The following is a 68,191-nucleotide window of genomic DNA, read 5'->3' as shown; positions in this document are numbered from 1 at the left end:
GGATAAAATATATGTGGGATAAATTTGAGATAATCAAAAGAGAAAAGGCACTAGCATTAAGAGAGATAAAGGGAAACTTCTGGTAGAAAGTGGCATTTTAGCTGGGGAATTCAGGGAAGAGAGGAGACAGAAATGAAAAAGGAGAGAATTCTAGTCATGGGAGATAGACAATGAAAATGCCTAGAATTGGGAGATGCAGTGTCATATTTAAGGAAACACAAGGAGGCCTGTGTCACTGGCTAAGCAGGTTATGTGGAAAGGAATAAAGTGTAAGAAAATGGAAATGTAGAAATGAGGCAGGTTATGAAGGACTTTGAACGCTAAACAGGATTTTATTTGATCCTGAAGGTGATGAAATCATTACAGGGCTAGACCTGTGCTTTAGCAAAATTAATTTGACAGCTGAATGAAGAATCAACTATAGTGGGAAGTGATTTGAGGCAGAGACCAACTAGAAGGTTATTGCAATATTCTAGGTATGAGGCAATGCCTGGACTGTTAGTAATCTTTGAAAGAACACGTAGACTGGGGAAGGTTATGCAAGATTTGAGAAAGAAATGCTGTCTTAATTTTGAAAAAGGGAAAATACAAACTATAGAACACTGAGCTTATGTTCAGGTTTTGGCTAAGTTCAAGCATATATTATTATTACTAAAAAATTGATTAATAAATATTTGAAAAGGAAGTGGTAATCAAAAGAGCACACATTGCCTCTCCATAAATGGGTTATGCAAAACTTATCTCATTTCCTTTTATGAAACAGCTGGGTGGCACAGTAGACTTGGCCTGTAGTGAGAAAGACTTAGTTGAAATTTGGTTTCAGACACTTACTAGCTGCGTGACACTGGACAAATCACTTAACTTTGTTTGCCTCAGTTTCCATATCTATAAAAATGGGAATAATTATGGTACCTATCTCTCAAGGTTGTTGAGGAGATCAAATGAGATAATATTTATAATGCACCTTAGTAAAGGGGGTTGGTAACCTTTACATAAATGTTAATTACTATTATAATAGTTTTTAATTCTACTTATGCCTAATTATATAAATATAGTTAGCAAAGCATTTGACCAGAATCTCTACTATTGTATTAAAGACAAATGTGAACTGGAATTAGGTACAGCAGTGGGGAAAAAAGTAAAGGCAAAAATAATCCCTGCCCTCAAGGATGTTATATTCAGATCCTTTGAAGTCATGGTCAGGACTTGATATAATTTCACTATTTCTGTCCTGAGGATGTTACCACTATGAAGGTGGTGAAGAGCAGACAGACACACTATATCTCTCTATTCATTAAGGGAAACAGTCGCAGTAAACCAGACATCAAAAATCGGCTCCTGTTTGAATATTCCAATAAGAAGTTTTCAATTCACTAAAGCTATCTGTTAGAACATGTTCTTATAGTTGCTAGCAGTCAGTGTTAGAGGTTTGGAGGCTGGACCCCGATAGCTTCAAAATTTTTGATCCCTAGAGAGTTGGTAGACAGTTTGGTGAATTATTTTTGGAAAGAATTTTGAATGCTTACTAGTAATATATTTTAATAATATTATCTTGCATTTTCTTCCATGCCTATAATATGGCATTAGGTGACTGATGTTAAAACTGCATGGACTTTTCAAGGGAAGTGAATTCAGCAGGGCTGAAGGTTTACGAGTATTAGCTTAAGGCGATAGGATCTAATATCCAGATTTTAAGAACCTGAAAATTGCTAGGCGTTACTATAGTAGCATTCTGATGGGGATAGAAGCCTGGTAAGGAGTGAGGTAGGGTATTATTTGAAGTCTCAAAATATTTCTAATATCTTCATGGGCAGCATGATTTCCTGATGCAACAGCACAAGGAACATATTAGTGAAAAACCTCCACTTTGTTCCTGGGAGACTGCTTTGGGCTACGTAGGGATAATTTGATGGGCAGGATTGCTGCCCAATTAGACTCAATCACCAGAAGTTACACTTTTCCCAGCTGAGTCAATTTAATTTAAATGCCAAGAACAACCCCATGCAATTAATTTTTGATGTAAGAGAGGATAGTGTAAGATAGAGGAAATGGAACTTCCCTGGAGACTCATTAACTGTATTGCTAACTCTGATAATGATACAGAAACTTTCTGGATACACAATGTTCCAAATTGAGTCTTTGCTGTTCTCCTGAGGGAGTCCGTGCTGAGCCTGGCTTCTCTTCTGTATCTCAAGAGACAAAGCCTGTGTTGCAGTGTTTAACTTTTAATGTCCTCATCATTTTCTCTTTTTCTGAATAAATGAGTTGGGTATTTGCAGGTTAAGATGTTCTGGATTTTATTCATGTGAGGTCAGCTATAAACATATCGATGACCAGAATTTTGGATACATTGAAATATGGTAGAAATGTCAGGACCTCTGATTCTAGTCTTGCTTCAGTTACTGCATTTAAGTGTAACCTTGGGCAAATCATTTTTTTGGGCCTCAGTTTTCCTCATTTGGCAAATGAAATATTCTCAAATGCTTTCTTATTGATAAAAAAATCTGTAATCAATGGAATCTCTGATTCCAAATGCTCTGTGTTTAATACAAGCTGGATTGCTTAAGAACCAATGTAATTGTTTATAATATAAAACTTGATATAAAACTTGATCTGTAGATGATCCAGATGCTAGATTTTATTCGGTTCTATCTGGAAACGGTGGGTTCACATAAACATACTGGCTTCCCATGCCCCAGCTCCTTCTCTTTTACTTTCAAACAACACAGTAGAAAAATTAATTCACCAGACATCACACCTTCATGACCCATATGCAGTGATGCTCTGATAGAAGTTTAGCAAATGCTCCCCCAATATGGGGGGATAAATACAAATGGTACATTTTAAAGTTTAAGCTGCATTATTAACATTTTCTTCACCACTTTCAGAAGTCAATATCAATAAGAAATGAAACTGAGATTTGTGGCATTGATTAATTTTTGAGGCTAATCAGTTCTTGTGTCAGAAAGTCTTTATTACTCTTTGAGTTGGCTTCAGCACACCCCTGCCTGTATATTATATGGAAGCAACCACTACTTCTTGCCACTCTTCATACAGAAACACCAATAGGATATAGTTAATTGAGTTTTCTGTTCTAGGTTTTGTGCTATTAGGGAACTTCTAGAATTTGTGATATTGAGAAGTGACTTAGGTGGTAAAAGCCTATATTAGTAGGTGCCAAAACAAACCAAACCTAGAGACTCATGTAAAAATATTCAAAGTATAATTATATTATCACAGCTAACAAAATGGATGCAGGCAGGACCCCTTCTTGGGCTTTAGATTTGTAGCTCCTTTTCTGTTTCATGATTATTCAGTCAAAACTGAACATTAATTTTAACCTGACTTTATCTGGATGCAAATTTGTAGGATAGGAAGAAGGAGCACTCAGAAAATTCCCTTTGGTCATTGTAAGAGGGAGAGATTGAGATAGAAATTGAAGCCTGAGCCTTCTCTGGCAGTGAATGAAGATTGATGCCAAGTTAACCCTTTGGATTGAGCAGTGTGACAAACTTGGAGAGAGAAAAGCTAGAATCAAATAATCTTGAGATTTGATGGGATTAGAGAAATTATATCATTCAGCTTGGAACTAAACTGAAATCTCTTCTTATAGTGAAAAGAGATGGGTTCAAATTTGGCTGTACTACTTATATTAAATTTAGCCTTGGTTTGAGACTTAATCTTCTCAACCTTTTGATTTAAACTTATAAAAGGAGGGCATTGAATTAGACGGGGGGTGGGGAGAACCTCTGCTCTTTTGGTTGTGTTGATTTGGCATTGCCAAGGCAACTAACTGCAGGTGGGATTCACATTTAAATAAATTTAGGAGCTTTTTAGAGATGAAATAATTGAATATATATATATATATATATATATATATATTTACCAAATATAACCTGTGAATCATATTTTAAATATTCAAATGGCCTTTGGCAGACTTGGACAACAACAACAACAACAACAACAACTAGAATTTATATAGTACTAATTGAACTAAGTGATTTATAAATATAATTTTATTTTATCCTTTCAATAACCCTGGAGGATACGGACTATTATTATCCACATTTTATATTTGAGGAAATAGAGGAAAACAGAAATTTGGGCACTTATTTAAGATTATGCATTTAATGTCTGAGAACAGATTTAAAATTAGAGCTTCTTGACTCCAGGCTTGGCCCTCTATTCCACTGTATTACCTAGCAACCTCTAAATTATATATTTCTACTTGTCCATAATAATAATGTTAGATCTATATGTAGAAGTAAAAGAACAGATTTCACAACTGTTTCAACTCACTCTGTAGTATTATTTATTATTTGATTATTTTGGTGGGCCAGTGAAAAGCTAGAGTGCTCTCTACTGTCACCTGCTGCTGAGAAGAAGGATAATCAGAACAAATTGAGTGGATATAATTTGTGCGCTAATATAATTTGCTAATAAGAATAAAATAGAAAAGAAAGAAATTGGTTTACTGCATCATCATTAATTCTGCATTATCCACCATGAAGTGGAAAAGAAGAAAAGAATCCTGCAAAGGAGCAGAATTGGATAGAATTTTGTTAACTTTAGGATAAATTTATTGTTTTTTTCCCTTAAAAGAATATAACAGGGACAGCTAGATGGTGCAGTGCACCAGTTTTACAGTCAGGATGGCATGAGTTCAAATTCTACCTCAGAAACTTAATATTTATTTAGGTGTATGACTTTGGGCAAGTCACTTAACCCCATTGCCTTGCAAAAACCAAACCAAAACAAAACCCCTTATAAAGAATATAACAGTAATTGAAGGTAATAGAGAAGTTGGAAGAGGTGGATAAGAATAGTTATAGCTAGTACTTAAATGTCTTTTAAAGTTTGCAAAGCACTTTACATATTATCTTAATGATTATCAATCAAAACTCTGCTAGGTAGGTGCCATCATTAATCCCATTTTACTGATGAGGAAACTGAATCTGAGAAAGGTTACATGACTTACTCAGGGTCTCATAGCTGGTAAATGTCTGAGGCAGATTTCAATCTCAGTTCTCTCTGACTTCAACGACTACCCCTCCACTGAGTATACCATAACTGCCTAGTTAGCCTACTAAAGCTGCTATCAAGGTGTAACCTTGATCTCTGACAATGGTAGAGCATAGTTGTGACTTTTTTATCCCTCTATTTGAACCCTATGCCTCTTCTTGTAAGTTAAGATTATATTAACTTTATAAAAATTTTACTAATGCCTTTCATCTTTACATTGATTATTTCCCCTTAATGTATTTCTTACTAACACGAGCCCTCCTTCGTAACAAAGAAGGGAAGGGAATAAGCATTTATTAAGCATCTGCCATGTGCCAAGTCCCAAAAGAATTTATTAAGTACACATCATTTACCAGACATTATTCTGTTTTTTCTTTTAGAAATATTTTATTTTGAATTTTACAATTTTTTCCCCTAATCTTGCTTCCCTCCCCTCACCCCTCACAGAAGACAGTCTGTTAGTCTTTACATTGTTTCCATGGTATGCATTGATCTAAGTTGAATGTGAAGAGAGAAATCATATCCTTAAGGAAGAAACAAAGTATAAGAGATAACAAAATTACATAATAAGATAATGATTATTTTAAGAATTAAAAATAATGTCTTTGGTCTTTGTCCAAACTCCACAATTCTTCCTCTGGATACAGATGATATTCTCCATCACAGATACTCCAAAAATTGTGGCTGATTGTTGCACTGATGGAATGAGCAAGTCCATTAAGGTTGACCATCACCCCCATGTTGCTGTTAGGGCATACAATGTTCTTCTGCTTCTCCTCATCTCACTCAGCATCAGTTCATGCAAATCCCTCCAGGCTTCCCTGAATTCCCATCCCTCTTGGTTTCTAATAGAACAATAGTGTTCCATGACATACATATGCCACAATTTGTTAAGCCATTCCCCAATTGAAGGACATTCATTTTATTTCCAATTCTTTGCCACCACAAATAGGGCTGCTATGAATATTTTTGTTCAGGTGATATTTTTACCCTTCTTCATCATCTCTTCAGGGTATAGACCCAGTAGTGGTATTGCAGGATCAAAGGCATGCACATTTTTGTTGCCCTTTGGGCATAATTCCAAATTGCTCTCCAGAAAAGTTGAATGAGTTCACAGCTCCACCAATAATGTATTAGTGTCCCAGATTTCCCACATCTCTTCCAACATTGATCATTGTCCTTTTTGGTCATATTGGCCAGTCTGAAAGGTATGAAGTGTACCTCAGAGGTGCTTTACTTTGCATTTCTCTAATAATTGGTGATTTAGAGCAATTTTTCTTATGACTATGGACTGCTTTGATTACCTCATCTGTAAATTGCCTTTGCATATCCTTTGACCATTTGTCAATTGGGGAATGGTTTGGCCAGACATTATTCTAATCACATTATTGCAAATATTATTTCATTTGATCCTCATAAAAACCCTATGAAGGTGGTGCTATTATTGTCTCTATTTTATAATAGAAGAAACTGAGGCAGACAGAGGTTATGAGACTTGCCTAGGGTCAAATAGTCTGTAAGGGTTCAAGGCTGAATTTTGAAATCAGGCCTTTTTGATTTCAGGTTCAGTAGTCCATATACTGCACCTCTGAGCTGTCAAAGAAAAAAAACTGCTAAACAAATCCAATAGACACAGTTACTGGGTCAAGCTGGGCAGAAAAACAGCTTGGATGTAGAGAATTTCTGGCAAAATTGCTGAGAAAAGCAGTTCTGCAAGACTTTCGAACCCTGATTAGTGCAATGATAGACTACAAGTCTAAAAGAATGAAGGTGAAGCATGCTACTAATTTCTTATCAGAGAGGTGATGAAATCAAAATATAGAAAGAGACATATATTTTAACTATAAATCTATGTGAAAGCTTTATTTTTTTATTTGCTCTTTGGGAGGATGGTAGTGGGGAAGAGACAAATTAATAAAAGAAAAAAAAAGAAATGGTGGACTACAGGTACTAGATGCAGCATTCCCTGTCAAATACGGTCAATGCATCTATTGTTTTTCTTCTCATACTTCTATACTTGAGGGAGCAGTTATTGGGTAATGATGATAATATTTTTTAAAAAATTGTTTTTAATTTTTGGAATAAAATAAGCATTTCTATAATATAATAAAAAGATGATTATATATGATACAGGTTTACTTTGCATAACTAGATATTCCTTTCAAATAGGATTATGATATTTGTCCTTGGTTCTGCACATGAATTGGATTTGAGTGAAAGGAAGCTGGGGTAAGTCAATATTCTCACTTTCTTCTTCAGAGCCATTTGAATCCAATGACCAGATATAAATCAGGACAATTGGAGATGGCCTTGAATGTGAGGCAATTAGGATTAAGTACTTAAGTTCAAAGTCATACCTCTAGTATGTGTCAAATGTCTAAGGGCAGATTTGAACTCAGGTCCTCCTCACTTCAGGGCTTATGTCCTATCCACTGTATCACCTAAATGTCCTCCTTTCAACAAAATTTTCAACAAAATTATCTTGTAAATTTCTTTTTGTTTTTCCTTCTCTTTCCCATAGATGGCTGTTATTAGACACACACACACACACACACACACACACACACACACACACACCACACGTAGAATAATGTAAAATTATTCTATACATACTTCTATTTATAAGTTCTTTTTTATGGATGCAGATAGTGTCTTTCTTCATATATACTTTTTAGTTAATGTGGGTATTTATAGAAGACAAAATAACTTAGTCACTCGAAGTTGTTCTAGAAACAATATTGCTGCTACTGTATAGGTTCTCATTTTGTCCTTCATTATTTTGTGCAAGACTTTTCCTGTTTTTTAAAATCATTGAGTCCATCATTTCAGATTGTCCAGAATAAGCTTTTACAATTGTAATTGCTTAAGACTGCACCAAGACTTTTGGAACACCCTATATTAACATTAGCTATTAATAATGATGATTGACATAGTCCCTATTCTAAAGTATCTTGCAAATGGCAGAGGCAGGATATATTAATGTGAAAAGTTTACAATAATGAAGTATTTAAATAAATGTTCAAGATATAGTAGGAAAGATTTTACAAGCTTACACATAAAGAATTGCTAGATGAAAGATAAACAATGAGTGATTAAAGAGTTCAGAGGAAGGTTAATTGAATTCTCATTGGGTTGGTCAGGGACGATTTAGGAAGTTAGTGTCTTATACAGGGTCTGGTACATTTGTTTGATATATGTCAGTTGAATGAATGATTGAAGAGCAATTTTAACTGAACTTTGAATGAGAGAAAAAAAATGAAATAATAAAAGTAATCCACATGGCAGGAAGATATAGGAAGGAGCCATGAGGAGAACTAATTGTCTTGAATGTGAACTATATATAGGAAAGTGTGGGAGAAAAAGTCAGTTGGGTCATATAAAATTAAAAAGTTCTAAATATCATACTGTGTACTTTTATCCTCACTAGAAAGAATTGTGCTATGAGCCTCAGTTTTAGGGTCTCAGGGAGAAGGAAAGTTTTCTTGCTGCCAGGAACTTCTTGAAGGCCCCTTTCATGTCTTGATTCCTTAGACTATAGATAAAGGGGTTCAGCATTGGAGTTACGATAGTGTACATGATTGACATGACTGTCTCCTTGACTGTGGAGTTGTTTGTTGAAGGGCATAAATAGAGGCCAATAACTGTCCCATAGAAAAGAGAGACTACTGAGAGATGGGAGCCACAGGTGGAGAAGGCTTTGCGGATGCCCCTTACAGAGGGTACCCTGAGGATAGAAGAAATAATATGGACATAAGATGTGATAATTAATAGAAATGGCACAACCAAAATCAAGCCCCCCATGACAAAAATTACCAACTCATTTGACCGGGTGTCTGAGCAGGCCAATTTGAGGAGGGCAGACATGTCACAGAAGAAATGGGGAATTATGTTGTTGACACAGAAAGATAATCGCGACATGAGCAGGGTGTGGAGCAAGGCATGGAAAGCTGTAAGAACCCAGGAGAGCACCACAAGAGAGTTGCACAGCTTGGGGCTCATTTTGACTGTATAGTGCAGTGGGTAGCAGATAGCCACATAGCGGTCATAAGCCATGGCCACCAACAGGAAGCTCTCTAGGTCTGCAAAAAAAAGGAAGAAGTACATCTGCGCCAGGCAGCCAGGATAGGGGATAGCTGGTTTCTTGCTCTGCATGTTTACCAGCAGTTTAGGGATGGTTACAGAAGAGAAGCACATGTCAGAGAAGGACAGGTTGCTAAGGAACAGATACATGGGGGTGTGCAGGTGAGAATCCACCTGGATCAGGATGATGATGAGTGTGTTCCCAAGGATTGTAGTAAGATACATGGCCAGGAAAAGGGCATAGAAAGGAGCCTTCATCTCTGGTTGGATAGGCAGACCCAGGAGAAGAAACTCAGAGATAATGGTTTGGTTTCCCCTTTGCATCATGAACTTGCTTCATCTGAAAGGAAATGAAAATACCTATTAAATTAAAAAAAAAAGTTAAGCCATGAATTTTAATGAACATACAGTTATTTTGAAGCTCAGTTCCCAGAATTTCAGTGTAGGAAGAAACTTTAAAAATCATCAACACCAACTCCTAATTTTACAAGTGGAAACTAAGATGCAGAGACGTGGTTTGATCAAATTCTCTCAATGAATTAGTAACTGAATTGGGATTTGAACTCAGATCTTTTGATTACTAGTTCAGTTCTACCACTTGTCTCCACTTTCTCTATAATTCATCATACCATAGGAACAGAAATTAGTAGCTAGGAGGAATATTAGAATATTTAAGGGCAGGAGACTTTAATGCAGAGGGACTCCAATCCCTTAATTGTACTGATGAGGATATTGAGGTCCAAGGATTACTTGCTCACAGTTACACAAATGGGTAGTATTGAAGATGAGATTCAATCTCAGGTCTTCTTGATTCACTGCCTCTCAATTAAGAACTGCCACTGATACTTTTTTTATTCCATAAAATAAATAAATAAATAGATTAAGAGATAAATAAATAAATAAACAAATAAAACAAGAACTGATTCACAATGGAACAGGTTCTCTTAATAGACAGTAAGATCCTCTTGTTTAAAATCCATTCAGTGTTGGATTAGCACTTACTGAGACTGCTGTAAAGGGGATGTCTAGTCTGCTATGAAGCAAGACTAGAAGGTATTATATGTGAAAGTTACAGAGATGCACATTCTTTTAAGATCTCTTCAAATTCTCTGATTTTTTTGAATTTCATCTCCTCATCTTCCTATTTGCCAAGTTTGTTATTAATTACGTTCTAGGTGCTGAAGATCCATTCTACATAATTTGTCTGTCCCGGGTCTTAGAATTTTTTATCCCATAAATCGAGATCATAAATAATCTGACAAGGCAATACATCTGAGCTATGGTCACTATCACTGGGACGAGAATAAGTATACTTTTTATAACAGAGATAGTTTAAACGTTAAGCAGAAAAAGTTTCCAGTGAATGTACTTAAGATCTTACTTTTAATCATTCTTTGGGAGTGGAATGATTATGTTCAATTGGCAAGAAATATGACATAACTCTTTCCACCCCTCCCTTCAAGTTGCTATTCTTCTCCTTCCCTAGGTTATCTTATCAATCTATGGTCTAGATGAGATCCGAGTCATAGAATTTCTATTTTGGAATGTCAGAAGTTATCTGATCAATTAATTATACCCAAGAAGAATATGCAATCTATTCTTGTGTACAAGAATTCCCTTTATAACATGCCTGGCAAATAGTGATCCAAACTCTGATTGAAGATTTTTCAGATTACCAACCTTCCAAGAAAGATCATACCCTTGTTATAGATTCTTTTGTTTCCTTGATAGGATTTTAATCCAAACTTTTACCTATAAAGAGAAAATGGAAAAAGGTATTGGTTTGGAAGTCTGAATACCAGACTTCTAATTCCATTATAACTTCTTTCTCATTGTATGAACAACTTTCTTCTCTTGGTCTGTTTCCTCTCCTGAGAATAGAACCTGGACTAGATAATAATTTTTTTAAAGCAGTAATATTGTGGTCATGTTTATTTCAAATTTTTAGCATACATTTATATGTCATTTCTTTTACATAGAGTTATGGGGTTACTTTGATACTAGAAAAAGAAAAGAAAGAAAGTAGGGAAGGTCAATTAGATCATCACTTTTGATCCCTTCTAGTTCAGATATTAAATGGTTCTATGAAATCATAACAAATATTTATGTTAAGTAGATTACATCTATTTTAAAATGGACTTTGGTAATTATTACTGTTTCTCATTCATCTCAAGCTAGATAACATGAAAGAAATAATCAAATAATCATTTCTAAATTTCTTTTCCTCATCTTGTCAATTTGTTCAAAGCATCAGATCCTTGTAGATATACTTTCTAGCCACATATATTAAATAAAATGACAGAAATATCTCATCAATATATTCATGTAATTTCTTTCTCCCCACATTGATTTATTTATTCCTCAGTAACTTATAATTTCACAAAATCCCCAAATTTCTATTGTATATGCATAGTCCCTATATAGCTTGCACCATTTATAGCCAGCTTTATAGCCAACTTCCTCCCATTAAGTCAAAATTTTTCTCGTTATAGCTTTCATTTATTGAATCTGATTTTGTATGTAGGGATGAACAAAAACAAAGACAATGCCTCTTACATAATATATTTTAAAATATTTGAAGAAAGCAATAGTTGCCCTCTCCAACTCCCTCAGCAATGATTTTATTCTTCACAGTAAATATCTCTTTTTTCTTCCACTGTTGCACATAGAGAGTATAGTGGAAGAAAAAGTTGCATTTGTAGTCAGTATCCTGACTTTAAATTCTTTCAAGATGTATTTGGGTAGACTGGATAACTAACTGATTACTGTAGAAGGAATTTATGTATAAGTTTGACTAGAAAACCTCTGAACTCCAATACGATTTTTATATTCTATAGTTTTGGGACATTACATGGTTTTGAATATAGCCAACCTCTTCTCATGTTCATTTTATCACTGTCCCTCTCTTCACTGCAGCATGTAGACAAAATGGTAATACTTCTGATCAGAAAGAGTAATGGAATTAGAGGCCTCTCTCATTTTGGTCACTAACATTTCATGAAAGTAGTCTAAGATCACATTCTCTTTTGATTATATGTTGCCCTCCTCTTGTATTGATCTCACAATACAATGAAATCTCAAAGTTTTTGAAGTATGTCTTCCCCATCTTATATTTGTATAGTTTGAAATAAACTTAAAAATGCTACTTTATATTTTTTCCCTATTAAATTTCATATTGTTAACTTTAGGTCACTGTCATAGCCTATGGGAATTTCTTTGGGTCCAAATTTTATCAAGGGAATTAACTATTCCCTTCCACTAATATTAATTTTAAATGTAGTAAGCAATCTATATCTTTATACAAGTCACCGATTAAATTATGAGAGAATATGACCAAGCCTGAGTTATTGTTTTACAGACTTCTCTCAGGGCTGATTCAGTCTACTAATTCATCCTCTTTGGGCACAATCAATAATGAAGTTTGAGCACAATTATATTATTATTTCTCTTCATTTATTCCATCTCTTCATCCTCTATACCAATATATCATAAGAGGCTATGTCAAATGCCTCAGTAAATTACATTAAAATGCCTTTGGAATTGACCTTTTTTGATCTATTATTGAAGCCTGACAAGAAAGAAAAGATGATTAATTCCTGTATAATTTGTTCAAAATGAATCCATTTTGGCCTTCACAAGTGCTCAGAAAGCATTCCTCTATTAATTCATATTTTCTATTAGAAGTCAAATTCAGGGGCGGCTAGGTGGCGTAGTGGATAAGGCACCGGCCCTGGAGTCAGGAGTACCTGGGTTCAAATCCGGTCTCAGACACTTAATAATTACCTAGCTGTGTGGCCTTGGGCAAGCCACTTTACCCTGTTTGCCTTGCAAAAATCTTAAAAAAAAAAAGAAGTCAAACTCAACTGGTCTCTAATTTGAAGAATTCATGTTTCTTTCTTTTTTAGATATTGACATATTTGGCTATTTCTTCTTCTACAATATGGTCTTCCATCCACTCTGAAACTTTAAAAATAATTTAATAATCACATGCTTAAATTCTTTCTATATAAATCTCTTCCTGATAACTTGAACTCAAGAGCAAGCTATCTGTTCTCTAATCATCTTGGATTGTAATTCCATAAGGTAAATGACTCCCAAGTTGCCACTTCCAAGCTTGGAAATAATGAGCTGCATTTGTTAATATTTTGTGATGAACATCACATTTGATTTTAGTTGACATTGAGTATGCATAAATCCTGGGCTGAGATGACTTCCACCTTGGGTGAGTGGAGAAAAGACTAAGGCTAAGGGATATAGAGCATGACTTCTCCAACTTCATCACTCCCTGAAGTTCAATCTGCACTTTTTATTGCAGTTCTAGTAGTCTTATCATAATACCTGAAATCTGAGAGACAGTAGGTAAGAACCTCTGGGGATAAGAGTAAGAAGGAAGGAAAAAAATCACTCAACTCCTTTTGAAATATAGATGTCATTGGTAGGAAAATTTGAAAGAACTTCAATTTAACAAATATTTTATTAAGCATTTATTTTAATATATGTATTCACTGAGCTAGGTCCCAAGGATACAAAGACAAAACCAAAACAGGCCCTGGCCTTTTAGGAGATTATATTCTGTAATTTATATTCTACAATTATATGCAATTCTAGCGTTTAGTTAGCATTTATATAATACTTTAAAGTCTGAAAAACACTTTACCAATATTTTTTCATTTTTATGCTCACAACCTCCCTGGGAGATAGATATTATTATCCCTATTTTTTAAGATGAGAAAACTGAGACAGAGGTCAAGTGTCATATGAGAGTCATACATCTAAAAAGTATCTAAGGATAGATTTGAACTCAGATCTTCCAGAACCCAGATTCAGTATTCAATTGCACTCCCTAGTTCAATATAATATTACAATGTAATTTAAAATGGACAGCTGGATGACCTAGTGGATAGTGTTAGACCTGAAGTCAGGAAGATTCATTTTCCTGAATTCAAATGTAGCTTCAGACACTTACTACCTGTGTGACCCTAGGCAAGTCTCTTAACTCTGTTTGCCTCAATCATCTGTAAAATGAACTGGAGAAGAAAATGACAAATTACTCTAACATCTTTGCCAAAAAAACTCCAAATAGGGCATGAAAAGTCAGATGTGACTGAAATGATGAATAAGAAAACTTATAATGGAGAAGTTAACTATCTTTTTTTGGGGAAGGAGAGGCCAATAAGGGATAATTTCATGACGGAATTGACTCCTAAGTAGAATTTTGAAGCACAGTAAGGCTTCTGACAGGCTAAGAGAGGAGAGTGTGCATTTCAAGTATGGGAGATGATTGGTGAGAAGGTACAGAGATTAGAGAGAGGGAGAGAGATCTAGTTTGAAAAGAATTGATGAGTCCATTCAGACTGGAACAAAGAGTATGAGAAGGGCACTGATGTTAATTAAATCTAGAAAGATAGGTTGGAACCAAATTGTGAAGGATACTAATTTTTTAGGACCAAGGAATTCATATATTATCCAGAGGATCTTTGAGGGAAACCTGTGCCTTTGGAAAAGAAATATGTTTCAGGGGGATCATGGATCATATCATAGAGTCTGTAATTTAGATATTAAAAAATATATCTTTTTCAAATTAATAATAACAGCATTTACATGGTGCTTTAAGCTTTTCAAATATCCTTTCATTTGATACTCACCTCTTTAGGAGGTAGGTGTTATTATTCCCATTTTATAGATGAGGTAGAAATTAAGTCACATCACAGAGCTGATTCTTTCCCAGTTGACTTGGCTGTCTTGGATGGGACTTCTGGACATTCTTCCTATTTCCTGCTTATCTTTAATGAGAAACATCTCTCCTTCATATAGGATTTTCCATCTTCACGTGCTCTCTCTCTCTCTCTCTCTCTCTCTCTCTCTCTCTCTCTCTCTCTCTCTCTCTCTCTCTCTCTCTCTCCCTTCTTTGATGTCTCAATCCACTGGGGACTTTTAGTCTCTGGGAAACTTGTTAGTGACAATCATGGGAATTTTCTTCTGTCTAGATCCCTTTCTCCCTCTCCAACTAGGAAAATCTCTTTGGGGCATACTTCTTAAGAATTTATGCTCTTAGCCATCCAGTGGGGCATAGAAAATCTCCATCATGATACCTCTCTTCCTAGCTATAGCAGACTGCCTTGATCAATCTTGTAGTTGTTCAGCTAAACTTTTCATTTTATTTCTTGATTATGCCAAGGTTTTCTTTCTTTCTTTTTTTGGAGTTCTTGATTCTTGATGAATCTATGAGTATTCCTTGACTGAAATTATGTTATCTTTTTTCTTGTTCAATCATTCCAAGAATGGAGATTATGAATTACAGCAAATTTCTGTGGTCAACTGGAGAAGCAAAAAATGTCAAATTGGATTATTTTCCAATTATAATTATATATATATATATATGTATATATACTTTATATAAATGTTATGCTATAAATGGTATTTATAATCCAATATGGTAGAATGAATTAATCAATAAACATATATTACGCACTGTATAGGCATACAAAGACAAAAGTCAGTCTGTTAGTAAATATTTATTAAGAACCTATTATGTAGGAGCAGCTGGGGCAACAGTGGAGGGAGCACTGTCCTTGTAGTCAGGAAGACCTGAGTTCAAATCTGATATCAGACACATGATATTAGCAAGCTGTGAGATTTTGGGCGAGTAATTTAATCACATTGCCTTACAAAAAACAAAAAAAAGAACCTATTATGTGTAGCCTTTGGGTTAAGTGTTGGGCATACAAAGAAAATCAAATAAATATTCCTTGCTCTCAAGGAACTCATAGTCTAATGCAAAGGCAACCTAAAAACAACTTTGTCCAAATAAGCTATATATACAGGATTATTTTCCATTTATGCTGTATGTAGTTTATTTGAATTTATGTTCTATTAGGGGAGAAAATATATATACACAATGCTTAGGTGAAATATATGAAAAATAAATGCAAGTAATTTTGGGGGAAGGCACTAATAACTGAAGAGATTAGGAAAAGTTTCATGTAAGGAATAGCACTGAACTGAACTTTGAAGGAAGCTATGACACAGGTAAGAAGGAAGTATAGAGGGATGATCTTTCAAAGGTGTGAGAAAAGAAAATGGAATGTTGTTTGTGAATAGTAAGTAGACCAGTGTAGTTGTTTATAATTAGCCTGAAGAGAAAGACTGGAGCCAACTTGTGAAGAGCCATAAAAGCATCAAAGAGAATTTGCATTTGTATCTTGAGGCAATGGAGGACCACTGGAGCTTAAGAAGTAGAAAAAAAGAAACAAACCTCCATAAAGCACCCATTACATGCCAGTTACTGTCCTAGGTACTCACGGAGGTTGGTACTATTTTTATCCCCATTTTATAGATGGAGAAACTGAGCTAAGTATTGTCATACCTACAGGACAGAGGTTAAGTGACTTGCCTAGAGTCCCACAGATAATAATCATCTTGGGTATAAACTCAGGTCTTCTTGATTCCAGGTCCCATTTTGACATCTTAGTGGATGGAGTGAGATGTTGTTCTATGCTTAGTTTTTACCAGACTGTTTTACAGTTTTCCCAGAAATATCTAGATAGTAAAGTTCTTAATCCAAAAGCAAGATCTTTGAGTTTATCCAGCATAAAATGATTATGGTAATTTACTTCTGTATACTGTATATCTAAAATAGTCAATTGATCGACCTTTGTAGTTCTTATTCTATACTAGATTGTTTTGATGATTATTGCTTTGTAATAGAGTTTTAAATCTAATTTTCCTTCACATTTTAAAAAAATGATCTTCTTGATTTTCTTGACCTGTTCTTTTAGATAAATTTCATTATTATCATTATTATTTTCTCTATAAAATAATACTTTGGTGGTTTGCTTGGTATGGTATTGAATAAGTAAGTTAATATAAGTAGAATTGTTATTTTTGTCACACTGGCTTGGCCTATCCATGAACTATTAATATTTATCCAATTGTTTAAATTTCTTTTTTTTGTCTGTAAAAAGCGTTTTGTAATTTTATTCATATAATTCTGTGTTTTTGGCAGGGAGATTCCCAAGTATTTTATTCAGTCTGTAAAATGCAATTTCTTATGCAAATTTAATCTTCTCTGAGGTACCACCTCACACCTCTCAGACTGGCTAATATGACCAGAAAGGATAATGATTATTGTTGGAAGGGCTGTGGGAAATTTGAGACACTAATACATTATTGGTGGAGCTGTAAACTCATCCAGCCTTTCTGGAGAGCAATTTGGAACTATGTTCAAAGGGCAACAAAACTGTGTATAACCTTTAATCCAGAAATGCCACTACTGGTCTATACCCTGAAGAGATGATGAAAAAGTGTAAAAACATCACTTGTACGAAAATATTCATAGAAGCCCTGTTTGTGGTGGCGAAGAATTAGAAATCAAGTAAATTGGGGAATGGCTCACCAAACTGTGGTATATGTATGTCATGGAATACTATTGTTCTATTAGAAAACAGGAGGGATGGGAATTCAGGGAAGCCTGGAGGGATCTGCATGAACTGATGCTGAGTGAGATGAGCAGAACCAGAAGAACATCATACACACTAACAGCAACATAGGGGTGATGATCAACCTTAATGGACTTGCTCATTCCATCAGTGCAGCAATCAGGGACAATTTTGGGCTATCTGCAAAGGAGAGTACCATCTGTATCCAGAGAAAGAACTGTGGAGTTTGAACAAAAACCAATGATTATTACCTTTAATTTAGGGAAAAAACCCTGATATCTTATTGTCTGATCTTGCTATCTCTTATGCTTTATGTTTCTTTCTTAAGGACATGATTTCTCTCTCATCACATTCAAATTGGATCAATGTATACCATGGAAACAATGTAAAGACTGACAAATTGCCTTCTGTGGGGGGTGGGGGGAGGGAAGTAAGATTAGGGGAAAAATTGTAAAACTCAAAATAAATAAAATCTTAAAAAAAAGTAAAATGCAGTTTCTTTTTCTATCTCCTGCTGTGTTTTGTCAGTCATGTATCAAAAATGCTGATGATTTATGTGAATTATTTTGTGTGAGATTATGTTTCAACTTTGCTAACATTAATTATTTCTACTAGTTTTTAGTTAATTCTTTAGGATTCTCTAAATATACCATCATATTAACTACAAAGAATTATAATTTTGTTAACTCATTGCCCATTCTTACTTAAAGTATTTAAAAATATAAAATTTCCTCTATGTATATTCACCAAATGTTGACATACAGTTTTTTTTCTTTTAGTTTTTTTTTTTTTTGCAAGGCAACGAGGTTAAGTGGCTTGCCCAAGGCCACACAGCTAGGTAATTAGGAAGTGTCTGAGGTGGGATTTGAATTCAGGTCCTCCTGACTCCACCGTGCCACCAAGCCACTCTCTGTCATACAGTCTTATTGTTCCCATTCTCTTCAATGAAAGTGTTGATTGTTTTTATGATTTGTTCTTGAATTCATTCATCCTTTAGCATTAGATTATTTTGTTTACACTTAATTTTTATTTTATGCTCCCAAGACGCTTTGCTGAATGTAATTTTATGCATTGTTGTTAGAAAAAGGCAATTAATATTACTGCTATTTTTGTAATTGTGAGGTTTTTATGTCCTAATACATGGTTAATTTTTTATGAAGATGCTATAAATAGTTGAGAAAAAAGTATACTCATTTCTATTACCATTTCAATTTTCTCCAGGGGTTTATTATATGTAACTTTTCTAAAATTCTATTCATCTTATGTACTTTATGATTAGATTTATCTAGTTCTGAGAGGGGTAACGAGATCTCTGACAGTACAGTTCTATTTCCTTTTTTTAAAGAATTCAATTTTTCCTTTAAGAATTTGTTTGCTATGGTATTTGATGCAGATATATATTTAGTATTGATATTACTTCTTTGTCTATGGTACCTTTTTAGCAAAATATGGTTTCTTTGATTATGTTTTTAATTAGGGCTATTTTTGCTTCTGTTTTGTCTGACCTTATGATGGTTACTCATGCCTTTTATGCTTCAATGGAAGCATAAGAGATTCTGCTCCAATCTCTTATTTATTTCTGTGTATATCTCTATGTTTCAAGTATGTGTCTTGTAAGCAACATATTGTTGGATTCTGGTTTCAAATATTTTCTGCTTTCTGATTCCATTTTGTGAGTGAGTTCATTACATTTACACTCAAAGTTATGATTACTGTGTAATTCCCTCCATCCTGCTTTGATCTGTTTTAGCTTTTTTTTACCGCTTTTTTTTACCCTGTTCCTCCTCAAAAAAATCTATTTTGCAGCTAATCACTTGCCCTACTCTTTTTTCTTAACCAAGGGGAGGCCTCTCCCACTTCCCAGTTGAATAGGAGAAATTTCTATACCCATCTGTATATATATGTGTGTGTTTGTATATGTTTGTGCATGTGCATTTTTCCTTTTTTTGAATCAATTCAGATAAGAGTGAGCTTCATTGCTCACTTACCCCTATTTCCCCTCCACTATAAAAATTCTTCCTTGCATGAGGAAGATGTGAGATATTTTTTTCCATTCTTCTTTTCCCTTCACCCTTCTTCTAGTGCATCCCTCTTCTTCACTTTTCCACTTAATGAAATTATCCCAACATAATAAAGTCACAACCACATTCTTTGTCTGTTAACACCTTTTAACTACCTTAATAATAATAAAGTTCTTAGGAGTTTATATATATATATATATGTATATATATATATATGTCATTTTTCCATACAAAAATGTAAACGCTTAATCTTAAGTTTTTAAATTTCTCTTTCATGTTTATCTTTTTATGTTTCTCTTGAGTCTTGTATTTGAATGTTAAATTTTCTATTTAGCTCCAGTTTTTGCATAAGGAATTTTAAAAAATCCTCTATTTCACTAAATATCAATTCCTCCCCCCTCCAAGGATTCTACTCAATTTTTTTTGGATAGGTTATTCTTTATTGCAATCCCACCTCCTATGCCTTTTGGAATATTATAAGTCCTCCCCTCCTTTACATTGGTAGCTGCTAAATCTTATGTGATTTTGATTATGGATCCATGGTTTATTTCTGTCTTCTTGCAGTATTTTCTCCTTGACTTGGAAGCTAAATGAGTTACAGGAGGAAAAAGACAATAAAACTGTACAACTGGGATACCTCAATTTCTCCCTCTCATAACTAGACAAATATCACTACAAAAATAAGGAGATACTTGAATAGAATTTGAGAAAAGTTAGATATGATAGATATCTGGAGAAAATTGAATGGAGTTAGAAAGAAATATTCCTTTTTTTCTGAGCAGGACATGGTACCTATACAAAAAAAGTGTATTATTTCTTTAAAAAACCCTCAAAATCAAATATAGGAGAGCAGAAATATTAAACACATTCTATTCAAATCATAATATAATGAAAATTACATTTAGTAAAAGAACATGGAAAGAGAGATTAAAGTTAATTGGAAAGTGATGTAATCCTAGGGAATGAGTGGGTTAAAAAACAAATTATAGACACAATAATTTTTATAAAAGAAAATGACTATAATGACACAACATATCAAAATTTATGGCATGCAGTCAAAGTAAGTTCTTAGGGGAAATTATGTATCCCTATTCCTTACATCAATAAAATAGAGAAAGAATAGATCAATAAATTGCATATGCAACTAAAAAAAGTTGGAAAAAGAATAAATTGAAATACCAAATTAGAAATCCTGAAAAATCACAGGAGAAATTAATAAAACAGAAAGTAAGAAAATCATCAAATAAAAATGAGTTGGTTTTATGAAAAACAGATAAGCATTGTTTAATTTGACTCAAAAATAGAAAAAAAGAAAATCAAATTACTAGTATCAAAAATGAAAGGGGCAAATTCACCCCCCAAATGGGGAGGAAATTAAATTAATAATTAGGAGCTATTTTGCCAGTTGTATGGGCATATATAAAATGGACAAATATTTGCAAAAATTTAAATTGCCCAGATTAACAGAAAAGGAAATAGAATAACTACACTTTAGAAAAAGAAAATGGAAAAAGTCACCAATGAACTTCCTAATCAAAAATTCTAAGGTCAAGATGGATTTACAAGTGAATTCTACATTTAAACATTTAAAGAGTATTTAATGCTAATACTCTATAAACTATTTGTACAAATAGGTAAAGGAGTCCTACCAAATTTCTTAGTGACATATATATGGTGCTGAAAACTAAATGTGGAAGAACCAAAATAGAGAAAGCAAATTATAAACTAATTTCTGTAATGAATATTGAATTAAATAAATAAATAAATTGAATTAAACAAAATACTAGCAAAATGTTTATAGCACATCACAAGAATCATAACTATAACCAGGTGGACTTTATGCCAGGAATATAGGACTGGTTCAATATTAGGAAAATTATCAATATAATTGATCATATCAATAACAAAACCAACAGAAATCATATTATTATCTCAATAGATGCAGAGAATGCTTTTGACAAAATATAGCACCCTTTCCTACTAGAGAAAATAGGAATAAATGGAGCTTTATTTAAAATGATAAGTAGTATCTATCAAAACTCTAAATGCTCTAAAATACTATTGTTTAGAAAAATCCAATTAAGAGAACTTTGAGGAACTATTTCACACCTATGAGACTGCTTAACATGATAGAAAAGGAAAATGATAAATTTCAGAATGTACATGGGAAAACTGGGACACTAATACATTGTGGGTAGAATTGTGGAATGATCCAATCATTCTGGAGAGCAATTCAGAACTTTACCCAAAGGGCAATCAATGGCTACTATATCTATATCCTAAAGAGATCATAAAAATGGTAAAAGGATGCACATGTACATAAATATAAATAGTAGCTCTTTTTGTGTCAAGAAAGAATTAGAAATTGAGGGCATGTTCATCAATTGGAGAATGACTGGACAAGTTGTGGTATATGAATGAGATGGGCTCGTATTGTATTATAAGAAATGATGAGCAGGGAGATTTCAGAAAAACCTGGAAAAACTTACATGAATTGATGCTGAGTAAACCAAGAAACATTATATATATGATGGGGGACAAAGTACACAGGTATAGGGTGCTGTCAATGAAAAGTTACAGAGATGGTAGATAGAATGATATGAAGGAGAAAAAGAAATTATTCTAGTATAGCTGGATTATAGAGAATATGGATGAGGATTAAGTTGTGAATTCATGCTGTTGATTCAATCCATGTGAAAATTTTCTTCCTCTTTTATTCTTTTGACTCTACTGTTCTATCTCATCTCATTTGGTCATGTAATTCTTCAAAGCATTGAATTGCATTCACATGTAATTTGTGTGTATATATATATATATATATATATATATATATTCATGCCATTAGAATTATTCCATGTATTCTGAGCTCAATTCACACATTTTAAATTAATTCTATTCATTCATTCAATAATTGTTAATCTTGATTCATAAATTAGTTTTCTGTTATGGTGCATAGTCAGTCAGCAAACCAACAAACCAGGTCCTCATACAGAGTAACTCCTCCATAAATGTTTGTTAACATTTCAGAATCAGAGACAAGGCAGGAGAAACCAGATAAGTGTTTTTTACATTTCTCCTACTGGGCATCTCCTAGCAGCCAGAACACCAGTGACTACAGATTCTTCCTGACGATTTGAGCTCCTCTATCATGAAAGAGAACCTGGTAATTTTTCTGATCCTGGTTGTATCTAATATTCTTTGGGAATATACAATTCTTAGTTAATATTAAGCAGGAAAAAGTTTCTTCTTGTCCTGGTCCCTGTCTCTTTGTAATTAATCTATTCCTATTTTTTTCATTGTTTCAGGCATTTTGAGCTAGAAGGAATCTTTGCTGATAGATAAATCTAGAAAGCTTAGTCATTGTTACATTCAGTAAATAGTTTCCCAAAACTTGCTCAGGATGATACAATGAGATTAAAGTTAAATTTATGGGATGAGAATTTAGGTCTCCTGAATTCTAGTCCTATGTTTTCGTTGTGTGATACTTTTTGTCTTTGCACCTATCTCTTGATCTCTGGAGTATGGAGGGATACAAATGCTTATATGGTTATTTTTATACTTTAATTAATCCATGACTTCATTAGTGGAAATAGTCACTCCCTTGATGCAAATCACAACCCTTATAATTTTGGTAATATTTATGTTATGTTTTCTCATAAATCTTTCAAGGAGGATCTATCAAAAATACTGGAAATCTTTTTCTTTTAATATCTAGTTCAGACAATCTGACAACTTTCCATAGCTATTGTATATAAGTCCAAGGTTTGCCTTGGGAACAATACAGTCCATTCCCAGAATATCTCTTCCTTGCCTTATGCTATCTTGTTTGGGAAAATAAACTATATCCATTCTCAAATCTCTTGGCTTTAAATCCAAGTGTAATTAGCAACCTGCCTCCTTTTTCTCCAGTAGGGAAAAGTTGGACCCAAATCTTTGTTTTATTCTGATTTGGGAAATAATAAGGTTGTTAGTTTGCCTCTTGGACACCTAGAATGCCAAAGAATTAATTTTCCTTTCCAGTTTTGAATGCTTTTAATTGTTAAAATCTTTCATATATTGAGATTTCGATCTTTCTTTTCTATGATCCTGATGCTATTAGCTGGAGTTATGCAGAAGAGGTCCATTTCCTTTTCCCTCCTGGGAATCCTTTAAATATTTGGTGTTAGAGATTATTTTACCCCATTTTCCTTATCTTCACCAAATTAAGTATATTAAATCCATCATATCTTATAGTTTGAGTATCACTAGTATCCATTCAACTTGCTTGAGAACAGGACATACTTTTTTATCCAGTACAATCCTTGATGTAATTCCCTCATAAGGAAGAGCACCCAATATTTTGGCAGCCTTCCTTTAGGTTTCTGGATATTTCTGAACATATTATTAGCATAATTTCCCCTGAGATGGGAATATTATAATATTTTTTCTTTAAGGTAAGGAAGAATCATTACTATAAATATGATTCCTTAATACTTTAAACCAGTGGAACACACACACACACACACACACACACACACACACACACACACACACACACACTTCATTTCTTCTCTTTTGCTATATGACAATCCTGTTTTCCTGTCTGATTGCACTCTTTAATGATATATTCAGACTACTTCAGGGGTATTTTAGTGTAAAGTGAAAAGATTAGGCTGCAAATGGAAAATTTAGTATCCTGAAAAGTGACCAAAGTCAGAATCACATAAACATATTTTTATAGAATTTCTTTTTCTTTTTTTTTTTTTCTTTTTTCCTTTTTCTTTTTTGCAAGGCAATGGGGTTAAGTGGCTTGCTCAAGGCACACAGCTAGGTAATTATTAAGTATCTGAGGTCACATTTGAACTCAGGTACTCCTGACTCGAGGGCCGGTGCTCTATCCACTGTGCCACCTAGCTGCCCCTCATATAGATGAGGAACTGAGGCAGACATGGCATAGAATTTCAGTGTAGGAAGAGAACTCAGTTCAAACTATAACCCCAAAGAACATCACTTTTTTTCTAGTGATAGATAATGTTTAATATTTAAAAACAAAACAAAAATAAAATAAATAACCCCCCAAACAACCCCCTGAAACAAACAAAAATCCAGACTAAATAAAATCTACAGTAAACGTACCCAGCAAACATCTGTATATGCAAGTAAATATTGTGTCTGTTAACTGCAGCATGGACCTCAAACAAACTATATAGAAATGTTCTGGGAGGTTGGGGTGGATAGAGGAGGGGTAGTCACAGATTTTAACTCATGGGAGGAGACAAGATGGGGGGAAATGAAAGGGGGGGGGAAATCAATATTTTTCTTAATTCTGTCCATATAAATATATTCATAAAGACCAAAAAGAGGAAGAGGAGATGGGGTGGTAGGAGAAGGGGAGGAATGGGGGAGTGTGGGACCCCTCATACCACCCGTCCCCAAATGAAAGAAACGTACTGGGTCCAGGATGGGAAAAAGGGATGTCCAAAAAAGGAGGGAGAGGAGTAGAGGGGGAGGGAGGCAGAGAAGAGAGAAGCCACCCAGAGAAAGGGAGGGAACGTGTGCGCGCGCGCTATGGCCCGATCTCCCCAGCTCCGTGCAGGTTCCCATGTGTGTCTGGACCAGCCTCTCCGTCTGGGCTTTCTCTGCGTCCCTGGCCCGGGCCACCCCGCCCCAGCCCGTGGGCTGGCCTCTGCCCCTCCCCTGCCACTCCGGGATCCTCAGCTCTTAGTTCTTTTTGGCCTCTCGAAGTCTGAAGCGATAACGGAGTGGTGGAGGCGGAGGGAGGCGTGCTGGGCCGCCCGCCCGGGGGTGAGGCCGCCAGGTCTGTGTGCCGGCCCTTCTCGGCGGTCCCGTTGTCGCCCGCCCCTGCCCCTGGCAGCCCCTGGCAGCCCCGGGCAGCCCCGGGCAGCCCCTGGCAGCCCCTGGATCTTGGCTCCGGGCATGGCCAGCTGAGTGAAGGGCGTGTCGGCCTCCGTGCGCGTGATGCCCTCGGGGCGATCCGTGCCCTCCGACTCCTGCTCCGGGACAACAGCCGCAGTCCCCAGGGCGGCGGGGGCAGGTTTGAGTGCCTGCCTCTTCCCTGGGTTTCCAGGCTTCATTCCCGTCGGAGAACAGATGGACAGACTGTACCGTAATGGCTGGTCCAGGAAGGAGTAGTGCCCATTGCCCTGGACAGGGCCAACAGGTGCGGGCACCGTGTAAGGACAGGACAAGGGCTGATGGGGTGGGGGATTGAGTGGGATACGGGTATTGATCTGGGGCTATCTTCAGGCTTGTACAGGTCTCCTGGCTTCGCAGGCTGGTCCAGGCTGGTCCATGCTGGTCCATGCTGTAGTGTTTTCAATGACTCCACAGAACCACAGATGGGGTCTGTGGGGAACACTGGGCACATTCAGTTGCATGACCACCACAACCGTCCAGATGGGGACACTCCTGAGTACTGCTGTGGCATCTGTGGTGGGCTGCAGGGGGAAGGAGACTGAGGCATCTGGTACTGCTCAGAGCCAGGGGGCTGCAGAAACCCTACTGAAGGGCCTGTGCCATTCTGCTGTGCTGGTAGAATCACCCTGTCGTCCGCAGGCCTGCTCCCTGCTGGTAAGCGCTCCTGCACTGACTGGCCAGCAGGGAGCAGCAGGCCTGCCAGACCGCATTCTGGGACTCATTGGGAGCTTGGTATGAAGGTAGCAGAGTATCCTGGACCACTAGGTCTTGTGTCTGGTCCCCCATGTTGCTCCTCTGGTTGCTGAGAAGGCCTTGCTTCTGTGGCTGCTGGATACCCATCAAGCCCTGGTAGGCTGCCTGCTGCTGGTTGGACATTATGGGCTGTAACCCAGGTTGCTGAGATAGCTGAGGCAGCTGCTGACCATGCTGGGGGCTGTAGGCCATCGGGTGAGACAGGCCAGTCTTGCTGGTTGGAGTTGGGATACTGCCCAAGAGGAGAGTAAAAAACCTTTATCTGTTGTGGGGGCTGTATGGAGCCCTGAGACTACAGGTCTTGGGCCAGGGGAGCGTGGCTGGAGGTGAGGAGAGGCTGGTCTGTGGAGGCCATGATGAAGCCAGGCTGTGGAGGGTGTTGGGAGAGAAGTGGGGGCTAGAACATGGCTGAAGATGAATCAGCTGCTTTGGGGGAACCTTGTCAGCTGAGGCTCATCTGCCCAAAGGGGTTGCTGAGATCATCCGTCATATTGTACTTTTGGGGTGGAGAGACTGGCAGGAGGACTTGGAGACAGGAGCCTGGAAAGTACTGAACAGGCTGCTGGGAGTCCTGCAAAGCTGAGACGGCCTGGAAGATCACGTGGTTACTGGGGGGTGGCTGTTCCTGGGCTGTGGGTGGGAGAGCTGGATGCTGGTGCTGCTGCTGCTGGGGAGCACAGGGGAGAAGGCCCTGGACAGGCTGGGAGGAGGTGACCTGGCTGCACACTTCTGGGGCACCAGGGCTAAATCTGGCCTGGAGATTCTTCCTGCACTGTCTCCTTGATTGCTCCCAGTGCTGTCACCCTGGGTGGCCACAGAAGCTTCTGGCTTTGGTCACAAAGACTAGGGACAGAGCCATCTGAGTCTGTGCTGCTCCAAGGTTGGGGCTCCAGAGATTTGAACTTGCTGTCTGTGCTGCTCTGTTGGCTGCTCAAAGTACAACTCAACCCCTCACGGTTGCCCTGGTCATCATCCTGGTCCATGCTGGAGTCATCTCTTTTCAGGATGAACCTCTGTTGAAATTCTACATTCTTCTCATCTTTGAACCTCTATTCAGATATCCTTGTGTTACTGGTTTTGTTGATGATGACAGCTTTTCCAGTTTGTTAACATTGTGGTCCATTCCAAAACAGGCAGCAACCCAGTGTAATGGCATCTGGTGAGATGAGGTCATCTGAGGAAATTTCTTGAACTGGTTATTGTTGTCATTAATGAATTACAGAATCACTTGTTCTAACTTTAGCAGTCCCTTAGGCTTTTTTTTTAGTGTATTTACTAGAAATTCATGTAGGTTTATTCCAGTGAGTCTGTGTATTCTTGACTGTAGTCTCTAGACAGCATTTGCCTTGGGACTTTTCCTTTATTTTTGTCTTCCTCTTCCTTTTTTGATCCATCTTTTGTAGACTTCTCTTCTTTATCAGAGGGGCCACTGATATGCAACTGAATTATACCCTGGGTAACCAGTGGCTCATCAACAAAAGGAGCACTGCCGCATCACTACACACACTGCCAGGTGCCGCACCAGCTTCAGTTTAGTTGGACTTAGCTCTTTTTCTGGCATGTCCATGGTTGGAAGACTGTTTCTGTTTCTCCTGCCGAACACTAGGATCCTTAGCCTCCTTCTCAATCTCTTCCTTACTTGGTGACTTGGATGCAAACTTATCCTTGCGTACAGACTCTTCCACCAGCTTTCCCCCCCCTTATTCTTTCATTATTTCCAAGGTCTCTTGAATAGTGTTACTGTTAGATATCTTCAACAGAATATAGCAGAGTCTATGGACACTTGCTAGTCCTCGTCTGCCCCACTAGGGGTTCTGGCTGTCTCCTCACCCTGCCCCCGGCATGGCTCTGCCTGTACCCCGCTTTCCCCTGGAGTACCCCCTCCCTCACTGTTGTGGCCTCAGGGGCCACTCACTACCCCACACTACCTAGGGGGAAGGAGGGTGCACTGCGTTGCCCCCCCACCTCCATCACTTTTTTTTTGCTTTTTAAATTTATTTTTTATTCTCATTTTGTACAAATGTTTTTTTACATTAATAAAATATACTTGTTTACAAGTAAACAAAATACCCCTCCTCCCATGAATGTAGATAGACTTGCTTGGGTGAAAAAGTAAAGGAGAGAGAAAAAAAATTAAAATTAAAAAAATAATAGTAATAATTGTAGGTATGGCCAGGTGGCGCAAAGGACGAAGCACCAGCCCTGGATCCACGAGCACCCAAGCCCATATCCAGCCTCGTAAACCCAATAATCACCCAGCCATGTGACATGCAAGCCACCCAATCCCCACTGCCCTGCAAAAACCAAAAAGAAGAAAAAAAATATGACCCAAAATAAAATAAAATAGTAATAATAGTAGGGGTGGCTGGGTGGCAGTCAGAGCATTGGTCCTTGAGCCAGGAGCACCTGGGTCCGAATCCGGCCCCAGACACCCAAAGATCACCCTGCTATGTGGCCCCAGGCAGGCCACCCAGCCCCACTTGCCCTGCACCCTCCCCCAAATAATAATAACAAAAAATGTGCTTCAGTCTTTCTTCCAACACCAACAACTCTGTCGTGGGTGGATCACATTCTTTATGATAACTCCATTGCAAAAGTTACTTCCATATTTTTCCAAGGTTGCCATTGCTGCTTGCAACTCTCTCCTTTCGTATTTCTCCACTACCACGTGCTGTAGGGTCACTGAGTGGTATAGCAGACAGATCCCTGGTCCTGGGGCCAAGAAGCCCTGAGCCCCCATACCACCCCTTAGGCCCAGAATCCACCTGGCCCTATGGTCCTGGGCAGGCCATCCAATCCCAGCCCCTTGCAAGAAGTAAAAAAGAAAATGTGTTATATCTGACCACTCTCCCCCCATGGTCCATCCTCTCTTCCTTTATTCACATCTCCACCCCTTCCCCCTGCTCCCCCCTCCTTCTTATTCCAGTTGTCTATACCCCATTGAGTATATTTGCTGTTTCCTCTCCTAGCCATCTCTGATGAGAGCAAAGGTTCCCTCATTCCCCCTTGCCTCCCCCCTTTCATATCATTGCAATAGCTCGTTGTAATAAAAAAAAAATCTTATTATGTGAAATATCTTGGACTATTCCCCCTCTCCTTTTTCTTTCTCCCTTTCCATTTCCCTTTTTTCTATTGACTCCATTTTTACACCATATTTTATCTTTGAATTCAGCTTTCTCCTGTGCTTCAACTATAAAAGCTCACTCTACCTGCTCTATTAACTGAGATGGTTCATATGAATATTATCAGTATCATTTTTCTATACATGCAGTTTATCCTCATTAAGTCCCTCATATTTCCCCCCTCTCCTCCAATTTCCATGCTTCACCTGAGTCCTGTATCTGAAGATCAAACCTTCTGTTCAGCTCTGGCCATTCCAAAAGGAACCTTTGAAATTCCCCTGGTTCATTGAAAGTCCATCTTTTTCCCTGGAAGAGGACATTCAGCCTTGCTGGGTAGTTCATTCTTGGCTGCATTCTAAACTCTTTTGCCTTCGGGTATATTGTATTTCAAGCCCTACGAGCTTCCAATGTAGTTGCTGCTAAGTCCTGTGTGATCCTGACTGCAGCTCCATGATATTTGAACTGTTTCCTTCTGGCTGCTTGTAATATTTTCTCTTTGACTTGGGAGTTCTGGAACTTGGCTATAATATTCCTGGGGGTTGGTTTTTTGGGATCTCTTTCTCGGGGGGATCGGTGGATTCTCTCCATTTCTATTTTGCCCTCTGCTTCTAGAATATCAGGGCAATTTTCCTGTAGTAATTCTTTGAAAATGATGTCAAGGCTCTTTTCCTGATCATGACTTTCAGGTATTCCAATAATTTTTAAATTATCTTTCCTAAGTCTGTTTTCCATATCAGTTGTTTTTTCAATGAGATATTTCACATTTTCTTCTAATTTTTCATTTTTTTGGTTTTGAAGTATTGATTCCTGATTTCTGGTAAATTCATCAATCTCCCTGAATTCTATTCTTTGTCTGAAGGATTTGTTCTCCTCAGAGAGTTTTCTTATCTCTTTTTTCCATCTGGCCAATTTTGCTTTTTAAAGCATTCTTCTCCTCAATAACTTTTTGAACTGTTTTATCCATTTGACCTAAGCTGGTTTTTAGCATGCTATTTTCTTCAGCATTTTTTGTGGATTTCCTTGACTAAGCTGCTGACTTCATTTTCATGTTTTTCCTGCATCTCTCTCCTTTCTTTTCCCAGTTTTTCTTCCAACTCCCTCATTTGATTTTCAAAATCTTTTTTGAGCCCAATTTCTGTTTTTCTTGGAGTCTTTAGATGCAGGAGCTTGTGCTTCCTCATCTTCAGACTGAGTATTTTGATCCTTCTTGGGATCATTTGCAAAATATTTCTCAATGGTCTTCCTCTTGTTTCTTTGCATGTTCATTTTCCCAGCCTAAGTCTGTTTTTTGGGGTGCTTCCTGAGCTTTTGGGACACTCCCACAAGGGTCTCAGTGTGTGAGGTTCTGTCCTCCCTCCTGGTCTGTGAATGACCATAAGCGCCCCCCTCTGCCACGGGGCTGAGGTAAAAGGGGGCTCTGCTGTTCTATGGGGGGCCTAGACTGCAATCAGTATCTGAATGTGTTCAGAGCCCCAGAGTCCTGTTCCAGGGGCAGAGGACAGAGCTAGGCAGTCTCTCTCTCTTCACTCCCCTCCCTCAGCTCAATGGGCTCATGCCCTGGAGGCTCCTGCTTACAGGCTCCGCCTGCTTCTGTTTCCTGCATCAGGGCTGTGGAAAGACCAAGCTGCTTGCTGTGTGCACTGGGGGCTGGGCTCCAAGTGCTCACTCTGGCAGAGGTCCCCCGCTGTTCCCCCACTTTGTGCCCGGTGCTCCCCAGGGTGCAGCTCAGGAGACTCCCCTGCTGCTGTGAGCCGCGGCTCCCAGCACCCTGGGACTGCCTCTGGGAGGCTGAAGTTCTTTGGCTCTGGTGGGCCACCCCTCTGGCGGGCCGCCCCTCCGACCCCAGGGAGCAGAGCCTTTCTGCTCTTTTCCAGGTTACCTTGAGTAGGAGAACTGCCTCACTGGGTCCCTTTGTGGGTTCTGTCTCTCGAAAGTTCAGTTAGAGTCCTTAGTTTATGAGTTTTTATCAGAGAGCTCCTAAGACTTGATCCCTTCATGTCGCCATCCTGGCTCCGCCCTCCACCTCTATCACTTTTAAAAAATATTTTATTTGTTTTTCCAACCATATGGAGTGGTAATTTTTACCAGTCTCTTTTTGCAAGGTTTTGAGTTTTACATTTTTCTCTCTCCCTACCTTCACTCCCCCCTCCCCTGTTAGAAAGCAATTTAATATAAAACCTATAATTATAACCATGCTAAATATAGATCTATATTGATCAAGAACATCAAGAACATCTTTACCAATATTATTTAGAATAGGCTATTGTAAAATCTTAGCAGGCAAAGATTATTTATGAAAAATTTTAAAAAAGAATTATTATCCTATTGGTATTTTTAAAACATCATCTGTAATTTCAAAGGTGAAGTCAGAGTCTTGATTTGGAAATTTCTTTCACAAATATGTAAATAAATCTGTAACAAAAATTTGGGGTTTAGAATATTAAGGAATCATATTTATACTAACAATTCCTCCTTACCCTAAAGAAAAAATATTATAATATTCCTGTCTCAGGGAAAACTTTGCTAATAATATAAACGTATACTATGAGAGACTACTCCTGTGAAGCCCTAGTTTTGATGGTTACTAGCTGTGTAATTGTGGGAAAATCAGTTCATATGATTCTCAATGTTACTTTGGAAAATTAGGATAATAACATTTAATTCACTATTTACCTCATAGTCATTGTGAAGATCAAATGGAACATAAGTCTAAAAGTGCTATGTAATTTTCAGTGACATATTGCTAGTCATTGATGGCGGTGATTGAAATGGTCATTCTTCTAAATTTCAATCTCTCTGGGTGAGATAGGACATTGACTTTGAAAAGCTTAGCAATGTCAATGCATTGTTCTAAGCCATAGGAGGAGAGATTGAATATAAAGAATTGGGGAAGCTAGGTGGCGCAGTGGATAAAGCACCAGCCCTGGAGTCAGGAGTACCTGGGTTCAAATCTGATCTCAAACACTTAATAATTACCTAGCTGTGAGGCCTTGGGCAAGCCATTTAACCCCATTTGTCTTGCAAAAAAAAAAAAAAACCTAAAAAAAGATTGAATATAAAAAATTGCTAAATGAGATATAGAAATAATAATTTTAGGAGCTCAGAAGATATATTGATCACTTCAGGCAGAGATGATCCCTATAGACTTTAAAAAGTGAGTGTCTAATAAAAGGTCTAGCAATAGCATTTTGTTGTTCAATAATTTCAGTCATGACTCCCACTTGGGGGGTATTCTACCTTGGCAAAGACAGGAATAATTTGCTATTACCTTCTCCAGTTTATTTTACAAATGAGAAATGGAGGCAAATAAGGTCAATTGACCCATCCAGGCTTACATAGCTAGTTAAATGAGGAAAGATTTGAATTCAGGAAGATAAGTCTTCTTGCCTTCAGACCCAGTACTCTAGTCACTTTGCCACCTAATCACACACTAACAACAATTTACATTTAATAAATGCTTATTGGATGAAGGAAGAAAAATTTGAACTGAACTTTTGAGAACTGGGTGAATTGAAATAGGAAAGAGCAAATTTCAGATGAGATAGTGTGGTGTACTAGAGAAGACCAGCTGGAGTATAGCCTAAATGCAGGGCAGTAGGGAGAGATGAGGCAGGAAAAATTATTTAGGGCTGGGAAGATTGGGAGAGATAGAATAAAAGATATCGTTGAGAAGGAGTAACTTGCTATGCAGGATGCATGGAAAAGGAATCAGTAAAAATTGTGATCAAAGCAATGTGATCAAAAAGGCTATTTTATACTCTCCACATTGTTATTATACCATGTATTCTTATTTCTATTTAAAAATATGCTACACAACATGATCAATATGAATCTATTGTTTGGCATGGTTATAAATGAAAAGCCTATATCAGATTGCTTTCTGTAAGAGGGAGGGGTGAGGGAAGAGGGGGAGGGAGAAAAATACAAAACTCAAAACCTTGCAAAAAAGTACCATTTCAGATAGCTGGAAAAACAAATAATTAAAATATTAAAAAGTACAACAAACTTTGGTATCATAGTTCTAGGGAGAAGGGGAGTTTTCTTTCTGCCAAGAATTTCTTGAAGGCCCCTTTCATGAATTTATTTCTTCAACTATATATGAAAGTATTGGTGTTACCATAGTGTGCATGACTGACATGACTGACTCCTGGACTATGGAGTTTGTGGAAGAACATAATAATTGTCCCATAGAATAGAGATACTGAGAGGTGGGAGCCACAGGTAGAAAAGGTGTTGGGAATCTTCCTGACAGAGAGTATAGCTAAGAGGTAATGAGGGTAAGAACTAGAATAGTTATATAAGGAATGGAATAATGTGAATGAATGGGTTATTACAGAAGTAAAATCAATAGAACTTAGCAATTGGTTAGATGTTGGGCACAAAGGAAGGGAAAAAGGATTCCATAATTTCAAGGTCAGATGACTTTGAAAATGCTGTTACTCTCAATAGAGTTAAGGAGGAGGACAGAATAAGGGACTGTTTAGAGGCATAGATAATTGGTTCAGTTTTGGACATATTGAATTGTAAGACTGATTTCAGTGGGGATGGGGAGTAACATCAAGGTTCACATTTCAGCAGACTTTTGACAATGTGAAATTGGATTGTTTTTAGTGAGGCTGTCATGGATGGAGACACAAATTTAAGAGAAATCGTTGTGGAGGCAATAAATAAATGAAACTAAGGGAGAACATAATGAGAGAAGACATCTAAAGGGCTAAGCTCCCCAAACTGAAGGATTCTTTTAAGAGAAATATGAAACATTAAAGACAGCTCATGTTTTAGGGGAATGAGTGTTTCATCTGAATCAAAACTTTGCTTTCAATCTTGGCTATTCTCCTTTGTGACACTGGTAAAATTGCCTCAACTTACTAGAAATCTATTTTCCCAAATATAAAACAGCAACATCTTACTAGTTCATTACTTTTAGCTCTAGGTATTTGTTCTTTGTTGAATGAATTAGTTTTCAGTATCTTAAGTCATGAGCTACTTATCACATCTGTTCTCTACCATTTATACCTACTCTCACCCCTAAGCCACTGTCTGCTGTGCTTGCACTGATTTCCAATCTCCATCCACATTTCTGGGAATGTTTCTTTCCGCCATGGTAGGAAGAATAGTTGATCACTGACACTGACTGATTCAGGTGGTGTAAATCTTTACTTTTTAAGGACCAAGCAGAGGAACCCTGGGAGAGTTCCAGTCTGACCAGCAGGTGTCCACATCTCTTTAGCATTCCCAGAGGTGCTTGCTATACATTCATCTATTTATAAAACCAGAAATCCTTCATAATTTATTATGCATTCTTAATTTTTAAATTCATTCTCATATGTATTCATTTGTTTCATTCATTCCCAAAGCAATTACTGATAATTTGCTCTGAGATAAGCCCTCTATTCCTTTGTTTCAGAGGTCTCCCATATTATAGCTGCTTGATGCAGTTGGAGACAAGGCCTAGGGAAACTATATAGGTATTTTGGTGTTTCTCAGTTTCTTCTAGAATGGGATGTGGAAACTTTTTTTCCATAAGAACCATTTGGATATTTATAACATCATTTGTGGACCATACAAAGTTATCAATTTAAAAATTAGCCTACTATATTTGGTCAAATGTTTAATTTATTCCTCCCCTAAAAAAGCTTCTAGATTTATTGAATTTCAAATCCTGCCTGTGGTTGCCATGGTTGCACCAGACCAAATGATTGACAGCCCACATTCAGATGTTCCCTACCCCAGTCCTAGAAACTAGAGCCCTCAGCAACAGATCTCTCCAAGCTCTTTCTGGCAATGTACCCCTTCACAGTGACTTGGATTGCCTTGATCATTAATTCTGATTTCTCTAGAGTTACAAGGTACTCAGTTGATATTAAGGAAGAAAAAATACTTCCTTGTCTTATCCTTCTTTAAATATCTCTCTGTGTATCTGTTTCTTTTAATATATTTGTAAAATTCTTTGAGCTGGAAGGAACCTTTACAGAGAGATCTAATCTAATTACTTTTATGATATAGGAAATAGCAACGCTGTCCTCCCGAAAGGGGACAAGACTTGATCAAGGTTCTACAGTGAGCATGTAGTTAAATTAGTACAAGAATCTAGGACTCCAAGGTGCCAGTTCTTGTGGTGTTTTCAAGGGACCATGAATTCTGTCTGTCTATTTAATTCCTTTTGGCTCAACATTTGTGTGTAAAGGCAAGATGACTCCAATTTACTTTATTTATTTATTTATTTTTTAGATTTTTCAAGGCAATGGGGCTAAGTGGCTTGCCCAAGGCCACATGGCTAGGTAATTATTAAGTGTCTGAGGTCAGATTTGAACCCAGGTACTCCTGACTCCAAGGCCAGTGCTCTATTCACTGTGCCACCTAGCCGCCCCTCCAATTTACTTTAGAAGGTAGAAAATAAAATGCTGGATGAATTCCAAACTAAAAAGAATGACTCCCCCATGTAAACTTAGTTCTTTTGACCTGACTTAGAGAATTGTTAAGTTGAAATCTCAGAACTAACTTGCATTATAAATCTTTTTTTTTTTTTTTAGGATTTTTTGTAAGGCAAATGGGGTTAAGTGGCTTGCCCAAGGCCACATAGCTAGGTCATTATTAAGTGTCTGAGACCACATTTGAACCCAGGTACTCCTGACTCCAGGGCCGATGCTTTATCCACTATGCCACCTAGCCGCCCCAAATGATAAATCTAATACCATGTCTGGCACATAGTAGGCACATATGTTTATTCACTGTGAAGAAGAATTATCCGCTTCTCCTGTCCCTGTCCCTGTCCCTGGTACTAATTGGGAAAATTATTTCTGATCATTGAATCTTGGTTCTTTAATCTATAAAAAGGGCTGATAACAATACTTGGATTATTTACTCTACAGTGTTGTTGTGAAGATTCAAAGGAACAATGATGCAAAAGTGCTTTGTTACCATAGGGTGATATATTTGTCTATGTTGGTGATTGACTTGTTAGTGTAGCAAAAAGAGCCCTGAAGTTGGAGTCAGAAAGATCAGAGTAGTTATCTTGATTTAGTCATTGAATAGCAATGTGACCCTTCACAAGTCACTTAACCTCTCAACACCAGTTTCCTCATCTGTAAGATGGAAGTGATAAATGGAATTTGTCCTTCATTCTCGAAGAAGACCATGACATCAGAGATGCCATGACAAGTACATGAATTTGATTTGAATGAGGGAGTGCTGTGCTAAGTCACCCGTTTCATTTTCTCCTCTAGAACCATTTGGATCCAGTGGCCAGATATGAATCAGGACAACTGGAGATGGCCCTGGATACTAGGCAATCAGAGTTAAGTGACTTGCCTGAGGTCACACAACTCAGGTGTCTGAGTTGGATTTGAACTCTCATTCTCCTGAATCCAAGACCATGCTCTATCCACAGCACTATCTATAGGGTTGCCCCCTGGAAGTGATAATAGCACCTATCTCACAACGTGGTTGTGAGAATCAAATGGATTAATATATATATATATATATATATATATACATATATATATATAAAGCACTTTCTAAATAGTAGTGCACTCTATAAATGTGAGCTGCCATTTTAAAGTAGGATTTTAAAATCTGAAGTTCATGCATTGAAAAAATTTCTAATAATTGTGTTTCAATGTAATTTATTTCTTTTGTTATTTTAGGTATTTTATTTTATGAACTTCACAATGTAATTCTGAGCAGCAGTTCATAGCAGTCGATAGGCTTCATTCACCAAGTAGTTCAGGGAGTTCAGGACACCTAAAAAGTTAACAAGTCTTGTTTTAAAGAAACATTGATAAGATGCTAAGTATTCAAAGAAACATTCAAAACCACAAAAACAAAAAAAGTGTCAATATAGGGAGATATTGGAGAGGAGAAGAAGAAGGAGGAGGAGGAGGAAGAGGAGGAAGGGAAGGGAGAGAGGGGAGGGGGAGGAGAGGGGAGGATGAGAACAAGAAAAAAATAGATTGAGCAGGACTGAAGAAGTCAGAGGGGATGGGATATAAAGTCCACATTTGAATTGGGTAACTTCATTAGTTGAGATTAGAAGGAAAGAAAGAAGAAAATATAAGAAGATAATTTGAGATACATAGGGAGAAATTAAAATCAGATGGCCTTAATATTAATTAAATTAAAGGTGTTGAGTAAAAACATTCCTAAACAACTTAGAGTCTGGATAAACTGTCAGAATCATAGAACCACTAAATCCTGGAGTTTCAAATTCAAAAGCGAGATTAGTAGTTCACTAGCTTAACCTTTATCCTACTTTCTAATCGCCTTTACAACAATGTTATTTAAAATAAATCATGGGGGCCGCTAAGTGGCGCAGTGAATAAAGCACCGCCCCTGGAGTCAGGAGTACCTGGGTTCAAATGCGGGCTCAGACACTTAATAAGTACCTAACTGTGTGGCCTTTGGGCAAGCCACTTAACCCCACTGCCTAGCAAAAACCTAAAAAATAAAATAAAAAATAAAATAAATCATGAATTTTTTGATAGTTTAGTTAAAAAGACTGAGGCATTGAATTCTACCTAGAACATTTCATTTTAAAATGCTCTTTTATTATATTCTTTTAAGTATAATTTAGTTCCATGATTCCATGGTATGGGGGAATTCCTGATGTGGAAATTCCCTCAACCAATGGGGAGAAGGAATTTATTTGAAACTTATGATATTAGAGTTGTCTTGAGCAAGTTGAATAATAATGTTTAAATTATACTGTTTTAATTAAGAATTCCCTCCTCTCCCTTCAAATCCATAATTATTTTCATATTGATGTGGGATTATTATTGTATCAAAAAGGATTATTAAATTTATTTATAAAGAATTGCTAAATTAGATAATTTAGTGATTTAAGAATTTGGAGGAGGGATAAATCATTTCATTCAGGATGGTTGAGTGAATGTAAGGGAGCTTTGTCTAATAGAAGATCTAATATTTACTATGCATTTAATCTTTTAAAATCATTAAAAATATATTGATAAAGGGGAATTTGAACTGGACTTTAAAGGGCAGAGAATGTTGAGAAAAGAAAAGGAGAGCACTCCGTCTGGGAAAGTAGGTAATAGTAAACACAGCAATAGGAAAGCTGATGAGACTAGTCCAGTTATAGTACAGATTATATGTAGAGGAGCAGGGGGGGAGAAGTCAGAAAAGTCAGCCTTAGAGGACTGAATAGTTTTTGAGTAGGAGATGGGTGTATGAAAGGGGAATTATCCTGTGGTACTACAGGATAGATGGAAATGAATAGGAGGAAATGGAAGCAAGGAGACGATGTAGGATATTTTTCTACTCTCCACAATATTGTTATTAATATTTTTATATTTTTCTTTATTTTTGGAAATTAATATTTTCCTTTTTCTAATTACACATAAAGATAATTTTCAACATTCATTTTTAAATAAAATTTTGAGTTTCAAATTTTTTCTCCCTCCCTCCATACCATTTCCATTCCGCAATATGGCAAACAATATGATATAAGTTGTACGTGTGCAATCATATAAACATATTTACACATTAGTTATGTTCATATATTATTATTATAAAATGCATTCTAACTGTTATTGTAAAGAATTGTATTAGTATCCTTAGCATCACAGTCATAGGGAGAAGGAAAGTTTTCTTCCTTCCAGAAGTTTCTTGAAGGCCCCTTTCATGTCTTGATTCCTCAGACTGTAGATGAAGGGGTTCAACATTGGTGTTACCACTGTGTACATGATTGACATAACTGTCTCCTTTATTGTAGAGTTGTTGGCTGAAGGGCACAAGTAGAGGCCAATGATTGTCCCATAGAAGAGAGAGACCACTGAGAGGTGGGAGCCACAGGTAGAAAATGCTTTATGTATGCCCCTAATAGAGGGCACCTTAAGGATAGAAGAGAGGATACGGGCATAAGATGCAACAATTAACAGGAATGGTACCACAAGAACAAGCCCCCCAAAGATAAAGATCATGAGCTCATTGATGTGGATGTCTGAACAAGCCAGTTTCAACAGTGCAGACATGTCACAGAAGAAATGGGGGATTATGTTGTTGGCACAAAATTCTACCTGGGACACCAGGAGGATATGCAGTAAGGAGATGGAGAAAGTCAAGACCCAGGACAATGCTAGAAGGGAACCACAAAGCTTAGGGCTCATCATGACTGTGTAGTGCAGTGGGTAGCAGATGGCCACATAGCGATCATAGGCCATGGCTACCAGCAGAAAGCTCTCCACATCTGCAAATAAAAGGAAGAAGTACAATTGGGCCAGGCAGTCAGAGTAAGAGATGGCTGATTTTGGGCTCTGCATGTTTACCAGCAGTTTGGGGATGGTCACAGAAGAGAAGCATGTGTCAGAGAAGGACAGGTTACTGAGGAACAGATACATGGGTGTGTGTACACGGGAATCCACATAGATCAAGAGGATGATGAGCATATTTCCAAGGACTGTAATAAGGTACATGGCCAGGAAGAGGGCAAAGAAAGGAGCCTTTAGTTCTGGTTGGATAGGCAGGCCCAGGAGAAGGAATTCGGAAACAATAGTTTGGTTCCCCTTTGTATCATCAGCTTCCTTCATCTAAAAGAAAACAATATTCATTCATTAAAAGAAAAATCAATAGAGAAATGCAAATTAACTTAGAAATACCATCTCATACCTATCAGATTGGTCAATATGACAAAGAAGGAAAATGTAACTCTTGGAGGAGTTGTAAGAACACTGGGACACTATGTACTGTTGGTGAAGTTGTGAACTGATCCAATCATTCTAGAGAACAATTTGGAACTCTGCCTATAGGGCTATAAAAGGTATATATATCCTTTGATCTAGCAATACCACTACTAAATCTGATTCTCAGAGATCATGAAAAGGGAAAAAAATCCCCCATATATAAAAATATTTGTAGCAGTTCTTTCTGTGGTAACAAAGAATTGGAAATTGAGGCAATGCCCATCAATTGGAGAATGGTTGAAACAAGAATTTGTGGTATATGCATGTAATGGAATACTATTGTGCTTTTTTTGCAAGGCAATGGGATTAAGTGACTTGCCCAAGGTCACACAGCCAGTAATTATTAAGTATCTGAGGTCGGATTTGAGCTCATGTACTACTGACTCCAGGGCTGGTGATCTATCCACTGTGTCACCTGGCTGCCCTTGGAATGCTATTGTTCTGTAAAAAATCATAAGCAGGTGGATTTTAGAAAAACCTGGAAAGTTCACTGATGCCGAGTGAAATGACCAGGAAAAGGAGAACCTTTTACACATTAATAGTAAAATTGTCTGATGATAAGCTATGATAGACTTAGTTCTCAGTAGTTCAATGATCAAAGAGAGTTCCAAGAGAATTGTGATGGAAAATGGAATCCACATCAAGAGAAAGAACTATGGAGTATGAATGAAGACCAAAGCATACTATTTTAACTTTTTAAAATCGATTTTATGTTTTTTTATCTTATGACTTTTCCCTCTTTAGTTCTGATTTTTCTTTCTCAATATGACTAATATGGAAATATATTAAACACAACTGTACCCATATAACCTTTCTCAGATTACTAATTGACATAGGTGGAGTAAAGGGAGGAAGGTTGAAAATTGTGGACTCAAAATCTTACAGAAAATAAATGTTGAAAACTATTGGAAAAATTGGAAAAAATAAAATAAAAATGAAAGAAAATCAAACTATAATTTTTAATAACTACACATTCCTCCTGTCTACAATTACATAGTTGGAAGGAACCTTAACAATCAATCCTTTTTTTTTAAGAGAGAAAATGGAGTCTCAGAGATTTGTGAATAAGTGGTTGAGTTGGATTTGACCAGGTTTGAATTTGTCTGTTCTCAGCTGATAAATGGAACAAATTACTTTGTTATGCAGTGAGGTACTGGCACTTTGAGTGTTCAAATTAAGGTTGAATGGATACCAATTAGGATTGCTTTAGAGTGTATTCTTCTTCTGGGTCAATGATTACATGACTTTTAAGAATTTCAGGTGCTCATCTTCCAATTAACCATCTTACAGCTATGAGGTCTTGTGATGATGATCTGTTTTGATCAGCATCTGTTACTTTAAAATCTTCAAACTGAACTTGTTACCTAGCACATTTTCTTAGCATTCAAAGTCCAGTCAAACTTGACTTCCAATTAATAAGTGCTCAAAAACCATCCCTATCAATGCAATAGCTAATAGAGTTAATAATGTAGATCTGCCACAGGATTTCCTTTGGGAAGTAGCTTAGTTATCATATCCCAAGGATATGATAAGGTTTCTATACCCTGTTCCATAATTAAGTTTGAACTCATCAAGGGCAAGGGAAGTGAGGTGGTGCAGTGGATGGAGCACTGGGCTGGAGTCAGTAAGACCTCAGTTTAAATCTAACCTCAAATCTAGCCTTTCTAGCTGTGTGACCTTGATCAAGTCCCCCATTTGTCTCAATTACCTCAACTGCATAATGAGCTAGAGATGGGGTGTTGTTCTTGGTTCCTGAAGAGGATCAAATGACAGAACTATACTGGGGTCAAGGTACAGTGTGTCTGACTGTGGCAGATCAGACCACTACAAGCTAGGAAGATTCTACCATATAGATTGGGCACAAATAATTCATCTGATCATTTGGAACGGAGATGTCTCTTTCTTTTGTACTTCTGCAATTCTTCTTTGCTCATAGTGACAAAGAAGGAAATGGCAAACCATTCCAGTATTTTTACCAAGATAACCCCAAATGAGGTCAGGAAAAGTAAGACATAACTGAAACAACAACCACATCAAGGACAGCCAGCAGTTTTCTAATGTACACTTTGGTTATTGAATTTCAGTTCTATGACTGAATTGACTTGTGAGATATTAGAAAACTCAAAAGCTTACAGTATTAGTGAGTGATCTGTGATGAAACATGGTATTTGTTTTTCTTTAATTTTTTTGAATTCCATCTGATATGACTCTCTTCATTGGGATGCTATAGCTAGGGACCTAGAGCACAGCACTCATTTCTTTCTCCAACCTTACCTTTTTCTGTCATCCAACCTGCATTCTTTATTGAAGTCTAAAGCTGAATTATGAGAAAGAGAGGAGAAGTCTGAGAAAATGTCAGTCAGAGTAAAAGAATGTCATCCAGTCCCTTAGGATGATCAATTTTATTCAGAAGAAAATTTCAAATCACTTCAACAATTGTTTTAATTTAATACCTGTAATGTGTATAGATGATGCTAGCACTTGAGAATATAAAGGGGAAAAGAAAATAATCCTTTGATTTGAGATTGTATTCTGCACTATGCCTGGAGATATATTAGAAAGTAATCTGAGAAGTGAGGGAATACCAGCATTGGGATTTAAGTAGCCTGGAAGGTTTCTTGGAGGAATGGCCTTTGAGTTGAATAATGAAAAGTGGGATTCAATAAGGTGAAGATTAGATAGAGTACTTTTCTCACACAGTATGGATGAGGTGAAGGAGATGGTTCATGAGCTTTTAAGGGAGTCAGAAAATGTTGAATTTGGAGATCAGCTAGTAGACCAGTTTGGCTGAACCAGTTTGAGGAAAGGGCAATAATGAAAACAAATCGTAAAAGATAAGTTGGAATCACATGAGTTCCTATACTAAGGTAAAGCTTGTCTTTATCTCAGAGTATTGCAATACTGAGTCACTTAAAGTTTTTTTTTTAAAGAAACATGTCTCCTTGAGAAAAGATTATCTTGCATTGGGATCATAGGTCACCACTTTTGACAATTGGAATGCAGACTTTTCATCTCTTCCAAGCTCCCCGTTAGCTCACCTGGCTATCTTGAGTGGAGTTCCAGGCCATTGCTCTTCTTTCCTGCTTTCTTGAAGCATTCTTGACTCTCCTCAATGTAGGATTCAGCTAGTTCTCTCTCTCTCTCTCTCTCTCTCTCTCTCTCTCTCTCTCTCTCTCTCTCTCTCTCTCTCTCTCTCTCTCTCTCCTCTGACACTCACTGTCCTTCTTCCATATCACAGTCACTAGAGACCTTTGCTCCCCAAGAAACTTGTTAGTAATCAACATGGGGATGTTTATGTGTCCAGGTTCCCTCATTCTTTCCCTTACTAGGTGGATCTCTCTGGGACATATTAGTTGTTTGTACAAATGTTTATACACCTAATCATTCTTTAGGACTCAGGATATGTTCTAATTCTACTTCAGTCCATTCTAATTTGGCTCACCTTTTACCCTGTTATGCTATTTTTTATCTGACCTATACATTATAGACCTGGATCATTCATTCATAAATGAATGTAAAAGTACTTATTGAATGCTATGTCCCAAACAATTTGCTAGGAACAGAGGTTGCAAAATACAAGCAAATAAAATCATTCCTTCCTTTAAGGAGCTTGCATTTTAATGGGGGAAGACATTATATGGGGAGTGGTGGCAAGGAAGGAAGAAAGGCTTTTGATGGGAAAATCTGGAGGAATGGTGATTGAAATTGTAAGATAGATATGTACATTGATTTTGTTTTCAGAGAGAGAGTTAGAAAGGAGAGGGATGGAAATATGGGAGGAATTTTAATCTGGGCTATGGTCTGGAGAAAGCCACTTGGGAGGGCCTGAGATCAGGGCAAGATAGAGTGAAAACTCACCAATAGAAGCCCAAAGTGACTTGTGGGAGAGAAGTGGGAAGGATGGACTGTAAGTGGTATATCAAGTTTTATGGCACAGGAAATCATGTCCGTACAGAGACAGTTTCCTGACAGTCTTATGTTTTTGAGTTTTCTGTCCTTGTCAGTCTATGAGATCCTCATGAACAGAAATTATATATTCTTCTCTTTCTGTTGTCTTCAAAGGCATGCTAGCAATTCAGTAAAATTTAACATATATGTATATATATATATATATATATTTAACATAATGATTTGCTGATCTAGGCTGCAGAAATAAAATGAAAAGTGATATATTGCCTTTTCTCTGGAAATATACTATATAGCAAGGTATATTGAAAAAGACACTCAAAGAATGCCCAATAGAATGCCTTAAATGCATAGAAGTGGTCAAATTAAGAAGGGAGATTCAGTAGGGTTTTGTTGCTTCAAAGAGAAGGTGTCACCTAAACTTTGAATTGAAAAAAAATTGTATTTCCATAGGTAGAGTTGTGGAATTCTATTTCAGTAATTGGTTCAGGTCCAAATGTTTGGATGTTAAGAGAGAAATTGAGAAATGATTATTGGGTCAATGTAGCTATAATGTCAGCATGAAAGAAAGTCTCATGCTTGTATGGCAATGTATTCATTCATATTGACTGGCTGTGTCTGGATCATTGCTTTTGATTTTCCTGATTTTTTTCTAATAACTTAGTCATAGACACAAGGTAGTCAGTTGATAATAAGGATGAAAAAAAGTACTTCCTTGTCTTATCCCACTTATCTCTCTCTCTCTCTCTCTCTGTTTTATCCCACTTTAATTCTCTCTCTGTCTGTTTCTTTTCATAGTTTCATAAAATACTTTGAACTGGAAGGAATCTTTGCACAGGGATCTAGTCTAATAACTTTTACAGTTTAGGAAATAGCAACTCCTATCCCTCCCAAAAAGGAAAAAGACTTGATCAGGGTAATACAGTGAGTAAGTGGTTAAATAAGTTCAAGAATCTAGGGCTCTAAGGTCCCAGTCTTGTGATATTTTCATGGTACCATGCATTCTGTCTGTGTACTTAATCCCATTGACATTGTGTATAGTGGCAAGATGACTGACTCCAGTTTACTTTAGAGGGTGGAAAATAAAATACTGGATGGATTGGATGGTCTGGATGGATTCCAGCCTGAATAGAATGGCTCTCCTGTGTAATCTTAATTCTTTTGACCTGACTTAGAGAATTATTTAGTTGAAATCTCAAATGAAAATATACTTGCATGATAAATGCTAGATCAGTATATGACATATAGTTGGCATACCTACTCATTGACTAATTTGAGGGAGAAGACCTGCTACCCCCTTCCTGCTGGTTATTAGCTATGTGATCTTGGGAAAATTGCTTCTGATCCTTGAAGCATAGTTCTTTAATCTATAAAAAAGTATTAGTAATACTTGTATATCTTATAGGGTTATTATGAAGATTCAAAGGAACAATGATACAAAAGTACTTTGGAACCATAGATTAATATATTAATGCTCTTTATTAATGGTGGTGATTGTCTTTTTGGTGCAGTGAATAGAGCCCTAGAATTGGTGACAGAAAGGCCTGAGTTAAATCTCGACTTAGTCACTGACTAGCAGTGTGACCCTGGACAAGTCACTTAATCTTTCTTAGCTTGTCTCCTCATCCCGAAGATGGGATTGATAACAGCATCTACTCTGCAGGCTTGGTGTGAGGATCAGAGGAATTAAGATATATAAATCACTTTACAAACAGTAAAGCAGCCTATGAATGTGAACTATTGTGGTTATTACCATTCTAATGTAGGAATTTTAAGCAAGGTCCATGAACTTTTAAAAATATTGATAATGTATTTCAATATAATTAGTTTCCTTTGTTATCATAGGCATTTTATTATATGTAATTCTGAGCAGGGGTCCATATGTTTCACCAGGTGGTTTAGGACACCAAAGAAGTTAAGAAATCCCATTCTAAAGGATCTTATATTCTACTGGGGCAGATTAGATGTTCATATGGGAAAAGTTTAATAATAATTCAAAAAAACAGTCAGAACCACAAATGAGGAACCAGTAACCAAAATAAAGAGTTAGTTTGAGAATATATTGGAAGGGAATGACAGAGAGAGAGACAGAGAGAGATACAAAGAAAGACAAGCAGACAGACAGATGGAGAAAGATGGAGGAGTCGAGAGAGAGAATAGAAGAAAAACAAGAAGAAGGAGAAGGAGAGGAAAGAGAAGGAGGAAGAGGATTGAATAAGACTGAAGGGGTCAGAGGGGATGTGATTAAGTGCATATTTGGATGGGCAATTTAATTAGTTGAAACTAGAAGAAAAAAAAGAAAAATATATAAAAAGATAATTTGAGAAACATAAGGTAGTAATTCATATCAGATTGCCTTAATCTTGTTAATTAAGTAGAAAGTGTTGAGTAAATATATGACTAAATAGCTTAATGTCCAGATAAACTTTTTCAGAATCATAGAACCACAGAATCATGGAGTTTAAAATTCAAAAGGGAGTTTGTAGTCCTCTAGCTTAACTTATATCCTATTTCGCAATTGCTTTTTTTTTAGGTTTTTGCAAGGCAATGGGGTTAAGTGGCTTGCCCAAGGTCACACAACTAGGTATTATTAAGTGTCTGAGGCTGGATTTGAACTTAGGTCCTCCTGACTCTAGGGTCATGCTCTATCCACTGTGCCACCTAGCCACCCCTTCCCAACTACTTTTACAACAATATTCTTTAAAATAAATCAGAGAAAAATGAAGACTTTGTACAGATATTAAAGCTATAGATCCCATCAAAAAAAAAGAAAGATTCTAACAAGTTTTCAGCATCATAGAGGATCTTCAGTCAAGGTCTGTCTGGGGGAAAGGGGAAGTAAAGCTCAGCTAGCAAGAGAGTAGGAAAGCCAATGGGAGGCTTCTATCCACAGGGCAGCCCTGGTCTTAGAAGCTGGACAACAACCCAGGTCCTGGCAGCTAGAAGCAAGCCAGCAGGGGAGGGTCCCATCTTCAGAGAAAGTCTGAACCTTGGGATCACTGGGGCAATGACAGGATTGGGTTAGGAACTGCATAGGTTGAGCTTGGATATAAAATAACAAGCAAACCTCTGCATAGGCAATACCTGGGCTGCAAAGGCAATTTCTTGGCAAGCAATAAACCAGGATCAGACCCTAGTCCCAGCACAAAAAGTTCGCACCTATACTTCCTATACTCTATGAGCAGAACTCAGCAATCAGAAAGGGCAAAAACACAAAAATGGTGCTAACCATAGAAAGCTACTATTCAGATAGAGATAAAACTGCTATCCCAGAAGAAGAAAGCAATGACAAATTACTTACATGGGAATTCTCAAAGGAGTTTATGAATTGGACTTAAATCAAAAACCTCATAAAAGGGTTTAAAAAAGGGTTAAAAACCAAAGAAGAGAAGAAGAAAAATGGAAAAAAAAGAAATGAGAACCATTAGGAAAATTATGAAAAATTGACCAAAGAAATCAACTCCTTTAAAAAATAAAAATAGCCAACTGGAAAAAATGTAAATCATCAATAAATAAAACTGAATACTTAGGAAGGGAATGCAATTCATCTCAAAATCAATTTGACCAACTAGAAAGGAATGCAACTTAGCAAAAAAGTAAAATCAACCAACTGGAAAAGGAAAATAACCAACTGAAAAGCAAAATCATCAACTGGAAAAGGAAAGCAACTCACTGAAAAGTAAAATTACTCAACTGGAAAAGGAAACACAAAAGCTATCTGAAGAAAATAAAACCCCCCAAATTAGGGTTGGACAAATAGAAACTAATAAATCTATGAGGCACCAAGGTTTCATCAAACAAAATCAAACAAAATCAAAAGACTGAAAAAAAATTGAAGAAAACATAAAGTATTTTTTAGGAAAATGAAAGATTTGGAAAATAGTACCAGGAGAGATTATTTATGAATTATTGATCTACCAGAAAGTCTAGATTAAAAAAAGGCCTGGAAAACATCTTTCAAGAAATTATCATGGGAAATTATCCTAAATATAGCAGATCAAGAAAACAAAATGGTTTTTGAAATAAATACACAGAACACTTCCAGAAAGATAATCACTCCAAGGACTATTATAGCCAAGTACAAGAATTCTCAAATGAAGGAAAAATACTGCAAGCAGCCAAAAAGAAACAATTTAAATACAAAGGAAGTATAATCAGAATTACACAGGATTTTAAAGGATTGGAGGGCTTAGAATATGATATTACAGAGGGGCAAAGGACCTTGGGTTACAACCAAACATTTACTATCTTGTGAAATACAGCATATTCTATCAGGGGACAAGATGGATGTTCAATGAAATAGAGGACTTCCAAAATTTTTTGATAAAAATGAATAGAACTGAATGGAAAATCTGATCTTCAAATATAAGACATAAGAGATATACAAAAATGTAAATAGAAAAGGGATAAAAAATGCTATTCAAGAATGTTAATTTGTATATATCCTCAAAAGGTAAGATAACACTTGTAAATCTTGAGAATTGTATTTCTCTTAGGATAGTTAAAAAGTTGAATATAATTGAAGAGATTATACTTAGAGGATAAGGGTATGGCTGGTTTTTGTCCTTAATTATTGAAGAAGACCAAAATGATATCACTATGTTTGAGACAAATTACAGTGTGCCTGTCAGAGACTGATTGGACCAATGGAAATTCAGAATGTTCTACCACAGGTTGGGCACAGATAGTGCAGATGAACACTTGGGGTCTTTACCTAAACTTATACATCTCACAGTTCCTTTGAGCTACTTTAATTCTACCTTGCTTGTAAGAGCTCAGTACTTTCTCTGATGAGGGTACTCTATGATGGGCAGTCCTATGCCAGCATCTCCCATGCCTTACACTCAATTCTAAAGTTCCTAAGAGAGACCTTCAGGGTGTCCCAGTATTTAGAGTACTTAGAGGCTCTATGCATAATTAAATCAGTGACCTTTTTTTCCTAGAGACCTTACTTAAGGAGGGGGCAGAGGGTGGGAGCATACTTAGAAGGGCTGGACATAAATAGATTAGGAAGTGATTTTGCCTTAATCCATAGTTTAGTTAACAAGGATTTTAATACCTTGGCTAGGGTACTAAAGGGCCAGAGGGAGAGTACCCAATACTTTGGTTGGGGAGAATTGTAAGGCTATGGTTTGAGTTCAATAGAGAAGGGAGAGAGTGTACTTAGAGAGACTGGACATGAAAATATCATGATGAGACTTTGCTTGACATTTGGCTACAATTGGAGGGAGTGTGCTTGGGGTAGATATAAATATCATATGAAATGATCTAACTTTGCATGATGCTTTGGTTCATGAGGATTGTGTGGCCATGGAGGGAAATTGAAAAGGGGGGTGAGGTATAAAATGACTATAATTTGATGTGATTTATGACTCTTGAGGAGTACATTTCTAATAAGATAGAAGAAGGGAGGGTACTCAGTGTAGGATAGGTACTCCTAGAAGAGGGCTAGGCAATAGTGGATAAAGAACACCAGGTGAAGAGGCATACCATTATGGAAGAGGGAAATAAGACTGAACAGGTCAGAGGGGATACTATTAAATACACATTGGATGGGCAATTTAATCAGTTGAAACTAGAAGGAAAGAAAGAAAAAATATAAAAAGATAATTTGAGAAACATATGGGGGTAATTCATATCAGATGACCTTAATCTTTTTTTTTTTTTTTTTAGATTTTTCAAGGCAATGGGGTTAAGTGGCTTGCCCAAGGCCACATGGCTAGGTAATTATTAAGTGTCTGAGGTCAGATTTGAACCCAGGTACTCCTGAATCCAAGGCCAGTGCTCTATCCACTGTGCCACCTAGCTGCCCCAGCCTTAATCTTCTTAATTAAGTAGAAAGTGTTGAGTAAATATATGACTAAATAGCTTAATGCCCAGATAAACTTTTTCAGAATCATAGAACCACAGAATCATGGAGTTTTAAATTTAAAAGGGAGCTTGTGGTCTTCTAGCTTAATTTATATCCTACTTCTCAATTACTTTTCTTTTTTAGGTTTTTGCAAGACAATGGGGTTAAGTGGCTTGCCAAAGGCCACACAGCTAGGGAATTATTAAGTGTCTGAATGTAGATGTGAACACTGAATGAATCCAACTCAATAGATTTGATCCAGAGAGGGAATAACATACATTTCAAATTTGGTTTAAAAATCTGTCTTACCCTACAGGGAAGTAGATGGGGGGAAGGGAAAGAAAGGGGAAGAAGGAGTTGATAAAAGGGAAGGCAAAGGTAAAGTGGAAGTAAAATTAAAGTTAAAATTTAAAAGAAAAGTTAAAGGGGAAAGGGAGGAAAACATTGGTGAGGAGGAGTAAGAGGCAAAAAAGAGAAAAGTATAAATGGGGAAAGACAGCAGGGAGGGAAATAAAGAATTAGTAATCTTAATTGTAGATGTGAATGGGAAGAACTCTCCCATAGAAAGAAAGCAGATAGCAGAATGGATTAAAAACCAGAATACCCAAATATGTTGTTTATAAGAAACACATTTAAAGCAGAGAGATACATACATGGTAAAGGCAAAAGATTGGAGCAAAATATATTATGCCTCAGCAGAAGTAAAAAAAAAAAATTAGGGGTAGCGATTCTATCTTAGACAAAGCAAAGGCAAAAAGAGATCTCATTAAAAGGGATAAGGAAGGAAACTACATCTTATTAAAAGGCACCATAGGCAATGAAGTTATGTCATTATTAAATATATATTCACCAAGTAGTATAGCATCCAAATTCTTAGAGGAGAAGCTGAATGAATTACAAGGAGACATAGACAGAAAAAATTTAATAATGGGGCACCTCAACCTCCCTCTCTCAGAATTAAATAAATCTAACCCCAAAATAAACAAGAAATAAATTAAGAAGATGAACAAAATCTTAGAACCTCTGGAGAAAACTGAATGATGATTAGAAAAGAATATAACTTTTTCTCTGCAGTATATGGCACCCATACCAAAACTGACCATGTAGTAGGGCATAAAAACTTTCCAATCAAATGTAAGAAAGGCAGAAAAAATAAACACATGTTTTTCAGATCATGATGTAATAAAATTACATGTAATAAAGGGCCATGGAAAGATAAATCAAAATTAATTGATTACTAAATAACTTAATTTTAAGAATGAGTAGATCAAACAAATCATAGAAATAATCTGTCATTTCATTCAAGAAAAATGACAATAATGAGACATCATAACCAAAATTTATGGGATGCAGCCAAAGCAGTTTTTAATGGGAAATTTTATATCTCTAAGTGCTTGAATGAATAAAATAGTGAAAGAGGAGATAAATGAATTGAGTTTGCAACTAAATGAGCTAGAAAAAGAACAAATTAAAGATTCCACAATTAAATACCAAATTAGAACTTTTTTTTTTTGTTTTTGGCAAGGCAATGAAGTTAAGTAACCTAAAGTCACATGACTAGGTAATTATGAAGTGTCTGATATTAGATTCGAACTGAGGTCCTCTTGACTTCAGGGTCAGTGCTCTATCCACTGCATCACCTAGCTGTCCCACATTAGAACTTCTGAACATAAAAGGTGAGATTAATAAAATTTAAAACAAGAAAACTGCATTTCCCCATGTATAAGACTCACCTTAATTTTGGGGCCTGAAATTTGAAAGAAAATGTATTACATAAAGCTATTAGACTCAATTTTTTTCATCACCTTCTGCTCATAGCTTTCAGGCATATTTTGAGTAAGTCTGGTATATGTTTGCATGCTTAGTCCATTCTGTTTCATGAACCTGAAGCATCATTTTTGTCCTCCTTTGAAATCAGTAGCTTCTTTTTCCATCAGCAATTTTTCTTGCCTCATGCTGAACCACCTTTGTGGACACAGGAATTCCAAATGCTCTTCGATCCATATCTTCAATTTCTCTCTAAATCAGGTCATTTTGTGTTGGGAGCCAGGGTCTCTAAGCTGTTTGACACAGTTGCAGCAAGAAGACTAGATTCAAGGCAGTCACACTGCCTGATGGAACAACATTTCCTTCTTCAATATATATATATATATAGGGATTCCATGTATACCCATATTTATAGGTCTATTATTGATTGCAAAACTTACTCATCCTAATAGTGGAATGACTATAAAGGAAGGATTTCAGAGAAATTCCTTGAATAAAACAGATTATGAACTCTTTCCAAATTTAACAGGACTGCCTCTCCCTGAGACATACAAAAGGCTTCAACATTATGAAATCTTTGGAAGATACAGCACTGCGAGTTCCAGGGAGACGTCAGAATATATACAGGGAAACCAGATACAAGATGGGTCAGAGAAAATTCCAGGGAAATTAACAGTTTTGCCCCCCTTATCATACACAGGAATATATGATAAAGATGATGAGAGAATAGTTAGTATAGGTAACCAATATGTGAACTCTAACAGCCTTAGTTTATTGGGAAAGAATAAAAAGTCATAGAAACCATAGCATCTACCAACAAAGGCTGAAAGGAAAATTGGTTATTGAAGGAGTCAACGGATGGGTGGACAAACACAACTACCCTCACTATAGATTGTCAAGGGAGCATATCGAAAAACATTACATATGCGGCACAGAAACATAAAAGCATTCCATTAAACAAATTATATCAAAGATTATTATAAGGAAAGCTCTGTTTAATTAATAACTTTACTATGCAGCAACAAACTAGGCAACAGGCAGTTTGAGGTCATCACGGTCTGAGTAGGGACAAGAAAATTAACTACATGATTTGATAATCACACTTGTAACCACTACATGATCAAACTTGTAACCATATGAACTATATGATTAATGATGAAAATTGTATACTTTTGTAACCAAGGAAATGATTTTAGTTTGCTTGTTTCATATGATTTTGAGACTATAAAAATAAATCTAAGCAGCTGACAGTCAGTCAACCTGCTCCTGCCTATACCCACTTGTTGACTCAACTCATTTTGCCGACTCTATCCCTCCTGTCAGGTTCCAAGGACCCTGCGGAGGCTGGACCACCGCAGACTGGTGCCCGAACAGGGACTTGACAGGTAATATACCCCCTCCTTTTTATTTTCTTAGCAGGATAGATAGGTTTCTGCTCGGGGAATCTGCAGGCCCCCTGATGAGAGTTATAGCAGGCAAGAAAGGGCAGTAATCTCAAGAACATCATGGGTAATAATAAAAGTAGGCAGAGAGTTCTTTTTATTGAAATTCTGACTCATTTATTACATAAAAGAGGAATCAAGGTTTCTAAGGTCCGAGTCACTCGATTCATCTCATTTGTGCGTAATTGCTGTTCCTTGGTTTCCTGAAAGTAGGTCTATAGATCTTGATATTTGGCAAAAAGTAGGAGAAGATATCAGAAAATATTATATAGAACAAGGACCAGAGAAACTTCCTACAGATGTGTTCAGTTTATGGAGCCTGGTCAAGGACACTCTCGATCCTGGCCATGAAATTGCAAAAATAAATACTAAGTTATCATCTGCAGTTTGTATTGCAACTGAGGAAACTCCTTTATTAATAAAATCTAGAAATAACTTAAGGGCATCTCTTAGAGATGAGCCTGAGGAAGATCCTCCTCCTGATGAATTAACTCCTGAAGAAGAGGAGGATCTGGAAGATGAAGCAGCTAGTTATAATGATGATTGGGGTGCCTTTACTGTAGAAAAGAAGAAAAAAGAAGGAAATGTTGTTCCATCAGGCAGTGTGACTGCTTTGAGTCTTCTTGCCGCAACTGTGTCAAACAGCTTAGAGACCCTGGCTCCCAACAATTTTGCTTACTTGCTTCTCATGTCCTTCTTCTGCCATGACATTTTCAGTTGTGTTTCTTCTTCCAGTAGCCAGGCTCAGATGGTTTTCTCAGTTGGAGGAGCACCAAACTGATGTTCAGTAGCATGATTTCCATTCACTATTTCCATTCACTAATCACTATTGATTAGATAAATGCAAATTAAAATAACTCTGAGGTCCCAACTCATACCTATTAGATCAGAAAAGAGAAATGATCAATGTTGGAGGGGAGTTGGGAAAAATAGAACACTAATGCACTCTTGATGAAGTTGTGAACTAATCCAAATAATTCAAGTAATTATTTGTTATTGTGTCCAAAGGGTAATCAAATTGTGTATACCTTTTGATTTAGTAATACTGCTACTAGGTCTATATCAAAAAGAGATCATAAAAAAGAAAAAGGACACACATGTGCAAAAATATTTTTAGCAATTCATTTTGTAGTGAAAAAGAATTGAAAATTGAGGGGGTGCCCATCAATTGGAGAATGACTGAATAAATTGTGGTATATGAATGTGATGGAGTACTATTGCTTTGTAAGAAATCATGAATGAGTGAATTTCTTAAAATCCTGGAAAATCTTGCATGAACTGATAGTGAAATGAAAAGAACCTGGAAAACAGTGTGCATATTAGCAACAATATTGTGAGTTGTTCCACTATGATGGACTCAGCTCTTCTCAGCATTTCAGTGATCAAGGACAGTTCTTAAAGTATTGTGATGGAAAATGCCACCTCCAGAAGAAAAAACTATGTACTCTGTATGCAGACCAAAGCATTCTACTTACACTTTTTGAAACTTGTTTTATCCTTTTTTCTTTCACATTTCTCATTAGTTTAGATTCCTTTACAACATCACTAATATGAAACTATGTAAAACATGATAGTATATCTGTTACCTATGTTAGGTTACTTACTCTCTTGGGAAAGGGAGGAGGGAAGAGAGGGTGGTAGAAAAATGTGAAACTCAAAAGCTTACAGAAAGATTACTACTGAAGCATATTTTTGAATGTAATTGGAAAAAATAAAATAAAATAACATTAAGATTAAAATAATAATATTAAAAAAAAATCATGAGTGTCCAGACTTCAGAAAAGCCTTGAAAATCTTTTTTTTTTTTTTGCAACACAAATGGGGTTACGTGGCTTGCCCAAGGCCACACAGCTAGGTGATTATTAAGTGTCTGAGGTCAGATTTGAACCCAGGTACTCCTGACTCCAGGGCCGGTGCTTTATCTGCTGCACCACCTAGCTGCCCCAGAGCCTTGAAAATCTTGCATGATGTGATGCTGAGTGAAGTGAACAGAAACAGTAGAAAATGTGCACATTAAGAGCAACACTGTGTGATGATCAACCATGATAAAATTAGAATTCAGCAATAGAGTGATCAAAGACAAATTCCCAAAGGTTTGTGATGAAAAGTGCCATCTACATCCAGAGAAAGAATGATGGAGTTTGAAGGCAGATCAAAGCAATTATTTTCACTTCTTTGAAATTTTTTTTGTTTCTCATTGTTTCTCTCTTTGTTTGGATTCATCTTTCACAAAATGACCAATATGTAAAGTTGTTTAACAAAGTTGTATGAGTATAACTATAGCAGATTATTTTCTGACTTGGGGAAAGGGGAAGGGAAAAAATTTGGAACTTAGAACTATTGAGATATTCTTGTCAATTTAATGCATTTGAACATTACATAGATTAATAAAAACCCCAAAAATATTTAACTAAATTATCTGTGAATTTCATTTGCTCATTTTCCAATTAGCCATCTTCCTAATTATTTGTCTTGTGATGAAGATCTTTTTTGACTAGCATCTGTTAACCTAAAATCTTCAAGCTGTTCCTATTTCCTAGCACATAAACTCAAATCAATACCTTAGCATTCATGGTCCTGCTAAACTTGACTCTCACTTACTGGCAAATAGGGGAGGCAGTGTGTCTGAGTTGCAAAAGTAGAACAAAACAATTCTGGCTAATCTATCTTAGGAAAGTATTAGCATCCTTTCCAGAAAGGAATTGCCCTTAATCACTTTTAATTGAAACAGACAACAGGACTTCCAATGAAGATATTTGTTAGGTAGACCACTTATTATTCTATGCAAGGAGAGTAATAATGTTAAAGTAACCAGGGAGAATCTTATGACAAGTGAGTTTTCCTGAATATTTTCTTACTTTTCTCTGACCAGACTGAGATCATAGGATTTCAGCATTGGAAGGGGCCTCAGAGGTCATATAACCTAACCATTACCTCAACAGAAATCTCCCTTGTTCCCAACCTACTTTTTAAAAACATTTCTGACAAATGGTCATCCCACCTCTGGCTTGAAGATTTCCAGAGTTTGAGAGCTCACTATTCAAAGAAGTTTGTTCCATCTAACTCAAACAATACCTATGAAAATAGAAAAACAGAAAGAGTGCTGGCTTGGGGGTTGAGAGACTTGACTTCTAATTCTAATTCAACTACTTGTTCTCTATTTGATCTTGGGCAAATTTCTTCTTTAGGCAACAATCTCTTCATTTACAAAATGAGGAGTTTAGATAAAATCTCAGATCCCTTTTGAGTGCTGACATTTTCAGGTTGTACACAATCTCAAAAATATATATCTTTTAAAATATATGAGTTTTTAAAAATGTTTGTTAGAGGTTGCTTTCAGCTTAAGTAAGAGATATATATATATATATATATATATATATATATACATATATATATATATATAAAAGGAAACAAAATAATTATCTTTACTTAATTCTTTCTTCCCAACCTATCCATATCTCCAGAATAGATGATCCTTTTCTATACCCTCCTTTAGAATAAGCACTTCAGATGCCCTAGAGAACTTTTTCATTATCCTGGTGTTATAATTCAATTCCTGCCTGTACAGATTTATTTATCTTTTTCTGTCATCTGACCTCTGCAAACGGTCTCAATTTTCTGGTGAATACATATAGTATACATACATGCTATTTCTCATGCCACATATGGATAACTCTCACAGATAAAAACATTTGCCTTCTGTTTCCAAATATGCCTCTGTGATTTTTACTCATTCAACTCAGTTTTTTTCCCCAATGGACAAGAACAAATCTAATACTTCTTATATAATTTAACCTTGAACATTTTGAAAAGTAATTTCCCTTCTCAACCACTTAAACCTTGCTTCTCTTTTTCTATATTAAACATATTTTCCTTCAAATAAGTAAATTGGAAAGTGTGACACAATGAAAAGAACAATTTGGAATCTCCTTGAGGTTTCACACCCTTTTAAGCAATCTAAGACTAGATATCTTCTACTTTAATAATTATGAATTTAAGATACTTCTTGTAAAAAGAAAATCTGTGATTTTTGTGATATTGCGTGACTTTGCTCATTATCCTTGCTTCCCTCCTTTGATTATTATGTAGTATGTCACTGTATTTTTCTTTAACTATGACACCCAGACAAAGTCACACCCCTGCAGATGTGGTCTGGCTAGTCAGAAAATGGTGGGACTAGAATCTCCCTTTTATTGGATGTTATAGTTCTGTCAGAGCCATTCCCTCTAGTGGCCCAAGATCTTGTCTATTTTTATGTCTGTGACATCACTGTTGATTCCTATGAACAAATGCCTGCAGTCCAGTAAAATCCTCAACTATTTTGTATATAATATGCTTCCTAGCCATGTCTTCCTCATCATGCTTTTATGTAGTTATTTTAAACCTAAGGTTAAGATTCATCCAACAATTACTGATAACTTGTTAATAGATAAGCCTTCTGTTACTTTGTGTAGAGGTCTCATATGATGTAAATGCTTGACGTAATTGGAGACAAAAAATAAGGAAATTCAACTGGTATTTTGGTGTTTTTCAGTTTCTTTTAGAACTGATAACACCTCAAGCTATTTCTGGAAATGTAATCATTCATAGTGAATATAATTGTTATTGTCGTTGTCTCTGATTTTTCTCTAGAGATACAAGATACTTAGTTGATATTAAGGAATAAAAAATACTTTCTTGTATTATCCCTCTCTGAATCTTTCTATATGTGTCTGCTTCTTTTGATAGATTCATAAAATTCTTGACCTGAAAGGAACTTTTGCAGAGAGTAATTCTAATAATTTTTACAGTTGAGGAAATAGCATTCCCCCTACCCCCCCCAAAGGGGAGATGAGACTTGTTCAAGGTCACAGTGTGAGCAAGTTGTTGAAATAGGACAAGAATCTAGGTTTCCAGACTCTTATGGTGTCTCCAGACACCTAGTCTTATGTTATTTTCATGGCACCATGCATTTTGTCTGTGTACACAATCTCTGATTAAGTTTCTGTGTATAATTGCAATATAATTAACTCCAGTTTACTTCAGAAAGTAGAAAATAAAATGCTAGATGTATTCTAGAGGGAATAGAATGACTCTTCTGTGTAATCTTAGTTCCTTTGACTTGTCTTAGATAGCTATTTGTTTTAAATGTCAGAACTATACTAGTTAATAATTCCTCTTCTTTTTCTTCTTTTCTTCTTCTTCTCTAGTATCTAGTATATCTGGTATATAATATGTATTCATGCTTATTGACTAATTGTGAGGGAGAAGACGTGTTTCTCCTGGTCCTGCTGTTATTTAGCTATGTGATCTTGGGGAAATTACTTCTGATCATTGAACCATGGTTCTTTAACCTATAAAATGGCTGATTATAATATTTTTAATATTTACCTTAATGGGTTGTTGTGTAGATCCAAAGGAACAATGCTGCAAAAGTAACCTCAGTATAATATATTTATGTTCTTTATTGATGGGGGCTGATTGATTTGCTGGTGTAGTAAATAGAGCCCTAGAGTTAGTGCCAGAAAGACGGGGGGGGGGGTTAAAATCTTGACTTGGTCACTGACTAGCAGTGTGAACCTGGACAAATCACTTAACCTCTCTTAGCTCCAATCTCCTTTTGTGGGAATGACAATAGTACCTAACTTTTGGCTTGGTGTAAGGATCAAATGAATTTGCATATGTAGATCACTTTGTAAACAATAATACAGTCTAAAAATATGAGCTTTTGTGGTATTACCATTTTCAAGTGAGAGTTTTCATGCTGAGGACCATGAATTTAAAAATTATTGATAGTTATGTTTCAATATAATTGGCTTCCTTTGATATCATAGATGTTTTAGTTTACATGCTTTACAATATAATTCTAAGAAAGGGTCCGTAGGGTTCACTAAGTAGTTCAGGGAATCAGGACACCAAAGAAGTTAAGAAGTCCCAATCTAAGGGCTTCCTGGTGCAGATAAGATATTTATGTGGGAAAAGTTTAGTAATAATGTTATATTCACGAAGCATTCAGAACCAAAAATAAAAAGCCAGTAGCTAAAATAAAGTCGGTATGGAACGATATTAGGGGAGAGAGAGAGAGAGAGAGAGAGAGAGAGAGAGAGAGAGAGAGAGAGAGTCAGATGGACATACAGACATAGAAAGATAGAGAGAAAGACTATGAAAAGAGAGAACTAGAAAAATCAGAAGAAAGAAAAAAGCAGGAGAAGGAGGAGGAGGAGGAGGAGGAGGAGAAGAGGAGGAGGATGAAGAAGAAAGAACAGGAAGTGATGTAGGACACAGGAAATGACTAATGTTGGACTTGAAGTTCTTGCCCTTTGAGACAGGAAAGACTAATACTTAGAACTCCACTGATGCACAATGAGTACTGTTTTAGCTACTCCTTAGAGGGTGGCTCTTGTGGATATATATTGGATAAGACCTGGAGCCAGGTGCTAAACCATTGCCCAAGTACCACCCTTGTCCAACCCACTATAGAAATACATTTAAGTAAGATCTCCTGGAAGAGAACTTCTTTTTCTTTTTTCCCTTCTCTTCTTTTCAGGATGGCCCTTTTCTCTCTCTGAGCCAGAACCACTTGCTCTTGACCTAGGCTGCTGGAGAACTATGGCCTCTACTCCATGTGGCCAGACTCCCTTGAGTCTAAGCTAGCCAGTTCTTATGGCTGTTTCTCCTTTCTCCCTTACTCTCAGGAAGTCTCATCTACAACTTTTTTATTCAATCTGTCCTTATGTTTAAAGCCTCTACTCCATGTCAGAAAATTCACTCTAGTCTCAGCCCAGGCAGCTCTGCTGGCTGCTTTCCTTTCACCCATTCTCTCAGGCACCTTTCCTAGACTTTTTGGTTATTCATCCTTTCCTCAAGTCACTTGTAGCCTCTTCAGGAAAAAAAAAAGTTTTAATCTGTGAATTTTGCAGGCTTGTGAAATAAAAATTCTTGAGCTACTCTGTAAATTTTTTCACTTTTCAGGAGCTCACACCTTTATAATGGTGACACTAATTTCTCCCACAACAGAAGGAAGAAGGAAGAAGGAGGAAGAGGAGGAGGAGGAGGTGGAAGAGGACAATAGATTGAGCAGGGTTGAAGGAATCAGAGGGGATGGGATTAAATCCATGTTTGGATGGACAACTTCATCTTGAGACTAAAAGGAAAGAAAGAAGAAAATATGATAAGGTAGTTTGAGAAACATAGGAGGTAATTCATATCAGATGGCCTTGTTCTTCTTAATTAAGTACAAAGTATTGAGTAAATATATGACTGAAAAACTTAGTGTCCAGATAAAAATTTTCAGAATCATAGAACCACATGGAGTTTCAGATTTGAATGGGAGCTCAGTAGTCCTCTAGCTCAACCTCTCAATCATCTTTAAAACAGTTGCAGTCAAAATAAATCATGAAATTTTTTTGACAATTTAGATATGTGTAGGATAAAAATACACTAAACAAAATCTGCAGAGACTGGATCTGAGCAAAATGAATGTTTAATTGCTTTTCTCAAGAAAACGGCAAACACCAAGTCTCTTGGACCAAACAGTTGTACCCAAAGGACAGTCAAGCAAGATTATATACATCCTAATGTAGGCCCCCCCTTCCTACCTACCTTCTCCTCTAACCCATTCGCTGAGTCTCTGGAGACACAATGTTATTTGCAGAAAATCTACCCCAGCAACAGACACAGAGAAAGAGATGAAATGTTTTCACAATATTTTTCTCACCAGATGGTGAGATAATTTGGGACCTTCATCACTGTCTTAATGAAGTGATTCCTATGCTTATACTGTCCTCCCAGTTTGCAAAAATAGTCTTATCATAAAGCAGGTTTCTCTGAGCCTCCTTTGGGATATAAGGTTTTCTTGACCAAAACCAATTTTTAACTCTAAGAGGACTTCACTAGGAACTTTCCCACATAGGCATAAAGATTAAGGAATTGAATCTATTATCTAGATAAATTCATTTTTAAATCCTGCTTTGTTATATTTTTTTAAAATATAAATTTAGTTCAAAGAGTTCATGGTATGGGGAATTCATGATGTGGAAATTCCCTCAATTAATGAGGAGAAGCAACTTTCCAGAACCTTATGCTCTAAGAGAGTTGTCTTGAACATAGTATGTTGAATAATAATATTTAAATCAAACCATTTCAGTTAAGAATTCCCTCCCCTTTCCAATAAAAATATAAAATAAAAGAAGAGAATTCTTCAATTTGTATACAAAGAATTGCTAAATTGGAGAATTTAGTGATTTAGGAATTTAGAGGAGGGATAAACCACTTCTGGCAGGGCAAATGAGAAGAAATAAGGTAACTATGCCAAGTACAGGATCTAATACTTGACAAGTAATCTAAATTTTTTTTTTTAAAAATGACTTAAAGGGTCAGCTAGGTGGCACAGTGGATAGAGCACCAGCCCTGGAGTCAGGAGGACCTGAGCTCAAATTTGACCTCAGACACTTAATAATTAAATAGCTGTGTGATCTTGGGCAAATCACAATCCCATTACCTTACAAAAACCAAAAAATAATTGACTTAAATATATATAAATGAAGGACTATAAAGAGATAATATTGAGGGAAAAAAGAGGAGAGTACTCCAACTGGGAAAGTGGGTAATGGTAGAAGTAGTAATAAGGGACTGTGATGAAACTTGTTTGATTATAGTACAGATTATATGTAGAGGAACAAGGGGATAGAAGACAAGCAAAGTCAGTGTTGAAGGGTTGAAAAGTATTTGAGTAGGCGAGGATGTAATAAAAGGGAGATTTAAGTAAGAGTTCTCTGGTAGTACAGAATATATGAGAATGAATGGGAGGAAATTAAAGTTAGGAGATCATATAGGATTTTTTATATTCTATTATTATTATTATTATTATTATTATTATACCATGAAGTCCTACTATTATTGTAAAGAATTGTGTTAGAAGCCTCAGAATCACAGTACCAGTGAGAGTGGAAGTTTTCTTCCTTCCAAGATTTTCTTAAAGGCTCCTTTCATGTCTTGATTCCTCAAACTGTAGATGAAAGGGTTCAGCATTGGTGTTACCACAGTGTACATGATTGACATGACTGTCTCCTTTATTGTGGAATTGTTGGCTGAAGGACATAAGTAGAGGCCAATGATTGTCCCATAGAAGAGAGAGACCACTGAGAGGTGGGAGCCACAGGTAGAAAAAGCTTTACGGATGCCCCTGACAGAGGGCACCCTGAGAATAGAAGAGAGGATACAGGCATAAGATGCAACAATTAGGAGGAAGGGTACTATAAGAACAAGCCCCCCAGAGATAAAGATCATGATCTCATTGATGTGGATGTCTGAACAAGTCAGTTTTAACAGGGCAGACAAGTCACAGAAGAAATGAGGGATTATGTTGTTGGTGCAGAAAGACAATTGGGATGTGAGCAGAGTATGCATCAATGCATGAAAGGTAGTTAGGACCCAGGAGAGCACCACGAGAGAGCTGCACAGCTTGGGGCTCATCTTGACTGTGTAGTGCAGTGGGTAGCAGATGGCCACATAGCGGTCATAGGCCATGGCTACCAACAGGAAGCTCTCTAGGTCTCCAAAGAAAAGAAAGAAATACATTTGGGTAAGGCAGCCAATATAGGGGATGGTTGGTTTCTTGCTCTGCATGTTTACCAGTAATTTTGGAATGGTCACAGAAGAAAAGCACATGTCAGAGAAGGACAGGTTGCTGAGGAAGAGATACATGGGCGTGTGTAGGTGGGAATCCACATAGATCAAGAGAATGATGAGCATGTTCCCAAGAACTGTAGTAAGGTACATGGCCAGGAAGAGGGCATAGAGAGGGTTCTTTAGTTCTGCTTGAATAGGCAGGCCCAGGAGAATGAACTCAGAGATAATGGTTTGGTTCCCCTTTTTATAATACACTTCCTTCATCTGAAAGAAAGCAAAAATACCCATAATTTATTTGAAAAGTAATTGTGGTAAATATACCTTCTGCATGAGACCTCATCCCTAGAGTTTCAGAGCTGGAAGAAAGCTAAGGGGTTACCAAGTATGATTTCTAATTTTTATAAGTAAGGAAACTGATAAGTAGAAAAGTGATCTGATCTAGGTTTTGGTGATAGAGATGACATTAGAATCTAGATGTCCTGCTTGATCATCTTGATCCAAGTCTCTTTCCATTCTCTTAGTTGGCCAAAAATGATATAATCTGACTATTATTATTGGTTTCTTTTCACAGAAAGATCATTGTGTATTGGATGGACACCTGCCAGAAATTCTTTCCAGGGATTTCTATATTGGGCAATAGATTGAATTATATGAGTTCTTGGATCTCTCTAAACTCTAAGATTCTGTGGTTCTACAAATTTCAACTATTCAGTTTAACAACTGCCATGTTTTTCATTAACTTAATGGCCATGTTTTCCAACTTAACCTTTTTCAAAATGTTCAGTCTGTGTTTCCCCCAGAGGAAAAAGCCTAACATTTTCCTAGCAATTAATAGTACATCTGGACAGTAGGAGAAGAATGACCAGTCGATTTCAAGAGTACACCAGTTTCTCTTTCCTCATTGGACTTAGCTCAGTTCACGGACAAAAGGAGGAAGAACAATTTTTTTTTTGGCAAAAGTTAGCCTCTCACTCAGGTGAAAGCACAGTGGATAACCTTTTCATCTTTGATGTCTAACCAAATTCTAATCTCTTGATAGTGTCTAGTTAAGATGCCTTCATTATTATTGGAATAAATTGTTCTCATCTACTCATTCTACCAGGGGAGATCTTCACATGCTTAGAAAAGACATCCCTCTAACTCACCAATGGGTTTGAGACCTCTCTGTTACTCTCATCCTAGCTTGGACTGATTGTTGTACATGCTATAGCTTCATGGTATCACAGATAAGAGTGAAATGGATCAGATGGACACCAAAGGTGGAAAGCAGTCCAGAAAACACCACAGCAACCCTTATATTAGAGGTACTAGTCTTCCCTGAATGCACCCTTTACCCTATACTGCATCCTGAGATACCACAAATCATCTCGACTGCTCTATCCTCAAGAGTGACATCTTTTCTGCTATTGTGATAATGCTGGAAGATAGCAGTCCAATATCTTTATATAACTGATCAATTTATGCATAAATTAAAAGATAAAACCCATAAAAAACCTTGGCAACAGTCAAGTGATGAAGCAGAAGGTGACAATACCCTGGGAGCTGTAGTCACAACCCTGTACACAGGAGGCCAGAGAGTTGTTTTCCCACTGGGAGTAGCAGTGGGATTTGACAGCTCTCTGGTTTTCTGAGCAGCCTTTTACCACACTGTTCACCTCCTGTGGGCAGCTAGGTGATGCAGTGGATAGAGCAATTATTTTGGAGTCAGGAGGACAAAAGTTTGAATCCAGACTCAGACTTTTGCCACTTATTAGGTGTGTGACCTTAGGCAAGTCACTTAATCCTGATTGACTTGCATCCGGGACCATCTCTAGTTGTCCTGATTCATATCTATCCATTGAATCCAGATGATGGAGGAGAAAGTGAGGTTGGTGACTTAACGCAGTACCCCCTCACTCAAATCTAATTCACATGTTTATCATGACATCATCTCCCTGATGTAGTGGTCTTTTTCAAAAAAGGGAAGGGCAAACTTTGCATTAACTTAACTCCCGGTGTGAGGAAGGGGCTAGAAAACATGCACTAATAATTGTCTGCTTACCCCAATCCTGGTCTATTCATTAAGGCAGTCTGGGATTTCACCCTATGGTTGAAACAGAAAAAAATATACAAAAACTGCAAAGATGATTTTACTCACCATCAGTACATGGAATGTGCAAACAATTATATACAACACAAAATCCACCAAATATGAGAGATAAACAGCTCTTGTTGCAAGAGAACTCAGCAGCTATCACATTCCCAAAGTAGTCCTAAGTGAAATAAGAATAGCAAAGTCTGAATGCTGTGGACAAGTTCCCTTACCTTGGCAATGTACTTTCCAGGAATATATATACCTAGATGTTGAGTTGGATGTACACATTGCCAGAGCTAACTTATAGTGTTTTACAGGTTCTGAAGGAAAGTGTGGGAGGGAAGAAATATTAGATTAACTACCAAGCTGAATGTCTAAAGAGCCATTGTGCTGGTCTCATTATTGTATGCCTATGAAACCTGGGAAATCTACTGGTACCATGTCAAGAAATAGAATCTCTTCCATTTGACTTGTCTTAGGAAGATTCTGAAGATCATCTATCTGATGGATAAGGTACTTGGCACTGAGGTTCTTTCTCAAAATAAATTGCCATGCATTCAAAGTTTACTGCAGAGAGTGCTGATCACATTGCTTGAATGTCAAGAGTACACTTACCTAAAAGATTATTTTATGGAGAAATCACAAAAGACAAGTGCTTATATGGTAGTTAGGAGAAGCAATATAAGAACACTCTCTACATATTCAAAAACTTTGGTTTTGATCGTGCAATATAGAAAACCCTGGCACAGGACTTCTTAGCATGGTATTTTCTCCTCAAAAAAAGGTGTTGTGCTCTATAAACCAGGCAAAATTGTATTAGCTCAGAAGTAGTATGAGATGTTCAAATTTAGAAACTTAACTGTTCATATGGACTATTTGTGCCTAACCTGTGGTAAAGCCTTCTGAGTCACATTTGGACACACTGTAGCTTGATTCTAATATAATGTAGTCACTTTGTTCTTCTTCAAGAACAAAGAATGACAACTTCCCAACCAAAAGCAGAGTATTTTGAAGAAAGAAAGTAGAAAAGCAAAAGACTTGTGAATTTCCTCCAAAATGCCTTATCTGATTGTGATTAGAGCAAGATCAGAGATTCATAGAGCTTCAAAAGGGCAATGGACCTAAGTGTTCATCTAGTACAATCTATACTTAAGCAGGAACTTCCTTTAAAACATACCTGACATATTGTCGTCTAACTATTATTGAAAGATTTCAGTGTTGAAGAGTTTGCTTCCATTCAAGGAAAACTGTTCCATTGTTTGTTTTATTGTTGGTATCACCACACTAAATTTTTATTTATTTAGTATATCTATCTATCTATCTATCTATCTATCTATCTATCTATCTATCTATCTATCTATCTATCATGTCTATATGCACACATGTTGACTCCTCCATTAGAATGGAAGCTCTTTGAAAGCAGGTATTGAGTTTTCATTATATACTAATTTTTGTGTTTTCATTGCCTAAATCTTAGTAAATGCTTGATAAATGGTCAGTTGGTTCATGGTAAATTCTTAATCCAAATTGGGACCTAAAAAGAGACTTTTTATAAAAGTATAGTTTTTATAAAATTTATAAAATTTATATATATTAAAATTATACAATTATACTTTATAAAATTATAGTTATAACCTTTTATAAAATTATACTTTTTAGTAAAACTATAGTAAATTAAAATTATGCTTTATAAAATTATATAAAAATTTTTTAAATGAAAATTAAGGGCAATTGTGTTTTAGTAATTGAGAAGAGGAATGAGTCATCAAACTGGGATGGTTGGAAAGACTTAAAGTCTTAAACAGGTAACAAATGGGGCAGCTAGGTCACTCAGTGTCTGAGTTCAAATCTGGCCTCAGACACTTACTACCTGTGTGTTCCTGGACAAGTCTTTTCTCACTTTCCTCCTCCAAAATGAGCTTGAGAAGGAAATGGCAAACTAGAATCTTCCAAGGGAAAAACAAAGTCAAATGGGCTCATGGAGAATCACTGAAACAACTGAACAGTAACAAAATGCATTTAATAATTGTTTATGAATCACTCACAAATGATTCTATGAAGGTGAATTTGAGTAGGACTTTGGAAATGTCAGAATCTCCTTGCCAAGATTACTCAATCTCTTTTGATTCCTTTATTTTTATAAATAGCCACAACCAGCAAGCAGGTCATGACGTGAGCTCGGCATAACAACAATCATCCTCCAGATGAACTCTGTGGCAGCAGCAAAATCCCAGAATTGTTTGACCCCATCCTCAGGTATCCCCTCATCTCAAACACCTGAAGCAATGAAGTTTCATTCATGAAGGCTTGCTATGACTCCAACTCACCCAGTTGTTATTACATTGTCACAGGTACAGGTCACTCTGTAGTCACTACTATTTGTATCATGGTTTGGCCTCATTTAAGTGGATTTTCTTCCTAAGACTCATGTGTCTTAGGTTCTCTCTTTCAATGGAATAAATTATCTTTCATATAACCCCTTTGATTTTGCTTTTCTTTCATTTTATTTCTTAGAGTTAACAGTGATTATGATAACCTGTGTGAGCTTTTTGTTATTTTCAAGGTTAACAGCAGCTATGTGACTTTGTGACTCTGGTTATTTATTTTCAGAGTTGACAAAAAGCACGATTTGTTTTTTAATTCAACTTTTTGATCCTTTTGTGGTATTGGGATGGGAATATGCTAGAGTTAGCTCAAATTTGCTCATGAGAAGTGACTGTTAAATTTTCAGAAATTGACAGTTACTATAAATCGGGGCTTGATTTTGTTATTTTGTTACTTAACAAAGTGATTGAGAACTTATTTGTAAAACAGATTAAATTTACATATGTGTCATATAAATTCCCCCCCCCCCCCCCAGTGAATGGAGTGAATTAAATGATCTCCTCAGATTCCTTCCAGGTTTGACATTTTACAGGATTAGGAGTTAAACTTGTGATTTCATTGGTTTTGGGACTTTGAGGTTAGGAAACTTCTCTATTAATACAGGTTGACCTCCTTTCTAAAACAATCTCAACAACCTTTCAGAGTACTGGGATTTATACCCATGTTTTCTTGACTTTAAGGCTAGCTGTTCATTCACTAGGACACATTGCCTCTTTGACATTTATGGTCTATGAAATCAATAGATGCTTCTTAAAATATGTAGGGATTAAAAATTAATTTTTCTTCTATCTTCCATTCTTTCCATTTCAAATTCAACATCAAAAAGTAAATAAAAGCTATCATCCTCTTTTAAATTTTTTCATCTTGATCTGCCCACTTGACAAAATCAGTAGATAATTCTTTATGCTCTTTATTAGTAGAGGTACATTAGATATCCTAGAACAAGAGTGTCAAATTCAGAGGCAGCTAGATAAAGGGGCAACTAGATTGTTCAGTGGATAGAGCACCAGCCCTGGAGTCAGGAGGACCTGAGTTCAAATTCGACCCCAGACACCTAATAATCACCTGTGTGACCTTGGACAAGTCACTTAACCCCACTGTCTTGCAA

At 36.7% G+C, this 68,191-nt stretch overlaps 3 protein-coding genes and 1 pseudogene across 3 annotated transcripts; all 4 read right to left on the bottom strand.

The window, feature by feature from the left end:
* Positions 1 to 8,475: 8,475 nt before the first annotated feature.
* LOC141512317 (olfactory receptor-like protein DTMT) lies at positions 8,476 to 9,429 on the bottom strand. The gene has a single exon (XM_074221191.1). It carries the CDS (start codon positions 9,427 to 9,429, stop codon positions 8,476 to 8,478), a length of 954 nt encoding a protein of 317 aa, XP_074077292.1.
* Positions 9,430 to 9,438: 9 nt separating this feature from the next.
* Positions 9,439 to 28,201, bottom strand: LOC141512238 (R3H domain-containing protein 2 pseudogene; annotated as a pseudogene).
* Positions 28,202 to 32,202: 4,001 nt separating this feature from the next.
* LOC141512137 (olfactory receptor-like protein DTMT) lies at positions 32,203 to 43,117 on the bottom strand. Its single transcript, XM_074221018.1, has 3 exons — positions 43,088 to 43,117; positions 38,968 to 39,896; positions 32,203 to 32,281 (listed from the first exon to the last, which is right to left on the bottom strand). Exons 1-3 carry the CDS (start codon positions 43,115 to 43,117, stop codon positions 32,203 to 32,205), a joined length of 1,038 nt encoding a protein of 345 aa, XP_074077119.1.
* An 18,805-nt stretch (positions 43,118 to 61,922) lies between these two features.
* Positions 61,923 to 66,867, bottom strand: LOC141512034 (olfactory receptor-like protein DTMT). Its single transcript, XM_074220963.1, has 2 exons — positions 66,850 to 66,867; positions 61,923 to 62,864 (listed from the first exon to the last, which is right to left on the bottom strand). The coding sequence occupies exons 1-2, from the start codon at positions 66,865 to 66,867 to the stop codon at positions 61,923 to 61,925; spliced, it is 960 nt and encodes a 319-aa protein (XP_074077064.1).
* Between the last annotated feature and the right edge of the window lie 1,324 nt (positions 66,868 to 68,191).

This window comes from Macrotis lagotis, chromosome 1 (assembly GCF_037893015.1).
Source record: "Macrotis lagotis isolate mMagLag1 chromosome 1, bilby.v1.9.chrom.fasta, whole genome shotgun sequence".
Taxonomy (NCBI): domain Eukaryota; kingdom Metazoa; phylum Chordata; class Mammalia; order Peramelemorphia; family Peramelidae; genus Macrotis; species Macrotis lagotis.
The sequence above is the reverse complement of the archived record's forward strand: the minus strand, read 5'-3'. Positions and strand labels throughout refer to the sequence as shown.

Coding starts and splice junctions, on each gene's coding strand:
- LOC141512137 (XM_074221018.1), bottom strand. CDS start 43,117: ATGGCCTGGAACTCCACTCAAGATAGCCAG. Junction 39,897..43,087: donor ACTCCACTCAAGATAGCCAG/GTGAGCTAACGG, acceptor GTTTTCTTTTAG/ATGAAGGAAGCTGATGATAC. Junction 32,282..38,967: donor GGGGCCTTCAAGAAACTTCT/GGAAGGAAGAAA, acceptor AGGTACTCCTGA/CTCCAGGGCTGGTGCTTTAT.
- LOC141512317 (XM_074221191.1), bottom strand. CDS start 9,429: ATGATGCAAAGGGGAAACCAAACCATTATCTCTGAGTTTCTTCTCCTG.